This window comes from Zingiber officinale, chromosome 8A, assembly GCF_018446385.1.
Source record: "Zingiber officinale cultivar Zhangliang chromosome 8A, Zo_v1.1, whole genome shotgun sequence".
NCBI lineage: Eukaryota > Viridiplantae > Streptophyta > Magnoliopsida > Zingiberales > Zingiberaceae > Zingiber > Zingiber officinale.
The window spans coordinates 139,343,543-139,415,631 of record NC_056000.1 but is presented as its reverse complement, the minus strand read 5'-3'; the positions used below and the strand labels follow the sequence as shown (position 1 = coordinate 139,415,631).

Genomic DNA, 72,089 nt, shown 5'->3' with positions numbered 1-72,089 from the left:
GTGGAAGAGGCGGAGGCTGCCCGACGGAAGGGAACTCATGCCGAACGTCCGGCCCATGCTGAACGGAAGCAGCCCGCTGCCCATCAGCCACCAAGAGGACCAAGAGTTGAGGCATCCCGGGCACATCATGTGAAGTCCCTGGTGGTCCAAGAGGTAGCGGCCGAGCGGTCAAAGATGAAGAAAAAGAGGATATAGACCCCAATGTTTTGCTCTTTCCATAATACTGACTCCCACAACACCCGCGACTGTCGGGGCCTGTCTTCAATCACTCATCCCGTACGACGGGGTGGCCCGCGTCGACCGCCTTCGCCCGACCGCCGGCAGCGACATCAAGAGTCCGGTCGGCGAACATATAGGAGATCTCCCGAACAGCGCTTCCCTCCAAGGCATGAAGATCGTTCTCGGTCCAATGAGCGACCTAGGCAGTCCGCTCGGGAAGAGGAGAACAGAAACAACACCTCCCGGGGAGAAATCAATATTATTGCGGGTGGGCCGACCGGAGGAGATTCACACAGGGCAAGAAAGGCAAGTGCCCGGCAACTCAGAATCCATGAGGTGGGTTGCAGTCAAGAAAAGATGAGAGGGCCCGAGATCAGTTTCGGGCCCAAGGATCTCGAGGGAGTTGAAGTGCCGCATGATGATGCCCTTATCATCAAAGCGGTGATAGCCAACTACACCATCCATCGTATCTTCATTGATACTGGCAGCTCGGTCAACATCATCTTCAGAAAGGCCTTTGATCAACTACAAATCGATCAAGCCGAGCTGCTGCCCATGACAACCCCCCTCTACGGGTTTACAGGCAACGAGGTTCTCCCGGTTGGACAGGTAAGACTGGCTATCTCCTTAGGGGAAGAACCGCTCCGGAGAACAAGGACAACAAACTTTGTGGTAGTCGACTCCCCTTCATCCTACAACGTGATACTGGGGCGACCGGTGTTAAGCGAATTCCGAGCTGTTGTGTCGACGTTCTACCAAAAAATCAAATTCCCGGTCGAGGACAAGATCGGTGAAGTACGAGGAGATCAGTTGGTCGCTCGGAAATGCTATGCGGAAATGGTCCGAGCCGAATCCAGCGCAACGCGAAAGGCTCCACGGATCGAGGTACATGCCATAACCGAGAAACCTCCTGCTTTAATTTATGATGAAAAGGAGGAGGTTCAGATCCATCCGAGCCGATCGGAGGCTACAACCTTTATTGCCGCCGACCTAGAGGACGAACAGAAAGAAGAAGTGGTCAAATGCCTCCGGATGAATCATGACGTCTTCGCCTGGTCGACGCATGAGCTGCCCGGTGTCTCCCCCAGCATAGCCCAACATAAGCTTCACGTCCGGCCGGACGCTCGGCCAGTAAAACAAAGGAGAAGAGATTTCAGCGCCGAGCAGAATATTATCATTCGAGCGGAGGTAGAAAGACTCTTAGAGGCCGGCCACATACGGGAGGTTCAATTCCCAAGCTGGTTAGCAAATGTGGTGCTCGTCTCCAAGCCGGGCAACAAATGGAGGGTGTGCATCGACTTCAGAGATCTGAACAAAGCTTGCCCGAAGGATTTCTACCCTTTGCCCCGAATCGACCAGCTCATAGATTCTACAGTCGGATGCGAGCTTATATGTATGCTGGACGCCTACCAAGGCTATCATCAAGTGCCGCTCGCCCCGGAGGATCAGGAAAAAGTTAGCTTCGTTACACCGGACGGGACGTATTGCTATACGGTGATGCCGTTCGGGCTAAAGAATGTCGGAGCAACATATCAAAGATTGATGAATAGGGTCTTCCGCGAGCAAATCGGACACAACCTGGAGGTCAATGTAGATGACATCCTCATCAAATCCTTCCAAGCGGCCACTTTATGCAAAGACATGGAAGAAACCTTCCGTACACTCAGAAAATATGGGGTCAAGCTAAATCCTCATAAGTGTTTGTTCAGCGCCAAAGGAGGGCGTTTCTTGAGCTATATTGTGACCGAACGGGGTATTGAAGCTAATCCTAGCAAGGTGAAGGCTCTTCAGGACATGCCACCGCCCAGAAACACAAGGGAAGTACAAAGGCTGACCGGTCGGATTACAGCGCTATCACGCTTCATCTCCAAGACTGCCGACCGGAGCCTTCCGTTCTTCAAAATCCTCCGCAAAGCTACAAAGTTCCAATGGAATGAAAACTGCGATCGGTCCTTTGAAGAACTGAAGACGTACTTAAACTCCCTACCTGTGCTGGCCAAGCCAGCTGTCGACGAACCGTTGCACATTTATTTATCCTCAACCGAGCAGGCAGTGGGATCAGCGTTAGTCCGGTCGGGAGGTGAGGAAGTCATATCTTGAAAGATGTTGAAACCCGCTACACCGGACTCGAAAAGTTGGCCTTTTGCTCTGATCCTTGCCGCTCGGAGACTTCGTCCTTATTTCCTGGCGCACACGATTATCGTCAAGACCAATAGCCCGTTGGGACGAGTGCTTTTAAATCCAGAAGCTTCCGGACGGCTCATCAAATGGACAACCGATCTAAGCGAATTTGATATCCAATATCAACCCCGCTTGGCTATCAAGGCACAAGTGTTACGGAGGTGCAGGACCCGGAACCCGAAGCTGTGTGGAAAGTGTTCGTGGATGGATCGTCCACTAGACACGGGAGCGGAATTGGCATAGTTTTGCTATCCCCACAAGGAGAGCGGATGCAGCTGTCCGTCCGGCTAGATTACCGAGCGACCAACAACGAAGCAGAATATGAAGCCCTTATTACTGGATTGCAGGCCGCTCGGCACGTGGGAGCCGTCCGAGTTGTCCTCTATTCAGATTCCCAGTTGGCTGCTCAGCAAATCTCGAGGATTTTCGAGATAAATAGTACAAGGCACAAGCTCTACGTGGAGGCCATTGAAAAACTTAAGCTCAACTTTAGGGAGGTGATTATTCAGAAGATCCCCCGGGCGGAGAATCAAGTGGCGGATGAATTGGCCAAGCTGGCAAGCGCGTTATCCCCGGTCGGCTCTCAGAAGCCGATCGAGCAAGTATCTTTAGTAGCACATGTCGATCGGATGGAAGGCATCACATACCCGAGCGACTGGAGGACAACTATTGTGGAGTTTTTACGCTCGGGAGCTACCCCATCCGACCGGGAAGAAGCTCATTTATTGAAGAGAAGGGCTAGTCGGTTCACCCTCGTGGGAGATCAACTCTACAAGAAGGTCTTCTCCCGTCCGCTCCTAAAATGCGTCAGCTGGGAAGATGCCGAGTACATCCTTCGAGAAGTGCACCAAGGTTCGTGCGGTGGGCATCCAGGCGGACGGTCGTTAACCAGGAAGATTTTGCTAGCCGGGTATTTTTGGCCAACCCTTCAAAAGGATGCTGCCCGGACCGTTGCAAATTGTCTATCCTGTTAGAAGTATCACAGCATGTCCCACCGACCGACAGATGAGATGAAAGCATCAACTGTGGCCTGCCCGTTCGACGAATGGAGGATGGACATCGTGGGACCCTTCCCCATGGCTACCGGGCAGCGGAAGTTCTTATTGGTGGCGGTCGACTACTTCTCAAAATGGGTAGAAGCTGAGTCACTTGCAAAAATATCCGAGCAGATGGTTAAAAAGTTCATATGGCAAAATATCATCTGCCGCTTTGGCATCCCAAGACGACTCGTCTCTGACAACGGACGTCAATTCACTGGGAAGCTGCTCGGGAAGTGGTGCGAAAGTTATGGCATCGAGCAGCACTTCACATCGGTGGCATACCCTCAAAGTAACGGTCAAGCCGAAGTAACCAACCGAGAGATTCTCAGAATTTTACGGGCTCGGCTCGACCATGAAGGAGGCAGCTGGGTAGACGAGCTGCCGGGCGTCCTATGGGCTCTCCGCACGACACCAAAGGAGGGAACGGGCGTCACTCCATTTCACTTGGTATATGGAGGCGAAGCAGTCATCCCGATTGAAGTTGGGGTGGAGTCCGTTCGGGTACAAAATTATGATGAAGATAACGCCGAACGGAGGAGCATGGAGCTAGACTTGGTCGAAGAGGAAAGAGCTAAAGCGTCCGTCCGGCTGATGGCGTACCGGCAACGTATGAAACAGAACTACAACCGGCGCGTGATCCCCAGAGCCTTTCAAGTAGGCGACCTAGTTTGGAAGAAAGTCAAGCCAGTCGGAGATGTCGGCAAGTTGGAAGCTCCCTGGGCAGGACCCTTTGAAGTGGTCGAGAAGCTCCGTTCGGGCGCTTATTACCTCAAGGATGCGGAAGGTCGGATGCTGGATCGGCCATGGAGTGCAAATCACCTTCAGCCATATAGAGCTGGGTGAGAGGTGCACTTTTGCTCTATTTTGTGTAAATTCAAAATAGCTGTACTCCTTTTATCGCAGGAAACAAATTATTCCCAAGGCATTCTGTGTTCATAGCCGAACGGTTAGTTCTTCGAAGGCCCCGTGCCGCTCGGCCGGAGGTAAATTATCGGAGCCAAGCACTCGACGACGAAGGCCCCGAGCTGCTCAGCCGGAGGTATATTGTACGAGCCCAAGGCTCGATTCCGAAGACCCTGTGCCGATCGGCCAGGTAAACGTTGTCCAAATTAGGCTTAAAAGCCCGACGAGCTCCGTCGTTAAAGATCGAGAGCCGCGCCGACCGGCTATAAATATCCGCGCCGACGAGCTCCGTCGTTAAAGATCGAGAGCCGCGCCGACCGGCTATAAATATCCGCGCGGACGAGCTCCGTCGTTAAAGATCGAGAGCCGCGCCGACCGGCTATAAATATCTGCGCCGACGAGCTCCGTCGTTAAAGATCGAGAGCCGATATCCGCGCCGACGAGCTCCGTCGTTAAAGATCGAGAGCCGCGCAAAATCCGGACGAGCTCCGTCGTTAAAGATCGAGGCCGCGCCGGCTATAAAACCGAGTGGAAAACCCGAGCTCGTGGTTAAAGATCGAGGCCGTGGCTATAAAACCGAGTGGAAAACCGACGAGCTCCGTCGTTAAAGATTGAGAGCCGCGGCTATAAAACCGAGCGGAAAACCGACGAGCTCGTCGTTAAAGATCGAGACCCGCCGGCTATAAATATCCGCGAGCTCCGTGTTAAAGATCGAGAGCCGCGGCTATAAAATCGAGCGAAAACCGAGCTCGTCGTTAAGATCGAGAGCCGCGCTATAAAAATCGGAAAACCGACGAGCTCCGTCGTTAAAGATCGAGAGCCGACCGGCTATAAATATCCGCGCCGATGAGCTCCGTCGTTAAAGATCGAGACCCGCGCCGATCCGCGCCGACGAGCTCCGTCGTTAAAGATCGAGAGCCGCGCCGACCGGCTATAAATATCCGCGCCGACGAGCTCCGTCGTTAAAGATCGAGAGCCGCGCCGACCGGTTTGCCAGTACTAAATTGATTAAGTCCGATCGGCCATCAGTTTGCCAATACTTCGCATTCACTGAATGCAAACAGCATAGCCAATACTTCGCATTCACTGAATGCAAACAGCATAGCCAAGCGCTAAACGATTTCGAGGAAAACAAGTCAACTGATTAACCTGATCGGTCGCCTAGTGGGGAACACGTGGAGCTTAACTGACTCTACGGATAAGCACCAAACAGACAAAAAAAAGGGCAATGAAGGGCAAACAAAAATACAAGCAAAGCGCGTACAAAAATTTTACATCCGCAAAGCGGATGAAATACAGAAAGTACTTGGAAGAACTCGCCTCACTCCGGGTCCTTAAAATTAAAAAAGGCGTCCGGGATATCGTCAATCATAGCCGCTAGATCTGAAGAGGGAATGCTCAGGTCAGCAGGAAGATGCCCTCCCTTCTTCCAGTACGCCGTGGTGACCTTGACCGCCTCGGCGAAAGTTGAGGAGACGTTGCCACCAAATTTTGCGCCGAACCGCTCCGAGCGGAGGTATTCTTGGCGCGCTGCTGCTAGGCGACTCGGCTCTCCCTCCTTGTACTTTCTGAGCGCCGCTCGGGAGGCAATTAGTGAATCTTGGAGAACTTTTTGGTCCACCTCCGCTTTAGTGCGTTCAGCTGAGCGCCCATCCCGTTCGGCAGTTAATTGGGCTTCCAGATCCTTAGATTGCTGATCTAGGGCTCGGACTTCAACTTTCATCTTGTCCAGATCAGCGATCGCCCGCTTCTTCCGGCTACTGGCGCGCTTCACGTCTGCGTCGCGTTTCTTCACCAATCCTTCAAGTCGAGCCACCTCTGTAGCCAGGTTGGCGGCCTTCTTCTGTTCGGCCTCGCGGGCTTGTTTCTCCCGCTCGGCCGATGGACCCCCCGAGACTTGGGTTTGCCATGATCCTCCTCAGTAAATTGAAGTTAAACTTTTCAACTAGTAAGTGAAATAATAAAATCGAAACCAAGTCGATATTAAATGTCCGATTACCTTAAGTTTACCTGACGCCATCGCAGATCGGGCCCAGTGGCGTCGGCCACCGAATCTGGGCGTCCTCGAAAAGTTTGGCAAGCGGACCCGTCAAGGTTATTTCATGAGCGGGGCGTGATGGCCGATCGGCAGACAATAAATATTCCTCCGATGGGAATCGAAGGGTAGTCTTGATGGTCGGTTGGTCGGCCGACACTTCCCGCAGTCGCCTGGCCCGGGGACTCCCCTATGGTTGAAGTCTCGCCCAACCGTCGTAGCGACGGCGAGTCCGTGGAGGAGAGCCGGAGGGCCTATGCGGTGGGCGAGGCCACGGGGTCTGATCTGCGACGGCGTGCGATCCGGCGAGTGATCTCGATCGGCGCTGGGTTCGCCCTCGGGGTCGGCGGAGGTGGAGTCCCTTGACGTTCCGCTGAACTTCGATGGTGAATCCCGGCTGGGGATTCCGGCTCTGGAGCGGAGAAGCAGGATCCGCCTCAACCTCCGTTGAAGCGGTGGGGCACAGTGGCGGATGCGTCCCCCCCTCTCTTGTAGCTGCCGGGCGGATTCCCGCTCGGCGAGTTCTTTTTGGTAGCCGCCTCAATTTCCACGGCTTTCAATTTCGGATGATCGGTAGCCTTGGGCGCCACATGACTTCAGGTGCAGAGAAAAATTAAAATGTTAGACAAAAAGGCGAAGTGAGTAAAGTCCTTACCCATGCGGCGGGGAAGATTGGCGAGCAGGAGATAATCAAAATGTACAACACCTTGAGAAGCAAGGTCGATTTTGTACTGGGACAACAGTTTGCATGAAGGTAGATGGATTATACGAATTTGCGAGCTCATTTGGGTCTGATGCCATTTGGTTACGAATCTGGCCGCTCGGGAAGTCGTATATAGAAGAACTCCTTCCAGTGCTTGTTGGAGGTCAGCATATTCTCAAAAAATTTGAAGCCTATTCTACTTTGGAAAATAAAAGTACCCAACTCGGATTGTTTGGGGTAGAAGAAGTAGTGGAATATTTTGGGGTCGAGTTGGATACTGTGCAGCTTAAAGAGGACGACCACCCCGCTCAGCAGCCTAAAGGAATTCCGCACAAGTTGGCCGAGCAGGATGCGAAAATAATTACAAACTTCCAAAACAAAATGATGGGTAGGAAATCTAAGGCCGCCCTGGAATTGGTCCAGAAAAAAACAAATGGTACCGATCGGCGGGTTATGGGGCCGGTCGGTCGGGTCGGCTACAACTATTTCATGGTCGTCCGGGATCCCGTACGTCCGAACAAGATGCCGAGCGCCCTCCTCGTCAAATTTACTCTCCATGGTCATATACCAGGGACCATGAACATCAACAGCGGGTACGGAAGTGCTCGCCATGACTAAAGTACCAAGAAAAAGAAAGAAGGAAGCCGAAAGAAACAAGGAAACGGAGGACAGATAAAAGTTCGCAAGCAAGGGGACGAAAGGAGTTCCCCGCGAAAGGGAAAGGCCGAACGAAAGGAAGGGAGAAGCTTACTGAGGGAAGATGAACGGAGAGGATCACCAGAAAGCCGAAAACCACCAAGAGGCAAGAACTAGGACAGCCGGAACGATGCAGCCGTGGGCACCTTCGACGGAGGACGCGCAATTAAACAGAGAATGCAGCGTAAGGGCGAAGACGAAGGCTTTATGTGAACGAGGCTGGTCGGCCTCGTCCGTCGGATGCAGGTCACGAGAGACGAGGTCATCATCTAACCGTCCATTTCAAAACAATCGGCGTCCCATCGTACGGATCATCACCGCCATGCGAGAAGAGCCACGTGGTGCTCTGTCACCAGGCGCAATTAATGCGCCCATACCGCGCATGCTTCGACTTAATGAAAAGGATTTGCGTGATTTTTGAGAAGATTTAGACAAGCAAACATCCACGTTGAGCGCCAAGACATCCAAAATGAAGAGCCGAGTGGCTTAATTTGGCATAAAGGCCGAACGGCTCAAGGGATATTATAAGCGACGGTAAGGCGACGACCGCCCGCTCGGACACATAGTCCAGTCAATCGGACTCACTGCCTCCTTCGACTAGACTTGAAGGGGAGGCAAGTGATCCAGCGGTAAGAATGGGGGACCCACTTCCTGAAGGGTCGGCGAGGGCGGATGGAGGGCGACTAAGCGGGTAATGGCGCGTCAGCGATTGAGCGGTCCGGCGGGCGAGATAACCTAGCCATAGGCTTGGGTTTCGGCGGGAGGACCGAATGGCCGGCGGGTGTACGCCTTGTGGAACCGAAGGGTCGGCGGGTGGTCCGCTCGGCCGAGGATAAGGCGAGCAAGGTTAGCCGAGCGGCCTATTCGTTCGGCTCGGGATATGGGATGTCAGCAAAGGCATGTCTGATGATTATGCCGTACACAAGATTTCACGATAGAGGGTCTTGCCGTCACATCATGGAGAGGTCGATACAGTAGCGGTATGGCCTTATGGTTGCCCTTCTAACAGACCCATACCTGGGCATGGTCGAAAGCAGGTGATTGCTTTGATTGGCGCGCCCAGGCTCCTTCGAGAGGTCTATATAAGGTCTCCATTTCTTCACCGGAGGTACGCTGGTCTGAATCTCTGAAGCCACCTCTTTGTTATTCCTCGCCTGACTTGAGCGTCGGAGGGTCGTCGCCGGGACACCCCTCCCGGCTCGATTTTTGTTGCAGGTTCGCCGGAGCACTCGAGGATCCAGCAGGGAGCGCCACATCCCCAGCGTCCGTTGACTCCTGGTTCGGACAGGATCAAAGAGGTTCGGCCACAAAGAGAAGAAGAAGAGAAGAAGAAAGGGTCGACCACACCACCAAGGAAAAGAGGGAGAAAAATAGAATAGAGTCCTTAGCCTTGAAGCCTCCTCTACCCCCTCTTTTATAATCCCTGGTCTTGGCAAATAAGGAAAATTTAATAAAAACTTCCCTAATTCTTTTGCCATTGAAAAGGAAAATTTATTTAATTAAAAACAATTTTTCTTTTCAATTTTGCAATGGCCGGCCACACCAAGAAATCTCCAAGCAAATAAAATTTTAAACACCAATTAAAACTTCCTTATTTGCTTCCGGAAATTTATAAAAATTTCTCAATAATTTTTATCCCTTCATGATTGGTTTATAAAAAGGAAATTTAATAAATTAAAATTTTTCTTTTAAACATGTGGATAAAAAGAAAGTTATCTCTGTAAATTAAAATCTCTTTTAATCTACAAATAAGGAAAGATATCAAATCTTTTCTTAATCTTTTGTAGAAACTTATAAAAGAGAATATTTAATTTTAAACTCTCTTTTAAATCATGAACATGATTAAAAAGGAAAGTTTTCTTAAAATTTAAAATTCTCCTTTAATCAACAAATAAGGAAAGATTTCAAATTTTAAACTCTCTTTTAAACATGTAGATGATTTACAAATAAGGAAAGTTTTTACCAAAAATTAAAACCATCCTTTTAAACTACAAATAAAGAAAGAGATTAATCTCTTCTCTTAATCTTTTGTAGAAAGTTATAAAAGGAAATTTTTAATTTTTAAACTCTCTTTTAAAATCATGATATCCACATAAGAAATAATTTTAATAAAATCCTTTTAATATTCTAGTGGCCGGCCACCTAAGCTTGGGACCCAAGCTTTGGCCGGCCACCTACATGACTCATCCACTTGATCTTGGCCGGCCCTAGCTTGGGTTCCAAGCTAGCTTGGCCTGCCCCATTGGATGGGTAAGAAGGTGGGTATGCGGTGGGTATAAATCTCTATATACTAGAGGCTACGATAGGGACCGAGAGGAGGAATTGGTTTTGGTCTCCCGATGAAATTAAGCATCCCGTGTTCGCCCCGAACACACAACTTAATTTCATTAATAATAATTCATTCCACTAAAGAACTATTATTGAACTACCGCACCAATCCCAAATTACATTTTGGGATCCTTCTTATTATGAGTGTGTTAGTCTCCCTGTGTTTAAGATAACAAATGTCCACTAATTAAGTAAGTTACTGACAACTCACTTAATTAATATCTAGCTCCAAGAGTAGTACCACTCAACTTCATCGTCATGTTGGACTAAGTCCACCTGCAGGGTTTAACATGACAATCCTTATGAGCTCCTCTTGAGGACATTCTCAACCTAGATTACTATGACACAGTTTCCTTCTATAATCAACAACACACACTATAAGTGATATCATTTCCCAACTTATCGGGCTTATTGATTCATCGAACTAAATCTCACCCATTGATAAATTAAAGAAATAAATATCAAATATATGTGCTTGTTATTATATTAGGATTAAGAGCACACACTTCCATAATAACTGAGGTCTTTGTCCCTTTATAAAGTCAGTATAAAAGAAACGACCTCTAATGGTTCTATTCAATACACTCTTAGTGTACTAGTGTAATTATATAGTTAAGATAAACTAACACCTAATTACACTACGACCTTCCAATGGTTTGTTCCTTTCCATCATGGTCGTGAGCTACTGTTTATAATTTATAAGGTACTGATAACATGATCTTCTGTGTGTGACACCACACACCATGTTATTTACAATATAAATTAATTGAACAACTATATTTATCACAAATGTAGACATTTGACTAATGTGATTCTTATTTCTAGATAAATGTTTATACCAAAAGCTAGGCTTTTAGTATACACTCTAACATATAATATTGATTGATCCTGTCTGGAAGCTGAGAAAACGAACCTGCTGGTGTGACGTGTCTGGAAGGTTGACCGCATCCCCATGACCCGGTTGATGATCTGTTCGCTGCGTTGACCAAGTCGTCTGAAGTCCTCCTCCGGTCAACTGTACCTGCATCCAGCGACCGGGTCGCCCTGGCCTCTGGTACCTCGGTGCTCGAGGCGAATCCCACAGATATATAAGTAACCGCATAATAGTATGGCAGAATAGTTAACTAAATACAGAAAAGGTACGAGAACGTACTCTGGCCCAGGGGGGTGCCCTCGGATGGATGAGTGAGCTGGTCGTGGTGCTGATCAAGTCGTCGCGGTCGTGACAAGTAGATGGGTGTGAACCCGCTGAGAAGTCAAATCTAATGGTGGCGGCACGGAATCCGATGCAGCCTGGATCCGGAATGCGACATGTAGGCTGTGACATAACGGCACGCAGGCCGGATAACACAGATAGCTCGTAATCATAAGAGAGATGCACAGAGTAAAACCCAACGACTCAATGGCCGGAACAACCTCGGCTCGATGGCCGAACCCAATCTCGGCGCGATGGCCGGAATAACCCAAATAGTACCGAGCTGCGGCTATCTGGAAGGTGACGATATCCACTGAAGACAGCGGCAGTAGATGCGAGAGGGGGAGGCTGCGGCTGTTGGCGGCGGCTGTGGCCGCCGGCGGCGGCTGTGGCCGCGGGGAAGGGCAGCGGGGGCGGCCGGTGGGGGTGACACCGGCGGCGGCTGTGGCCGCGGAGGAGGTGACACCGGAGTAGGAGGCGGCGCTGGACGCCGTACGCGACGGCGGTGCTCGATTTCTCCCTGGCAGCGGTGAAAACGCCCTCTCCTAGGCGTCGTCGATGGCGTGAGACCGGAGGAAAGGGGTGGAGGAGAGGAAGAGGAGAGCTCCGGCGACTTCGTCGGTCGCCGACGAAGGGCGTGAGAGGGGCAAACCCAAGCTTCTCCCTGGCTAGCGCGGGTCCAGCTCCCTGTCCAAAAAACGCGAGCCCCCTTCTTTTTCCAAAACCCGATCCCTCCTCTTCCTTTAAAGCCCTAGCATGTAAAAAGACCTAAGTGCCCCTGTCTTTTCCTCCTAATTTCCTCTCTGCCACTCAACTATATCCGGATCATTGATTAAGTCCTATTTGCGTGGTTAAGCACGCTTTCGGAACCCAAGCTAGATTGGTTGATTTGTATTGGGTTATTAATGATTTGAAGGTTTTATTTGAATTCGACTTATATCCTAGTCCGGTTTTATTATAGCATGCTTTTTGATTATTTAGGATTAAGTCTAGATTTTTTGATCTTGTTGTGAATTTTTCTAACATTTCTTTTAAATTGTTAATCTTATTTTTTAATGATAAATTCTCCTCCTCAAGTGTTAGATCTTGAGTTGGATTTGTATTTTCTTTTTGTTCCTTGAGGTTTTGATTTTCCTCAAGAAGTGATTTGTTTTCATTTTCTAGTTTAATCAATTTACTATTTAAACATGAAATAATTCTAAAAAAAATTTTGTTTAAATTAAAATCTACCTCATTCGGGCCTTCGGAAACGAGTACGGACTCGTGGCTTGTTTCGGGTTCAGACCCGTCTTCATCTTCCGACTCGTCTTCTGTTTCAGCTTCGCGGGCCATCAGTGCGAGGTGGCTCTGATGTTTCTGCTCTTCTTCCTCCGATTCGTCCGAGGAGTCGTCCCACGTTGCTTTGAGGGCCTTCTTTTTGGTTGACTTCGGTTTGTCGAACTTCAGTTTTGGGCATTCGTTCTTGTAGTGTCCCTTTTTATTGCAGCCAAAGCAAGTCACGTTCTTTTGTTCTGAGAGAGAGCTGATCTTTTGAAGGTCCTTTTTGCTGAAGCTCCTTTTTCTCCTGGTGAACATTTTTCTTACCAAGTTCACCAGGTGTTCTTCGTCTTCGGAGTCTTGGTCGGAATCTTCTTCATATTCAGGCTTGCTCTTCTTTTCCTTGGACGAACCTGCAAATAAAGCTATACCTTTCTCGGCTCCAACATTAGTTTGTTCATGTAATTCTAATTCACAGAAAAGCTCGTCTAATTTTAACTTAGAAAGATTTTTAGAAATCTTGTAGGCATCTACGATTGATGCCCACAAACTATTACGTGGAAAAGCATTTAATGCATACCTTATTAAGTCTCTGTTTTCCATCTGGTGGCCTATCGCATGAAGCCCGTTGAGGATGTCCTTGATCCTCGCGTGGAGCTGATTTGCCGTTTCACCTTCCTGCATTTTTATATTAAGAATTTTATTTAAGAGCAGGTCTCGTTTGGTTACCTTGGCGTCGCTCGTTCCCTCGTGCAGCTCGATCAATTTGTCCCACAGCTCTTTAGCGTTTTTGTGTGGACCGACTCTGTTTAGTTCTTCTCTTGTTAATCCGCACTGTAGAGTGTTGATCGCTTTATTTTCTGTTGACGCTTTTTTCTTCAAATCTGCTGTCCAGTCTTCAGGATCCAGTATATTCCCAGAGTTGTCCGCTGGAATTTTATAGGGTCTCGTGACGCTCATCCACTGGTCGAAGTCTGTTTTGAGGTAAACCTCCATGCACTTCTTCCAGTACGGAAAATCGTCCCCGTTGAAGAGTGGAGGTCGTACTGTGCTGAAGCCTTCTTGTTGGGGCATCCTGTACACAAGTAAATAGCCAAAAAAAATATCCCAAGACTTGGTCTTGGATTAGTAGTGCGGGAAAAGTAAAAAAAAATCTAGATTGGTGTTGCACTAATTTATATTTAATTGAAAAAAAATATTAAAAAAATAAACCAGTTTGGAATAAAGTGTAAAAGTGAAGACCGAAAAAAATAAAAGGTTTCACCCCCAGTCTGATTGGTGGTTGCACCAAATCAAAGCGGTACTCGCTCTGATACCACTTGTAGGACCGTTAGATTCGATAGAGGGGGGTGAATATCGATTCGAAAATATCGAGTATAAGCGCAGCGAAAAAGTAAAGTAGACACAGGGTTTTTACTTCGTTCGGAGCCTGTGACGACTCCTACTCAAAGACCCGTACTCCTTGAGTACTTTCGTTGGGCAATTCACTAGCAATTCGGATAATTACAATTTAAGTACAAAAAGATGCTAATGAAAAGAAAAACAAAGCTGTACCGACAGACAAGGAATTTAAAAGAGCGGGAACGTGTCGTTGGAGCTTTGTGAGCGTCGTTGGAGCGCAGAGCAGCAGAGCGAGTAATCTCAGAGTTCTCAGATGTGAAAGATGATCATGAAGCTCCTGCTTGGGGCTTCTTTTATATGTTGCTCCGGGCGCCTGGATTCCTTCCGGGCGCCTGGAATGTGACGTAGCTGCTCAAACCGAGATGCTCCACGTGGTGACGACTTGGCCTGGATATAATTTGCTTTTCGGACGCCCGGATCCCTTCCGGGCGCCCGGACCTCCGGGCGCCCGGACCACCTTGTTCCAGACAACTCCCTTTTCCTGCAAAACAAAGTTAGTCCGAGGCAATATATATCCTGCAAAATAGATTGTTAGCACATTTATGAATTAGCACAAATAGTATGACTTAGATTCCGTCTTTCCGAGACCGGAATCTAGTCACGATCTCGACTTAGACATCCGAAATGGATCTAAGCCGGATCGACGCCTAATGTTCCCTTCCCGGGAACGCGTCCTCGCAGTCACTCCCCTCTAGTGACTTACCTCACTTACCTGCCAGACGTCCGGTCAGCCCTTCGACCCGTCTGAACTTCTTGTCAGCTATCCGGTCAGCCCGTCGACCTAGCTGGACTTCTTGCCAAGCGTCCGGTCAGCCCGTCGACCCGCTTGGACTTCTTGCCAGCTATCTGATCAGCCCGTCGACCTAGCTGGACTTCGTGTCAAACATCCGGTCAGCCCGTCGACCTGTCTGGACTTATCCTGCACACTCGATCAAAGTGTCAGACAACAACAAAACTAACTTAACCTATTTGTCATTCATCAAAACCTAAGTTAGACCGTTAGTGCTACCCGCACCAATAGAAATGACTTGATATAGGATGTTCGAAGCAGACTCTCTAACTTAAAGACGACTATGATATTCTATCATGAGATGAGTAATTTCTTCTTTGACCTCTCTAGATCTTTAATCTTGGTGCATGATTATCTTTCATTTGTGTTGATTAGGTAATATTTACTCACTCTAACTCTACTCTATTTGCTCTTAAGTTTGAAACTTATTTACTTGTCTTTATTTTAATCTACTTAATATCTAAGCAGTCTCGTCACTATCCATGTTATTTATTGTAATTATACTTATGCTTTTATGTTACCAATATCATGTAACTTGTAAAGCATTATTTTTAGATGTGATTATTATTGTACTTCCTTAGACGGTTTGTTATTATAGTTAATATACGTAGCTAATATACCTAGCTCTGTAGCCTAGACTGTTGACCTAGCCTTCCTGATTCGGAGTTCAACAAGTCAAGTCCATCTTGGCAGATCAGAAAATTTTAAATTTTAAAATTAATAATTTTTAAATTAATAATTTTTAAATTAATAATTTTTAAATTAACAATTTTCTATTTATCTTCGAGTAAAAATCGTCCACCAGTGCCATTGGTTATAGCTATCAATTCGGGCTAGGTACATCGAGTTGTCCACCTTGTCAAATAATTTAAATGGGTTGGGTTGAAATTTTATCAATCCAAGCCCACTGCGGGCCAACCGCCTAAGCCCGCGACCTGCATGAATCAACTTGCGACCCGCATGGGTCGACCCGCGACGAGCTTGAGTTGGCCCGTGGATTGAGAAACTGTGGAACTATCAGATTTTGTGTGTTGGGATTTGGGAACCTTTGTTGATATCCAATTCTTGAAGCTTTCCAAGGGGATCTTGTTGTACTTTGCCAGGATGATCTTTGAGTTGTTGAAGCATTTGTTGGTTTGCAACACAAAGTTGTGGTTGGTCAAACAAAGGCGGTTAGCTTGGAGATTGACCGACTGTTGTTGGGAAAACATGAAAAATGATGGGTTGAAAGGTTCATTATGTAGTCCAATGGGGTATGCTTCATCGGGTTTTAAAATTCCACCTATTGCAGACAACCTTCAGTCTTTGAACGTCTTACTTTAATACCTCATTCAGTATTAAAAGGACATGAACAAAATAGTCAAATGTATTGTATGTATAAATTATAAAAAAAACTTAAGTTTCATTTTTAGAAAAATCTCATGTCATATCCACTTCAACTCGTAAAAATAAAAACATTCATATTCTTTGAGAAACGGTAGCTCTGATCACAAGGCTGAGGACCTCAAATCTCAATTCATATTCAATAATAAAGCAATAAAATATGATAAGAAAAATAATCTATAAACATTAATACTATTCATCAAATATATGAATTCGTTTGTCTATTATATTTAAAATACTTATTTCTGAATATATTTGATTGATAAAATTTTTTTGAAATAAAACGTTGAAGATGAAAGTTTTTTTAATTTTTTTTAAAAATAATTATGGGCCCACGGGGTTTGGTCCGTCTAATCCGCAACTCGCCTTCGATTGAATTGTGTTAGAAATTTTCCAATCCGTCAAATTAAAAGGTCGGTCCACCCCACTTCTACTAAATGATTGGCCCACCACTTACGGATCACTATAGATCAGCTCGTTTAACAGCTCTATCTTTGGTAAATGCCGACTGTTGTTCTTCGACCAGACCGTTCGAGAAAGTGACTTTAGGAACCTTGGAGCAAGAAGCGTTGAAATATAACCTTCAATTTCCTAGAGCTATCGGTCAAAAATAGGTAGTCCTGCAAGCACTCTTTAATTACTCCGTTTAAACAGATGAGCACTGCACTAAAACTTGGAGCAAGCGAAAAATGCTAAGAGGCTACTTAATTGGCAACTTGATAAGAATCAAATAGCTAGTCAAACTTTATTAGCTCCAGAACGAAGTTACAATTTGATTTGATATAAGGTCAGCATCGACGTTTATGAGCATGAAAGTAATTTAGCATAGTGAAAATAAGTTGGGTAAAAGTAATGGCAAACAGCGAAATAGCTGCAATAACTGAGATCACTGACCAAGGACTATGAAAGTATCTGCGATTTAGATCCGCCCACCATCTATTCCGTTCGGCTCTACTGTACTTGTTGACCTCCTTAAAGATTTGTGAAACGTAGCATTTGCCGTGGTTGACCACCACCTCCTTGCAAAGCTTATTGAAGAACTCGGCAACTTGTTTGTTGTTGCCAATCCCTCTGATGATGATCTTATTTTGCTGGAGTATTTCGACGTCTGCAGCCGTGCTAATCATGCAAGACATGTACGAAGCGTAGGCCGCGAAGGAGCCGTCGACGATGGCGGAGCTCCTATTGTAGCACTGCTCGAACGCGATGAGATTCCTGAAAAGAATGTTGGTGTTGTCGTCGACCTCAAATTGAGGGATCTCCAGAACCCCTTTCTTGAAGGTGATCCCCAACAAACATGTCGCCCTCTGCTTCCTCCTGAATTTGATACCTGTCTCCTCCAGTCGAGTCACACTCGAAAGCGACCTCAGATCATCAATATTATTGGGTTGAGGAACAATATCGCTACTTGCTTCTGGTGGCTTAATGCATAGATAAAAAAGATGGAGAATGTGGTGAATTCTTGCATCGTGAGATACAGATACTAGCGATATGTTATTACTCACAAACCCACTGAAGAATCGAACCATCCATTTTTTCAGCTTACCTTGTCTGTAAGGGAATTTTATGTGAAACAAAGCCTCGAGCAAAAAGAAGGGCAATTGATTCTCCAACAGCAACATGTCTCTTGCCACTATCATCCACGACCTCTTAAAGATCTTGTTTTCCATCAATTGGAATCCACTTTTTTCTTTCTTTCAAAACCACAAAATCATAATGACAAACACGCAGTCCAGCAACATCAATTCGGCGAACTGATTTCCAACCATGTTGATCGGTTGCACCGAGTAAGCATTCCGCGCTTCGGTCTCGTTCTCTTCGATGACTCTCGCACTGTCCCTCAAGCATCTCCCGCTGTCTCCCCATGTCTTGAGCAAAAACCACTTGAACTTGTTCATGGCTTTAAGCTGAGGCTTGTCGTGGTGGTAAGGTCCCAGTGAAACGATTGTTGGCTCGTAGGCGTTAGGCTGGACATCTCGTAAAATTTCCGAGACTTTAAAGATGGTTGGACCTTGATCCACAATCTCCCATCCTAGCATTTCTTGTATTTCTCCTTCGTCTATATTCATGGATGATAATTTTCTTTCCAAGGTCTTCACCCATTCACTGTTCCTCATTCTTTATTTTCTTTTATCACCTACGACAAAATAAAGAACAATATTAAAATGTCAATTTTACTAAACCGGGTGAGTAAGTTTCGGTATTATCTAAATCATGTACATAATTTTCATAATTCTCAAATCATATATCATATTTCTGAAATACTCCTCTTTCTCTTTATATCATATGAATTAAATTGAGAATACATGTTGAGCGAACATCACTTTTAATTAATCGATCATACACAAATGTGATTAACAATATTAATTTAATCAAATACACTTGAATAATTATGAAAACAAGAATTAAGAAAGAAAGAATTAAGGAAGAAAAGGTAGAAGAACTTACCAGAAATGAGACCTTGTTATGCATATTTGCTCTCATAAATGAAGCCAAATATATAGGCAAGGGTAGTTGCGTTTACCAGATTAATTTATTGTCAATAATAGTCATCATGATTAGCTAAGAAAATAATTATTCTGAAAAACTTAATATTTATTTTGCAAAGATTTGTTCAAATTATATATATATATATATATATATAGAAATTTAACGTGTTAATATAGTTGAAATTTTCTATGTTTACATAAATATTTAATGTTATTTAAATCATTTATTTTATATTTTTCTGATGTTAAAAAAAATAATGAATCAGATAACATCGAACCTGAGATTATCAACCCGATCCAACGGTAGTTTTCTACTAATTTTTAAGATAAATTAGAAAGCGTTCATGACGGTCGATCCAAAAATCTAACATCTTATGATTGCGCGTTCCATTTAAAGAAATTTTTTTTATAAATATATTATAGTTGGGATATATCTAGATGATAATTTAGTAAATGGCATTAAAAAAAAGTTGATTAAAATGTCATCTCATCTTTTAATAAATACACTTGCACCAATTAAAAGTTGACTTTGATGAATTCAAATAACTTGTAACTTGCTGTCTTTTTATAATTATACTTGCACAAGACTAAACGCCGTTGACTATTGTATGGACTAGGAATTAATGTTCAATCATTTTAAGGTAAACTAAACCAGTTATAAGTAGATTTAAAATCATATTGGTTTTGTTCAATTTAATTGAGTTTCAGTTGAATTAGTATAATATTATTCTCTATGAAAAAAAATTGTGGAAATATGATGCAGCGGAATGAAGAAAGATATAATCCTTAACCACTGGAAAATTATCCATTCTCAAGAAATTATAAATTATACTAACTTAAAACGTAATGAACACATGTGATTCTAACCAATTTTTATAGTTTGATGGCACGATCCCTTCTTTATAAAATATTATTTTTTTAATGAATTAAACTCTAATTTTTCTAATAAAAATCTAAAAGAAATAAAAATTAATAATGTTTTTAAAGCATCTAACTATTTATATATGAATGACTTAGACAATTTTTAATAAATTAAATCTTGATTACGTTATGTTTTTTCCAACAGAGAAAAATTCCACTCCGTCGATTGGGAAGATGAACTGACAAAGTAAGTCTGTCAATGTAGTATATCAGTGCCAGGCGGTGTTGCCTTTTAGCTAGATCAACTAGTTGTTACTCTATTTCTTTTAGAAGCTTGGAGGAAAGGTTTCGAGGTAAATATTTTTCTTATGTGGTAGTCATTTTTCCAAAGGTTAGTAGTCATCCGTGATTTACCTCCTCCGTGTTGATCCTGGGATGGATTGACAGGGACACTGAGGACGAACATATTCACCTTTTGCCACCTTAGAAGAGAGGCTTCGAAGTTCATCTTCAATGATCCATGTGTCGTTAATATATGAAAATCCTCTCCAATGAATCAGGTATGGATGAACGTTTCCACCTGAAGAGATCACAGTTTGGTGCTCTCAATCCGATGAAAAAGTAGTGTTATGGATGGGAATGTCGAAATAAATACTATAGTTACACGACAAGTAGAGACGGATCTAGTAATGAGTTATCCTAGGCTATATCTCAGTCTAACCCGATTCAATTCAACTCAATCCAATCTAATATTTTTTTTAATTAAACATATTGATTTCGACAATTTACTAAAAAGAGGAGTACATATGAAAATTATTAAAAGATGTATCGTAATTATATATTTATCAAAGAAAATAGTAAAGTGATCTGAAATTCCCATTTTAACTCTCCCGTCAACCTCCTCTCCTCGATCATCACTTTTGATCCGGCGGTAAGAATGGGGGACCCACTTCCGGAAGGGTCCCAGCCTGAGGACGGATGGAGGGCTGACTAAGCGGGTAATGGTCGCGTCAAGCAGTTGAGCAGGTCCGAGCGGAGCCAGAGATAACCCAGCCATAGGCTTGGGTTTCCGACGCCAAGGCGGGAGGACTGAATGGCCGAGCGGGTGTCTGCCCGGCTGGAACGGAAGGGCCGAGCGGGTGGTCCGTTCGGCCAGGATAAGGGCGAGGATACAAAGGTTAGCCGAGCGGGTGGTCCGTTCGGCCAGGATAAGGGTGAGGATACAAAAGTTAGCCGAGCGGCCTATTCGTTCGGCTCGGGATATGGGATGTCAGCAAAAGCATGTCTGATGATTATGCCGTACACAAGATTTCACGATAGAGGATTTTGCCGTCACATCATGGAGAGGTTGATACAGTAGCGGTATGACCTTATGAATGCCCTTCTGACAGACCCATACCTGGGCATGGTCGAAAGCAGGTGATTGCTTTGATTGGCGCGCCCAGGCTCCCTCGAGAGGTCTATATAAGGTCTCCATTTCTTCATCGGAGGTACGCGAGTCTTCATCCTGCAGCCACTTTCTTCATCTATTCCCTCGCCTGACTTGAGTGTCGGAGGGCCGTCGCCGGGACACCCCCCCTGGCTCGGTTTTGTTGCAGGTTCGCCGGAGCACCCGAGGATCCAGCAGGGAGCGCCACGTCCCCAGCGTTCGTTGACCCCTGGTTCGGACAGGATCAACTTTCTAGGCATCCGAACAATATTTTGAATAATTTTGATTTAAAAAAAATAATGATCTCCCTCCCTCTCTCAGGTCGTGCATGTCTCGCTGCTCTTCGTAACTCTCCATTTGCAGTTATATTTTAGTGGCGAAATCATCCTCCCACAGAAGCCCTACCTAAGTATTTTCGTGTGTCCCTCAGGCTGCATTAAGCATTTCCACCACCTATAAATCCACACTGATTGCGACTCTATAGTGAAGGATTTTAGGATTTCCGGTAATAATCTCCTTTCATAATGAAGCAAGAAAGTGGGGCAGATGTATCATCCTCTACACTTCAATTATCTGCAAATGTATCACCTTAGAAACTCTCTGATTTTGAAAAGTTCAACGAGTTTAGTTAGAAATTTTAAATTTTTTAAATTATAGGGTTTAGTTGATGTTAGACAGAAACTGCATTGGAACAGTATCTTAGGTCACTTTAAAATTTTGTTCAAGTATCCACAAAGAAAGGAAGACATCATAGATTTGTTATTTTATATGATCGACACATAGTGATGATCAAACAGTCACCCTTTAATATTTTCTTGGGCATACGAGATATGTTGCATATCCGTGGTATATTGCCCAATATATTTTAAAATTGGGATTCAACTTCTCAAACCTTTAGATTCTCAGGTACAACTTATAATTGTCAATTTTAATCACGAACTAGTTGTATAGTAAAATAAAGTACTTTGAAAAGGTTAATATTTTAGTCAGCTAATGACCATGATAGACGGGTATTATGGCAAACAAGAGCCTGATATGATCTCATATCAGGCCCACGTTGGGCCTGATACGAGCCCATATCAGGAATAATGTGGGCCTGATACGAGCCCATATCAAGCTTAACATGGCCCTGATATGTGATCATATTAGGCACACTATGGGCCTAATACTTATTTATATGTTCGTAGAAGTCAACTAATTATTTAAGTTGTTCAGGTGTACTGGTTGTCTTCACAAGAAGAGATGTTTCTTTGCTACTTGGTATTACAGACCGAGGTGCTTCGGTTCCGATCAATTCAACTAAAGCATCGGATGACCTCTTTCTAACTTATTTCTCAAATAAAAAAAAAACTACTAGATCAAGAATTATGGAGTTGCTTCAATTTTATGTCAATCGCGTTGAAGGAAATGATGTTTTATTATTTTACAAATTCTATATTTTGTATATATTTATTTGTATCTTATTTTCTTCTAGTACATATAAGGTCCCTTTATGTCTTATAGATATAGTAGATAATTTTAAGAATCTTGTTAGATTCAATTGGGTTGAAGTCATCCATGAATTTATGACTCTACAATTACTTAAGATTGGGGGCATATTTTCATCAACTCAGATAATACATTCCAATACCAACCTCCCTTACCTAAAGAGCTTTGCTGGTCTTTTGACAATGGGTTTATATTTGATGTTAAATTTAATAATATTTTGCAGACATGTATGAATATCTAACACTTGTGATGATGAATCAGACATGATTTTTGGAGCATATTCCAACAAAAATCATACAAAATTGAAGGAGCATGAATAAATAAGTGGAGGAATATTCCTTCACATATTAGTAAGATGAGGGATTTATTCGATCGAGTCTCATTTGAAGAGGTAAATTTTGAATATTGTCACTTAAGTTAGGTTAATATATTTTTTTATCATTTGTTTTAATAATTTGACAGGTTATGATTGACCTAATCCCTACCTAATATGAAAAATTAATGGTTGAGAACCTTGATGGCGTTAATGACATTCCACGTCTAATGGAGACATCACAATTGAAGACAACGAAGCAGGAAACCAAAGTAATAAGGAATGTTGTAACTGCATTATTCAAGCAAGCCGAATTAAGAAGCTAACAATGGAGAACATGCATTTGAACGACAGAGTGAAAGAATTACTTGAAATAATAGAAAATAAAGGCATGCAATCTCAATCAAGTGATCCTGTAGACGATCCTCAATGTGAACTAGTAGCTTTTTAAACAAGAATGAGAGGACATGATAAAAGTCGCTATGATTACAGGGATACTCCAATTGATAGTCCATTGTGACTCCAGATTTTACCTAAGAGGCAGCAAAGAAATATATAAATATGCGAGTCTGTGGAGAACATTTTAACAGAAGTATAAGGTAAAAAATTTGTAAAAGAACTTAATGTTGTGGAGAAGGGGAAAGGAAAAAATTGATGTCGATGATATGGAAGAAGAAAGAGACATCGTCACATTAATGGAAGGCAATTATGAAGATGAGGCAGAGAAGGATGCAGCTAGGATTGCCCAACTTAACAAAATGAGGAAACAAGTCATTACTATAAGTCTGTATATTTATATAAAATAATATTTTATTTGATTTAATTTATTAATTAAAGGTGCTTTATGTTTATGGGCATAGTTTGTGAAGAAATAATTTAAGACTTCGAAGAAAAAAAATAAGACGAAGATGTGACCTACTTGTTAAAACAATTAGAGAACCTAAAGTATATGAAATATATAGTTGATTTAATTAAGTGATAAGTCAAGATAATTAGAAGATTCTTTAATTTAGATAATGTTGGTGTAATCATGCCCTAGAAGTTTCAATGTGTTGACAATTATTTAAGTTTAGGTTAATACGTTAGATTTAACAAGTATTGTGAGTTTGCAGAAGAAGTCCTTGCAGGTCGGAAGACTGGATGTAAGGCAAAAGAAGGCCAAGAAGGTCGAGGACCATATTCTTGGCAAAAGAAGTCCTTGCAGGTCAGAGGATTGGATGTAAAGCAAGAGAAGTCCAAGAAGGTCGAGGACCGAATTTTTGGCAAGAAAAGTCCTTGCAGGTTAGAAGGGTTGATACAAGGCAAGAAAGTCTAAACGAATAGGCATTCATCTGGCACGAGGTATTTATTAAAAGAAATATGTATTAATCCACTTGCTATTAATCAAGAAACCAGCAATCGATTGGTAAATTGATTGAGATGCATGGCTGTGAAACAGAGTGTTCCTGGATCGATCAGTCAATCGATTAGAGTAAACCAATCGATCGGTCGATTGATTGGTGAAGCTTCTGCGCAAGGACGCTCCTGGATTAATCAGCGGATCGATTGGAGTAAATCAATCGATCGGTCGATCAATTGGTGAAGCTTCTACGAGAAGCGTAGAACGCTCCTGGATTGATCAGCCGATCGATTGGAGGTATCCAATCGATCGGTCGATCGATTCACAGAGGTTCTGCGTTTCTACGCTGGAGCATAACGTGTCTGAATCGATTCGTTGATCGATTGATAAATTCAATCGATTGAGAATAATGTCCCAATCGATTGAGGTTCAAACCAAATGATCTACACCGTTGATCTTGACGTGATGACGCTCAACGGATACTTTTGAATCGATTGAAAGACAAACCCAATTGATTCATGGTAACGATCATGTGAGAAACGACTATATTTGAAGACATTTAAAAAGCTGGAAAAGATGCAACGAAAGCCCTCACCGAAAAATACACTGTTCTATTGCTCTCAAGTGCTCAAGTTCAAGCTCTCTTCTCCATATTTTCAAGTTGTAGTCTGCAAAGAAGAAGGTATTCTAAGTTTGTAATCATCCTCTTCTTCTTCCTTGTAGTGGTTGTGATCTTTTTCTTTTGGAGAGAGAGAGAGAGTTGTAAATCTTGTAAGGTTTCTCCACCTTCGGTGTAATTCCGAGAAGGAAAAGTTCTATAGTGGAAGAGTGACGGTGGTGTGGATCCTTGGACTAGTCACCTTCTTGAGGAGGTGGATACCAAGTAAATACAAGAGTTAGTATTGCTTTCAAGTTTTCGCTGTGCACAATCAAGTCAACAAAGAAAACGAAGTGAGTCATTCGCCCCCCCCCCCCCCAAGGTCTAGCTCAACTGGTCCTAACAAGTGGTATCAGAGTGAGGTTTGCTTTTGAGGATTCACCGCCAAGAAAGCATAAGTTAAGAGCTACAAGATGTCATTGAAAGAGGAACATAGTACTTCACGACCACCGTTCTATGAAGACAGCAACTTTGCTTACTGGAAGAGTCGTATGGAGTACTATCTCATGACCAAAATTGATATGTGGTTCTCAATCACAAAGGGATTCACGGCGCCAACCGAGAATGGAAAAATGCTTGAATCATCAAGGTGGACCGTTGAACAAAAGATGAAGGTCAAGTAAATGCTAAGGCGATTGTGACTCTTCAGTGTGGGTTGAGCTCGGAGCAACTCAACAAGGTTGGACTTTTCAAGAGTGCCAAGGATTTATAGGATAAGCTCATTGAGCTAAATGAAGACACCAAGGATTTAAGAATTGCAAAGAGAGATCTCTTAATAAATCAACTTCAGAATTTCACAATAAAGGATGGAGAAACAGTAAGTTCACTACATGGGAGATTCAAGGAACTCTTAAATGGTCTCCATTCAGTTGGAGAGAGTGTGGAGAACTAGTATCTCATAAGGTGTTCTCTAAAATCGTTCCCAAGAAATTCATTATGGTCATCCATGGTGGATGCCTATAAGGTTTCAAGGGATTTTTCAATAGTAAAATTAGATGAATTATTTTGTGAACTTGAATTGAATAAGAAAGCTAACACAAGCCACAAATAGAAAGGTATAGCCTTGGTTGCAGGTGAAAAGAGTAAAAAGAAGCACAAGGAAAAGAAGAAGGAGAAGAAGGAGTCATCTTCAAAATCTGAGCAAGACAGTGATAGTGATAGTGATGAAGAGCTATCATCAAGTGAAATGACAAATTTTGCTCAAAGAATGATGAGACGTTCAAGGAAGTTTGACAAGAAGGATGTTAAGAAGATCTTCAATGACGACAAGAGAAAAAGTAAATCTCTTGTGGATTCAAAGACTAAGACTGATATTATTTTCTATGAATGCAAGAAAAAGGGGCACTACAAAACGGAGTGTCCAAAATTGAAGAAGCAAGAAGAAAAGATTAAGAAAAAGAAGAAGACCTTGAAAGCCACATGGGATGACTCATCCTCAAGCTCATCAGAAGAAGATAAAAGGAAGAGCTCAAGGCATATGGCACTCGTGACCTTAAGCCATGTAGAAGATAGTGAAGATGAAGATAGTCATGGGGAGGATGTGGAATCTTCAAGTGAGTCATCATCTAGTGATGATGAGGTAATTTCTCCCAAGCTTTATAAGATGTATGCCACCATTGCATGCTTAACTAATGCACTAGCTAAATCAAAAGGCAAGGTTAAAAAGTTGCAAAATGAATTGAAATCAATTAAAAATGAAATTGTGTTATGTGAAACTTGCATGCCTCATGAAAATGACATGAATGAATTTGATGATATTAAAAAGGAAAATACATCTTTGAAATTACAAGTTGATGATCTTAGAGGTGTTTTAGAAAAGTTTACTTCAAGCTCTAAATATTTGGATATGATTCTAGGAGCTCAAAGGGGTGTGTACAACAAAGCGAGATTAGGGTTTAAATCACAACATAAGGAAATCAAATTTATGTCTCTAATTAGTAGAAATCATGCTTCAAGGGTTAAGGTTGTTCAAGATTTGTACCAAGCAATTTGTTGTTAATGCTATCGGACCCAAAGTTTATGTACCAAAACATTTGGTTTATCGTATTTAAACAGGCATGCGCCGAGGGGGAGCATCCAACCACATGATTCGTAGATAGTGGATGCTCTAGGCATATGACGGGAGACTCTTCAAAATTCTCATCATTAAGACACAAAAGTAAAGGTACCATTTCTTTTGGTAATAGTGGTGAATTAAAAGTTATGGGAATAGGAGATATTAGAATTTCTGAAAAATTTATGATAAAAAATGTGTTATTAGTGAAAGGCATGGTTTTTAATCTTTTAAGTGTTAGTCAACTATGTGATTCATATTATGGAGTTGAGTTTAACTCATCTCAATGTCTAATTAAGCATAGTGAACTAAACACCATTATCCTCTTAGGTCATAGAAGAGAAAATATTTATCAAATTGAGTTATTTGGTGTTACTAGTGTATTTGCTAAGTGCCTCATGTCTAAAGAAGAGGAGACTTGGCTTTGGCACCGGAGACTTACTCACACCAACATGAGGAATATCAAAAGACTTTCGAAGAAAGAGTTGGTGCAAGGATTTCCAAAGTTGAAGTTTCAAAAAGACAAAATGTGTGATGCATGTCAAATGGGTAAGCAAACCAAAGCTACCTATAAAGGTAAAAACGTTGTAAGTACCTCAAATGCTTTAGAGCTCATTCACATGGATTTGTTTAATAGTAGTAGACATATATTCTTTAAATGGTAGTAGGTATTATTTTGTGATTGTGGATGATTACACTAGATACATGGGTGTTCTTCTTGAAACATAAGGATCAAATTCTAGATACCTTGATTGTTTTTTGTAAAAGGGTAGAAAATGAAAAGAATCATAAGATAAACAAAATAAGAAGTGATCATGGAGGTGAATTTGAAAATGATAGATTAACAAGTTTTTGTATGGAAAAAGGTTATAAACATGAATTTTCCACCCCTAGGTAGTGTTCATTTTTGTATGGAAAATGATAGATTAACAAGTTTTTGTATGGAATGATAGATTATAAATATTAGTTTCTGTACAACCTACCCATTCAAGGTCTTCATACTCTATCTCTAATAAACGTATTTGTTGACAAGTTGGTACATTAGCCTCTGAAAACTATTTTGTCAATGTTTTTTTGGCTGCCAAAACACTATGATGTGAGCGTAGCAAATGCACCTTTGATGGAGTCAAGAGTGGATGATTATGGGCTTCTATAAAGTTACAGACAATTCAATCCAGTCCCGTCTGTTTCTTGACAAATGCAATATTTGCCTTACAACCCGTTCTAACTGTGTCACGTGTTCTTTCCCTTGTTTGTTGATCAGGGTTTGGATATTTATTGCGTCGCATTAGATCTATATGTCCTTCTTTAAAGAATACAGTTTGTTTCCACGTCACTTCATTTGTCATTTTATTTTTCCTGCTCGTGCTATTCCTTGAATTAAATCCGGCTTCTCATGCATATTGGTTATAGAACGAATATATATCCTCTAGAGATAAGAATTACATTCCAATTTTTGACTTTCGATCATCTGTAACTTGGGGAATGAATTCTTGATCATCAACTCTATTTTCTTCCATTGCGCCCTCGCATTATATTTGACAATAGATAAATAAATAAAAGCTATTCCAATTAACATAATAAAATAGAAGTGATTCTAATATAGATACAGCATCAAGTCATAGACATGATATAGATACATTAGTAGATACCAATTGCTATTTTTGGATGTTGGGCACACATATATCTTGTCCTAACAGAACATTAGCTAAGTTAAACATGGACTTGAATGTCAAGAATACAACTAGAAGCTAAATGTAGCACTATTCAGGTTTCTATTACTTGAATCTCAAGTTACACACCTTGCATTGTTCTATAGGACTTTCAACTTAGAATTTTCTTATTATTTCAATTTCCAGAGCGCATTCTCATATAAACAAGGATATATCAATATTGGAACAGAAAAAATGTAGCACTGTTCAGGAAAAAAAGCTAGCCATAAAGTTCGACAATTTAGTAAGAGAAACCATGAATTATAATGTATAGCTTAATTTTCATATCGATGAACATAGAATCAGAGCAAACAAAGTACTGACACGAAAGCTTTTACCGGAGAAGGATTTTCCAGGCGTGAGAAAATCTAGCAGTGCAGTTTGGTGTGGGCGGCTGATCGTGGCGTAGGGAGGATTTGTCGTGGCTTGCATCGAGAAGGTAGTTGGTTGCCGCAGAGAGAGCTCGCGTCTGAGCTTTGGCGAGAGAGGCGATTCGGTTCCCGGGTTCGGAGAGGGAGGCGCCAGCGCTTCTGTTATGGAGTTAGCACAAGTCGACGCTTCTGCTAGGGTTCGCGGAGAGGAAGGATCGCGAAGAGAGGGAGAGCTTGCGGCTAGAGACGGTTGAGCGGCGCCGCTTCTGCTAGGGTTCGCGGAGAGGAAGGTGTGCGAAGCCTGTCGAGAGCTCGCCAACGCCGCTTCTGCTAGGGTTCGTGGAGAGGAAGGTGTGCGAAGAGTGGGCGAGCTCGCCGCCGCTTGTGATAGGGTTCGCGGAGAGGAGAAACTACACGTTAGGAGATGGCTCGTGGCAGTAGATGGCTCGCGATGGCTCACGCGGATCATTTTTTTATCCTCGCCCTTTACTCAGCTTCTCACACGATTGACATAGACGAAATCGCATAAAACCGCAGCATAAGCACCGCAGCCTACGGTTTCTGTATATATATATATATATATATATATATATATATATATATATATATATTACAAATAAAATTAAAGAAAAATAAAATAGAAAAAAAGTAGATAATATAGATTTAAAAAAATCAATATAATGAAATGAAATATATCTGTAAAATATATTTTTATAATATTAAAAAAGGAGTAATATATTAAATAAAATAAATAGATTTAATATTAAATAAGGTATTTTTATTAAATTTTTATAATTTTAATTTATTTATTTAATATTAAATCTATTTATTTTATTTAATATATTACTCCTTTTTTAATATTATAAAAATATATTTTACAGATATATTTCATTTCATTATATTGATTTTTTTAAATCTATATTATCTACTTTTTTTCTATTTTATTTTTCTTTAATTTTATTTGTAATATATATATATATATATATATATATATATATATATATATATATATATATATATATATTAATTTTTAAAAATTTTAATTTATTTATTTTCTATTTTATCTATTTATTTTATTCTATATATTACTTTTTTTTTAGAGTATTTGGATTTCTTCAAATTCACATTCCCTAGGAAGGTTTAAGAGAGAGATGTTGTCAAAACTTAGTTTTAACTATCAATATGAAGTTCTTATGTCGTACCAGTTGGCACAGAATAGTACACCTGATTAATATTCAATAAACAACAACTGTTGTCCTATTTTATTTTTCAAGCACAACAACACTCACTTTGTTTAAGTCATAACTTCATTTTAGTTCAAATCAAATTACAAGACTATTTAATATTTTCAAACGCACCCTATAGACTTGAATTCAATGGTTGGTGCTAGCCTATTTGATTTTCTGAAAAATATCTTAACTGCTAGCAAGTTTTTTTTACAGACATGAGATATGGTGTGAAATTTTATATATCAAGATCAAAATCTTGGTTGTGATCAATGAACAAAGTGGCCAAGAACAAATCATATAAGGCCCACATTGGGCTTGATATTATCCCATATCAAGCCCAATGTGGGTCTGATATTATTAATATCAGGCCTAAATCAGGCCTAATAGGATCATATCAAGCCCACGTTGGGCCTGATATTAAGGTTGTCAATTCGGGTGGATTGGGTCGGGTTGAGTTTTTGTAAAAAAAAAACAAACCCGAACCCGACCCCAACTGAGTTCAACCCAAAATCCCGAAACCTGAACCCAAACCTGACCAACCCGACCAATCCAAACCGACCCGGATAACCCAAAAATCCAACTCAAAACGACTTTTTTTTATTTTCTCTATAATTCTTCACTTTTATCTCAATACTCCATCATTATCATACAAACATGATATTAATATGCATAAAAACATCTTAATTTTCAAAATAAAATTCGATTTAACCAAAAAAAAAACCCACTAAACACTATATTTAGGTCAACCCGGGTCAATCCAAACCCGACCTGACCCAACCCAAACTCGGTATTCTCCATTTAATGGCCCACCTTTGGTGGATCCTAGTTAATACTGAACTATTCTTGGGAGCTTGATTTATCTCACCATGACTCATCCAGATATTGTGCATGTTGTTCATGTGGTTAGTCAATTTGTCATTGCATCAACTACAGTTTATTGGACTATTGTTCTTTGTATTCTCAGGTATCTTCAGACACTCAATTTTAAAACCTTTTATTTCCTTCTAGTTCATCTCTGGAGTTGTGTGCATACTAATACTAATTAGACTGGTGATCTTATGGATCACAAATCTACCACTGGTTTTTGTATTTTCCTTAGTGATTACCTCATTTCTTGGAAGAATAACAAATAAGATGGTATTTCTAGATCTTTCACAGAAGTCGAGTATCGTACCATAGCCTCAACTACTTGTGAGATAGTTTGGTTATGTTGGTTGCTTGCAAATATAGGTATGTCTTTTCATCAACCTACTTTGTTATATTGTGATAATCATAGTACTATTCAAATTGCATGCAATTCAGTTTTTCATGAGCAAACAAAATATGTTGAAATTAATTGTCATATTACTCGCCATCATCTTCAGGTTGGCACCATTATATTGTCATTCATTCCTTCTAATCACTACTAGAATTTCCTTGATTTACTTCGCATATTCACTGAAGTCGTATATAAATAATTCCGAAGTAGATGCACATGAAGTAAAAGGATATTATTTTACTTCGTCTTATCTGAAGTTGTATCCAAGAAAAAGTGAAGTCTTTGATCGGTTCAAGGAGGCAAAACCGATTTAGAGTTGGACCGATACTGAAGTAAAAAATATCTTTTACTTCATTGATTTTGTAAAGTGTAATTGATAATATGTAACTTTACAGTTTACATTAATTACTGAAGTAAAAAAAATATCTTTTACTTTCTTTATTTTATAGCATGTCAAAGTAATAGATAATATATAACTTCACAGTTTATATTAATTATCGAAGTAAATATATTTTATAATTTCATCATAATTTGTACTTGTCAAAGTATTTAGTATTATGTTACTTCACAGTTTATATTTATTAACAAAGTAATTGATTTAAAAGATTTCATTATTTTATATTATACTAAAGCAATTAATAAGAAACGACTTCGTAATCACTAAATTATGGTGAAATAAATGCTTTCTTTAACTTTGACTCAATTTTAATGTGTTAAGGTATTTTGTTTTTTATTACTTCACCATCTAATTTTAGTATTGAAGTAATATTGAAGTAAATAACCATAATGTATTGCAACACAGTTTTAATTTGATGAAGTAATTGCTTATTACTACTAAGTGATAACATGTGATAATATGATCGGTTGAAACGGGATGATAAGATTAAGATACTACAATATCTTAAACAACAGAGGTCCCACAGCTAACAAGCTACATACCAAGCTTAATCGAAAACATCACTTAAGTACCATAACTTTACATTTTAACAATAAATACAGAACCCAATATGTGTGTCATTTAATCAATCATAAAAAACTAATCAAAATAAACAATTGAATAACCCTCTTATACAGCAAAATCTTACTATCTTGTCAAAATATACTAGAAACCATAGTCCAATAAATCTCATGCTAAATTAGTAAGCTCTTTGACTTTTTACTTCAAATCACATAAATTTTATCCTAAATAATCTCATGCTAAATTAGCAATTGAACTTCCAGCAAATCTAATGGTGGTACAGAAATGGAGACCTCTGTAAGAAATCATATAGTGATACATCTGACCAAGTCTCAATAATCCACAATATCATAGGCAATGTTTCCTTGCACATCAATCTGTTCTTTCTCGATTGGTCCCTAAAATTAATAAACCAGAAGTTAGTATTTAGACAACGCAAAAGCATTTCCTCCATCAACTAAACAATGCTAGGCAGTAGGCTCACCTTGACAACATAAACTCCTCTAGCAAACTTTTTACCCAGCCTCTTTGATGCATCACTCAGTTTTACACCAAAAAAATCTCATAAATTATAAACAATAGAGCAAATAGTTATATCTGTCATGTGTTCAGATTTTTCATTTCTCAAATTTAGTTGTAAATAATATTGTTTGGCTATCACTCACCAAATAATTCAAGACCTTTCACAATAGCAACACTTTTGCACTTATTGCAAACAATCTTTTGCATAATAAGTTCATGCTTCTCCTAGATCAAAACAAGCTAATCCTAATTAGCATATTATTACTAAAATCATTAAGAATACAACATTAACTAAAACATGTGAAGATTTAGAATTAGGAAACCTAATTACATTGAGTATCCTTCTGATCTAAGGTTTCACATCGCTTAAGCTTCAAATTTTACCATACCACAATTTAAATCTTCTATAAAATCATGATTACAATGAACCTGACCCCACGGGTCATCCGAATTGGTAAGCAGTGGATCGTTTGCCACTTGAGAACGCGGAGTCGAACCGTGAGGATGTTGGAGCATAAATCCCCGGACCCCTGTGTATCTCACCCCACCACTACTTACCCGCTCGGCTACCGTGATTTACCTTCCCCGTGATGACCTGGAGTCGGGTGCGACCGGGGTACTGGGGGCAAGCGATTTACCACATGATCAAGTGAACCTATCAATTTTAATCATTAGAACATAGCAATGTTGCACAAATTGAAGTTTGTCCTAACTCTACTTATAAACCATTTTGAATAAAACTACGGGGGATCGCACGAAGTCGATACCATGAAAAGAAACCAGGTCAATAACTAAGTGGATAATATGATGGAAGTAAAATATAAATTTTTAGCCAATTCAAGCTTATTACTTCATTATTTAAAAATATAAATTTTATTTTGAGATTTATTACTTCATTGAATAGAGATTACGAAGTAAATTGTCACTTAAAATTAGAAGTGAAGCCCACATTTTTTAATTGATGAAGTTTAAAATGGTATTTACTATGTCAATTTTATTGCCGAAGTTTATTACAATATATTACTAGGTAATTGATAATCGCCAAAGTAACTATTAGCTAAGTTTATCATCAAAATTCTACTAATGAATCTATAGATTGCTAATATGTTTATTAAGGCGCATTTAATTTTACACTTTCGTTCTTGTCTGACACACTCTCAATACTTCTAGATACTTCTAGTTGTAGTATTATAAGTTTGAATGGACATGTTAGATTATTATTATTATTATTATTATTATTATTATTATTATTATTATTATTAATAAGCTTTTCTATTTATTAGCTATTAAGAATATATTAGTTTCTTTCTTGGTATTTAATCTTAAAAACATTTTATTACGTAAATTTTCATTAAGTTCGATGATAATAATAAAGCAACCTCTAGTTTTCTCTATTTCCACCATTACTATCAGTAGTATTTTATTAGCTTATTACAAATTGTCAATTAAGTTCATTTAAAAGCATGAATTATAAAAAAACAATCCCTTCAATGATGTCAACCATATATATACAAAGAAGACCTTGGGAATGCAATGTATCCTCAACTTGATTGTTCTGTATAAGTACCCATGACAAACTTGATAAATCTGTATCCTCAAAGGTGAATAGGTTGGTAATTGGACCGATCGATTATAGAAGTCCAGTTTTTAAACAAAAGTAGGTATAGAATTACAAATTAAAACCCATCAACTGCTCCCAGTTGCCATTAATACATAATCAGGATTACATTGTTCGACTAGATCCATTATTTTTTTCTCCAGAAATTACCCACTATCAGACCTCTAAAACTATTTTTCTCATCTACAGTACAATTTTAAAAGGAAATTATATTTCAAAGAATGCAGAAAAAACATTCATTAAGATTACTTCAAAAAATTCATTAAGTCCTTTTCTTATTTTTTTTTTTATACATAGCAATCTTGCTAGAATTATGACGGTGTTCTTCTACATTTCCAAATTCATCTAATATTGAGTAAACCGTGTTTGGCTAAATGTCCGAAACAATCTTCAACAAAACTCCGAAAATAGATCCTCTATCTCAAGATTCTCATGTCCTCTCACCGATCGGACGGTCATGATATCTTCATGATGTGCACTGCATCCTTAAGATATGATGTAATCCGTCCTTGAAAAATAATAACCTTTGCTATAATTTAAATTATCAATATTTTATAATATAATCGGACACCCATTAATATAATTAATTTCAAATCAAAATATTAATCGGCAGTATTATTTTTTATAAAAAAATATGGGATGATTTTAAAAAAAATAGTTTAATTTTTTTTCATTCAACTAAAAGAAAACTTCTCGTTCAATAGTAGTTTTAACATTTTATAATGAATGGTTCATTTTGTTTATCTCATTTAGCTCACTTAAAAATTGGTCTTATTTTATTCTTTTTATCCATCAAACATATAACTATTTAACTCTATAATATATTCAATAATAATTTATCAAAAAATATAATTTATTTAATAATAAAATTATATATGTGATAAAGATTATCATGGAACATATAAATTTGATCAAAAAAATTATAATTTATGTGATATATATAATTTATCATATTAAAATATAACAATGTTAATATTAAATAAAAAATCATTAATAACAAGTTTAAGAAAAAAGTGACTTTGATACATCCGTATAAGTAAGAATTGTTAAAGTCATTCAAAACAAATATAACCGATATTAAAAAAGATAAAATGGTAACATCATTAATATATATAGTATATAATTTGCTACTTTTAAAGAACCGGTGGATCAAATCGATGGACAAAATTCAACCCTAACCACCCTTCACCAAATCCATGGTAAGGTAAAAATTGAGTGAACAAATCACAGTTTAGGGTTTAGGTTTCACAATTAAGTGTGACAAGGCGAGGACAGGTGGTAGTAAGCAATTGGCTATCTTGATCGATGAAGTCCGACCGTCACATTGGACGCATTGGGCGCTATCTTAAGCAAGGCCACTACGCCAAGTGAATTGCTACCCTTCTCGAGTACCTTCATACATGGAGATTGTTTTCTCTATCTTCATGTGAGTTAGTTATAAGGTCATCTTGTTGTTGAGATTGCTGAATTGTTCCCCTCAAAACGAAGGAAGGATGAGAGTAAGTGTCACGACCCGCAATTGGGGTCGGACATCGTCGTTACTTTCAAATGAAAAATTCGAAAACAACCAACCTCGGTAGTATAGTAATTACAAAACAAATCAGTTTTTTCATTCCAAAATAAATGGTAAATTGTTATACTATTTGAATTAATTAAATTACATCAACTTAAATTTGAAAATCTCATATTGCAGTGAAATTCTAGTCTTCCCATCATAAATTGTAGTGAATTTATCATCTCCAGAACTCGAGTTGTGGATTGTATAGGATGAGTGACTTGGAATCACCCAGTAAGCGGGGAATAAAACACAAATACAATAATTTTTTAAAACGATAATTTTTTAGTAGTAAAAATGACAGTCAACTTAAAATAGAAATATACATAGACACTGAAATTAGATCATGTTCCTCATGGATTAAGCTGATATTGGCCCTCTAGAATTATTCCTCCTAGAGGGGAGGTCGGAAATCAAAAATAGTTCAGAAATTAAAAGTATTCAGAATACGTATCCCTACCATTTAGTTCATAAACAATTTAGTATCCCAAAATACATTAATAACAGTAATAAGTAATCTCCAGTAATGGATAATAACAGTGGTGAAACAAAAATAATTTTTAGAAAATAAAAATATCACTTTTGGAACTCAGAATTTGCATAATAAGCCCACTTACAGAAATTATTGGAAGTTGATACAACGATAGGGAAGATGGGATTCTTGAAGTACACTTCTCCTTCCTTGCCAAAACGAAGCTCAATTACAGAAATCCTTGGAAGTTGATACAACGATGGGGAAGATGGGATTCTTGAAGTACACTTCTCCTTCCTTGCCAAAATGATTATGTTGAGGATATGTCTTCTCTTCCGATCAAGTTTTTCTATAACTTTCTCATGGTTATTTATAGGGGTGAAGTTTTGATTTCCACCAATCTCACTATCTCCACTAATCCCACTATCTCCACTATCTTATTTGAATCGTGGTCTTATAGTAAGAATAGGGGTGGTATACCAAAATATCTATTTTTTATATACTATATACCGTACTGAAATATTTGGTATACATAAAAATCATATCGATATTGTATCAAATTTTTAGTATGATTAAATTTCATATCATTTAGTGTAAAATTTCAGCATCGGTATGGTATATTAAAAATTTTGATATAAATATTATACCGATACTGATACCGAAAATGTAATTCAATATATTTTAATACAATATATACAATATATTAAATTTTTAATATTTTTCTCTATAAGATTTGATGATCACTTCATATGAATTAATCTCCCATATTCAAATTGATTTGATTACTCAATCCTATTATTTTTCTTTAAATATTATATAATATTTCTTTAATTATATAGACACTTAAGAATATCTTTTTAATAGAAAATTATTAATAAATTTAACAAGTATTATTACAATAATAATTTATTTTAAAAGAAAATTTAAATATAAATTTATTCTTTAAAAAAATAGAAGAAATAAATATAACGTGTTGAAAGGATTATTTGAATATATTTATCGCTTAAAATCAAGTGAATTAACAACCTATATGAGATAGCCGCTTTGTATTTGGGATTGTAAAGATCCTCGTTTAATTTGTTACTTGAATTGTGTTTTTTTATAATCCAAGGGTTCGAATTCAAGTGGAAATTTTTTTGAAGTTATTTACTCTTAAATATTAATTTTGTTAACTAAACATCAAAATTCAAATTGTTTCAGATAATTCATAATCATAATGTTTTATTCATCAAATGATGGTTAAATATTTTTTACATTAATAATATAAAATATATGAAAGATTTATTCACACAATCTCCTGTTGTTTGATGCCCGCTCGCCAATTTTTGTCCCGGCAATGTATCCACCGCTCCAGGCATTCTGCAGAAATTAATAAAATAAAAATAAAATATTTATACTAAAAAAAACTGGATTTAATTTGTACCAGTCACACAAACAATATTTTTGCAGAAAATTTATGTGCAAAAGAACTTTTGTATCAAAGGTTACTCAGAACAAGATTTCGCCTAAACCAATGTTTCTGAAACCAATTCGGTCCAGTTAGAGTAGTAGCACTTCGATTGGTTCAGCTCTCAGACGATTGTTCATCATCAAGGTAACATTTTTAATTATCTTTCTTTTTTGTCGATCAGTCAAAGTAAACATAAGGTTACATACGCAATTAGCAACACCATCATGTTGCTAGCTAAATCGATATGTTCTTCAATAGAATACTTCCATGTACATAAAAATTACCTGAAAATTGAATCCGCCAGTAATCCCATCTACATTTAGTACCTGCAAAAACACATGATTTCTAATTATGTTATCCAACCAATAAACTACAAAGTAATAGGAAAACAACAGGTTACCTCGCCCGCAAAAAATAGATTTGGTGTTACTTTGCTTTCCATAGTGTTTAGTGATATCTACATTGCAATATAAGAAAGGAGAAAGTGACGAGTTAAAGATAAAGAGAATTTACTCTCCTTTTGATTGTCCGTGGAGCAGAGCACAAACCTCAGAGAGTGGGATGCCTCCGGCCGTGACAAATTCGTCTTTGAATTGACCCTTAAGGTGCAAGAGACAGAATAAACAAGGTAAATTTAACCGAATTTTAGACAAGTTCAAGAAACGATACTCAAACTGGGAACCCAAAGTTGCATACTTTTCCTGCTATTTTAAACGGACATTGCTTTAAAAGTAGAGCTAAGGAAGTCAAATGGTTGTTCGAAATTGAAGCCCATAATATGTCTGCTTCCAAACCCTGAAAGGAGATAACTAAATTGGTTCAGAAGTCTTAGAGAAGCAAAATTTAAGTGAAACAAACAAAGTAAATGTAACCTCGCGTTCCAATAAATATCTCCAAAATCGTTTTACCAAATTGAACTGTGAAGGAAATGAGTTGGACGCCTTAGTTTTCTGTGATAAACAAGCATGATCAGAAGCTCAACAAGGGAAACATTGATAAGGTATTCACATGTTGAAGAACAAAATCACACTTTCAGTCCTAATTCAGACAGTTTAGAAGTAAACAAAGATATCATTGTAGATTCAAAATGTTGACAGAAGTTCAGAAACTCCAAATACTTAAGCTCAAGACCACTCATAACACAATTTTCTAACATTCTTTTCATTCCAACCCATCATTGCAATTCTTCATTGTTAACTCTTTTAAGTTTCAGCAATCCTTCATAAACATTCACACTCACCAAAAACACAATATGTAAGGTTCTTCAAAAACACTCAAATTTGCAATTTGGTAAACACAAAAAAAGAAACTTTTCCTAGAGACGGATAATAGTAAGAAAACAAGCAATTACTAGCCAAATAATAGCGGATTTAGAACCGAAATATAAGAGTTGAGGAAAGAAACTAAACTGCAAGCTGGTCTTTATGCTGGAAAAGGATGTGTTTCACATCTTCTAAATGGATGTCAGGTATAAAGTCTACCATAAGCATTCCTGTGCATAATCAACAAAAGAAATTGCTCAGTATTAGGTCAGTGCATCAATTGAGATAATGTATGCTGCAGTTAGTCAGTGCATCCATTGTCTGATAATGTACAAAAGAAATGCAGTATAAGGTCCTGCGGAAGGTATTTGTCCATTGATACTGCAAAAATTAAAAAAAAAAAAAAAAATACAACATATGTGGATTACTTAGTAGATGTACTAGAAATTACTCAGTATATCCATTATCTATGATACATGCACAAAATCTTAGTACATCGCATGCACTCCACATTCATTCATTCATTATTTCAGTAGTTACTATCATTTGTACTTTGCTGGTTATTATAAATTGTCAAGTCAATTTAAAAGCATGAATTATAAAAAATAAAAAAATAAAAATCCCTTTAAAGCTGTCAAACATATACAAAGAAGACACTGAATTTTCCAGGAATTGTTGCCCAAGAATAAATTAAGCATTATTCATTATGAGATTTAAGATAATTGTTACCTGAATATTCAGAGAGAAAAAGTTCACGAGCTCCCCAGGCAGATAAGCGAAGAATCGCAGGCCCACTAAGGCCCCAATGGGTAACTAGCATAGGTCCAACCTACATAAGTCATATATTATTTCAGAATATAGTAAAAAAATTAATATGTAAAATAACCATACAACATGCCTGTGTATATTCCGGCAAGTTCTTTTGGATATTTTTCAGTTTCAACTTTGCTTTAACTTTAGGAAATGTGACCTAGTAACAGAATATAAAAAATGTGAAGTCCTTGAAGAGCTAATAAAAACAACCACCATGTCACACAATGCATAAGTTTTGAACACAATGGTTTTGTATTGTAAATGAATATTATTATAGGATATTTGTAAAATTTTGAACTGTGCATGATGAAATCATCGTGCAACCATGAGACAGGATGGATAGAATGGATGATTTCTTAGTCGAGGATATTTTGTAGATGTTTGAATAGTTCATGATGAAATCTGGCATGAGACAATGAGATAGGATGGATAGGATGGAGGATTCCTATCTTCTGTCTCCTGTTAAACCAAAGAGAATAGAGGATTATTTGATTGCTTTTCTGACAGTCGACAAAAAGGACCATAAAACTAGATCAACAACCTCATTGGTACACTATTAAAGAAATAATACTCACTCAAAGAAAAAAATCATAAAATTTACAGAATGGGCAATGAACTAAAGCTCAGAAACTTGCAACAACATGGAAGATTTTTACTGAAGTATTTGAGATATGTTTTGAGAAAAACAATGGAAATATGAGATGTCTCATCATCTGAGTCCTTCAAACTATGTGTATAGACTAATGATCAATATAAAAATTGTCAAATATTTTGAAATTCAAGTCCATTGTGTAGTCAATACTTCATATTATCAGAATAACTAAGACAATGATGAAATAATGGTATATTAAATTGAAAATAAATAGAACTACCTTTGCCTACAAAATAAATTTCCTATCCTTTACAAAAAAAAAAAAATACCACTAAAAGGCTCCATGTATAAGTACCCCTGACAAACTTGATAGTTCTGTATCCTCAACTTTAAAGGTGAATAGACTGGGAACTGGGTCGATTATAGAATGACCAAGTTGGACGGCAATTTTGTAGCCCTGTTAAAGAACTACTAATATCATGTATCATAGTGATTTAGTTTTTACATACAAAGGAAAAAAAAGTATGTATAGAATTACAAATTACAAACCTGTCGACTGCTCCCAGTGGCCATTAATACATAATCAGCCTTAAAGTGTTCGACTAGATCCATTGTTCTTTTCTCCACCTTTAGAAGAAATTGGCCATTATCACTTAAAGACACCTCCGAAACTGTTTTTCCCATCTGCATTACAACTTCAAAAAGAAAAATCTATTTTAAAGAATGCAGAAAAAAATTCATTAAGATGCATTCACAAAAAGTGAGAAACACAATTATGTGCAAGTTAAATTAATAAATAATGGTTTGGCAAATTTGACTTGTAAGATTAGTGAAGGATTAAAGCAAATAATTTGTCAAAATCCATTGAACAATTTTATTTGTTTACATATGTGCAAATAATTCTGGCCTTGAACATAATTTTCAAAATATTACAAATATCCAATTAATAATTAGATTAAAAAAGGATTGTTTCTTTGTAGGTATAGAAAAGTCTCCAGCATGTTAGGACATTCTCATACATGTTTCCCATTGCCTTAAACCCCCTCCCCTCTATACAAGATCTATTCATTTCCAAATGAGAAGAGCAAAACAACGGGCAACCAAAAAGATACAGCAAGGTGTGATACAAGGAGCCACAGCATGAGAAGGATTAGGTTGTCTGAGAAGATGAGGAGAAGAGAATAATGAGGAAAATCTTAATCTAGTTTCTTCAAAATAACAGAACAGAAAGAGAAAGAGAAGACAATAAGAGGTAGGGAGAAAGAATGACAAAACATAAATGATAAATAGTCTACCATGTGAGGTGCTTATCCATTTGTCCTACTTCTAAACTCTAATATGAACTACTACTCACACAAGAGATACCTATCAACCTTCACTACGACAAAATTTAGATGATGGCATTTAAAATTTCCACTTAAAATCTTTTTTAGAAAGAAAAAAAAAATTGCATTATGTATCACATGTTGGCATAGCCTATTTTAGAGTTGAAAATAGTGATTAGAATAAATTGGCAGCATTTGAAATTGTTGTTAATATTAGCACTTAAACCTAATTTGTTGTATTGCTAGCCATGGGTCTCCTTAATTCCCAAGTTAGTGCTGGAATTCTCAGAAGCTAGCTTGAATAGCATTAGACGACAACCAAAGAAGCATATCATATGTATCCCAATCTACGACAAGTTTAGGTTATTAACCTCGATATTTATCAACTCATGAAGAATGATGAGTAACATCTTTCAATTTTTTATGTAATGACAAAGATGCTCATACTAAGAGATTGAGTAAATCAGCATGAACACCAATGTTTTTGTTTTCCTGGATTTACATTTTCCAAACTCATTAGTTAATATCAACTAAAAAATACATAGCTATGCACGTCCTTCAACATTTAATTTAATATTTTGAATCTCAGTTGACTATTATTTCCTTCAACGTCTTGAAGATCTCATCAATTTGTTGCATACGTAAAAGCAAGGAATGACTAAAATGATCCAAGTTAGTTGAGTATGAAAACATATTAGCCAGAAAAAAGTAACTGTATAAGTGCATGCAATCATTTTAGAAAAGGTATCAGACGCCACATCTTCATTGGTAAAGAAAAGAATACCTCCATGCCTCTTTGCTTCATTGAGAAGACAATCTACAATAGATGATGAGTTGTTGCTAACGGGGAAAACTCTTCCATCATCTTCTGTCTGAATATCATTGTAGTAAAAAGAATAGAACTGTCTTTAAAATGGCAATCATACACCAAATATGGAGAAGAATAGAGTAGATATTTCTAAATAAAACCTTAAGCTTAATCCCATGATCAGAAAACCAGCATATTGTGTCCTTTGGTCCATGAATGTTGAAAAAAGAGCCTCTCAGTTCTCTATTTCCTCGAGGATAATTATCCACTAGTCTCTGTAATTGAAGCAAGCAAGCATGCTCAGAAGAGTAACAGCATGGCACTGCACGATAAAAACACTAAGTTGCATGCTAATTTGCCAATAGATAAAGGGAGAGAAAACAATCAATATATTCTTGTGATGTATGAAATTTTGTCTCTGCGACTAATATGGGGCAGTATAGAATTCAAAAGAAGTGATCGGAAGGTCAATATCAGTAAAACAATGATTGATATGGGCTATACATAGCTTGCCATGGGGATGTTATATATAATTAAAAAAATTCAGTGAAACAATAATATAATCATAATATCATGCCTAACATGACAAGTGCTCCCTTTTGCTAACTTACCCACCACCAGAATGCACACAGATTGCACCCTTTTTGCCCCGCTACTACATCCATATTTGAAGATTTGCTACTGGAATATGGCATAAATTATATATAGTGAGAGTAAATTAAGACAATGCTGATGCATTAACAACCAAATGCACAAGGCATGAATGCAACATTTCAAGAACTTAAAATGGCAACCAAGATGGGAAAAGTAATAGCTCTTCTTCATTTTATTATTCCAAAACTGTGATTTTGTGACATGTGAAAAAGCTTTTCCCTCACCGCTGCATCAAAGAAATGTCCATTTGTCACATTGCATCGACCTCCCCCGGAAATTTTAACCTTCGCTAATGGTTTCCCTTTTTCAATAACCAGCACATTTAGGTGCGGAGCTAGAGACTTCGCTCTAATTGAAGCATAGACTCCAGCAGCACCACCACCCACCACAACCAACGATTGCTCTTCTGCCTATAGAAGCAGATGCAACTATCAGTCCACTGATTTAAAAAAGAAGGCATGAGCAATTAGTACAAGTACGACCAACCGAACAACAAAGAGGTTAACAAAGCTCCCATATGTCTTCCAAAAGAGATGAAAGCTAGGGTTTTACCTGTTGGGCGAACGCTATGAGTGGCGAAGAACAGCAACGCCTCCTGTGTCGGGGGAGCAAGGAGTGACTCTTCCTACGGAACGAGGCGACTCTGATGGAACTCCAAAAGTGCGAGAGGTTCGCCGGACTCAAGATCATCCTTATGGCATTTCCTGGCGCAATCTCCGAGCAGCCGCCAGTTCCAACCACGGAGAAGAGAACTACTCACTTCGAATAGTATCGCACTTGATGGAGCCCATGGGCCACGTTTCAATTCCCAGAAAGTCCTTGGAACTTGATCTATAGGCTGGCCCAAGGGACGCGGTTCATGTACCATCGGTCCCGTCCACCTGAGCGGATGGGCCATATTTCAAGGCCCAATTCCCATAAAGACCTTGCAATTTGATGCGGTTCATTGGAGCATCGGTCCGGTTCACCTGAACATTCTCTTCAAATTATCAGCTCCATTTTGCCCGCCCTCGCACAACTTAAAAAGATTTACGAGTTTGTTTGTGTCAAGAACATTTTGTGATTAGAAATCATGATTGCCAAATATTTTATTTATCTCAAATTTTTTTAAGTAAGAGAGAGAGCATATATATGACGGTAAATTTTTGTGAATAAATTTAATATTTGCTTTGATAAAATTCATTTATATACATCATTTATCAAAATGTCATGCACGTTTTTCAAAAAAATGTCAAATGAGCACCACATTTAAAATGAAAAATGAAGTGTCTAAAATACCCTTAGATTAGATTTTTAATATTTAAGTTATAGCAATTACTAGATAGTTGTTATAATCTATAGCAACTGGTTGCTAGCTTCTTCAACGTATAACAGTTGGTTACTAATTTCTAGAGTAACATTATCTTATATTGATTTTACTTATTGGAGAGTAATAACCTGTTAAAATAATATTTTAATGAGCAAAACAAATTAAGAGAACTCCATGACATCCACTACAAGTTACTAGCTTCTTCAACATATAACAGTTGGTTACTAGTTTCCACAAGTGACATTATTTTATATTGATTTTACTTATTGGAGAGTAATAACTGTTGGAAGTCTAAACCAAATTGCATGCTTTGACGGCTAAACCAAATTGTATTGTTGAAACTCAAAACCAAATTGATTTGGTCTTCATCAAGTCAAGTTGGATTGAATTATCTAGTGCCTAATTAAGTTAGCATAATGAGTTAAATTGTCAAGTACATACATTTGATATAATAATGTATTTACTGTAGGAAGAACCAAATTGTTTATGAACTTCCTTTGTCATGGCGCTATAAGTCAAATTGTATCATGAAAAACATATATAGAGAAAAAAAAGGTTACATTTCTTTCTTAGCTATATCTCTCCTCTAAATTATTACACTCCTCTTCTATTCCCAACTATCTTATCTTCTCTCCCATCAATTGGTATCAGAGAGAGTTAAAACTCAAGAAAAATGGCATCTAGAAATGTTGCTACTCCATTTCCACATACTTTCAACGGAGAAGATTATGATTATTGGAGCAACAAATTTGAAGTTTGGTTGAAAGCATTCGACTTATGGAATATAGTCAATAAAGGGTTTATTGAGCCTGAAGATGAAGACACCTTGAGTGATGTTGAAAAAAAAGTTTTGGTGGATAATCGGAAGAAGGACACTCATGCTTTCAATCAGATCAATCTCGCAATAGACAAAGGGGTGTATGAGAAAATCCGTAAAGTAACAACATCAAAACAAGCTTGGGAAATTCTACAAAAAGCTTATAAAGGTGATGAACAAGTGAAGAATATTCAACTTCAAATTTTGAGATCAGAATTTGAAAAATTGGAGATGAAAGACAACGATAATGTTGCCGAGTATTTTACAAAAATTGGGTCTATAGTGAATCAAATGGCTTCGAATGGTGAAGTTTTGGATGATCTTAGAATTGTACAAAAGGTACTTCGTTCTCTTCCTGAAAAATATTTTAGTTTTGTTACTGTTATTGAGCAGACAAGAAATTTGAAGAGCATGACTTTGGAGGATCTACAAGACATTCTGAAAGCTCACGAAGTGAAGATTAGTCTATTATTTCCTCAATCACAACAATCTGATCAAGCTCTTGAATCCCAAGTTTCAATTAGAGGTCGTGGTTCATCCAATCATGGTAGGAGCAAAAATTTCAAAGGGCATGGTGATTCGAGCTCTCGTAGAAGAGGAAGAAATATTCAACAATACCATCAAAATAATAGCAATGAAAACCAAAGTTTTATGTTTCAAAGAGGAAGAGGAGATGGTGGATATCAAAGAGGTCGAGGATGTGGTTATATTGAATGTAGCTATTGTCAAAAACCAGGGCATAAAGCTATAGATTGCTAGCACAAACAAACAGATGATAAGAAAAATGGTTACATCAAGTGTAGTCACTGCCACAAGCCTGGATATAAAGCTACAGATTGTTGGTTTAAGCAAGAAGATGACAAGTAAACTAAAAGTGGCCTTATTCATCAAAGTAAGAATGAAGAAACTTTGTTGCTTCCGTCTAATGACAACAAAGTTGATGAAATGTGGTATCTAGATAATGGGGCTAGCAAACACATGACAGGTAACAAAAAAACTATTTTCCAGTCTATCTAAAATTAGCCATGGTGAAGTGATGATTGGTGATGCTAGTACTCATAAAATTGAAGCAACTGGTGAGATTTGCTTTAAAACTAAGTTTGGAAATATTGAAAAAATGTCTGAAGTTTATTTTGTTCCTAGTTTAAAAAGTAACTTGCTCAATGTTGGTCATCTTATGAAGAAAGGATATGATTTGCTGAAGCGTTATAATGCGTGCATTATATCAAAAGGCAATCAAGTTATTGCAAAGATTGGTGTGACCTCTAACAACTTATTTCCTCTCAAACTTGAAACTACAAATTTATCTTATTTTGCTGCTATTGATAAAAAGGTTTCAAAGTTATGGCATGATAGGTTGGACACTTGAATTATGGAAGTTTAAAGTTGTTATCAACAAAAGAGATGGTTAGAGGACTGCCAAAGATTGACTAAGTTGAAGAAGTTTGTGAAACATGCCAACTTGGAAAGCAACACAGAGACTCATTCCCACAACAAGCAACTTGGAGAGTAAAAAGACCATTAGAGCTTGTTCATTCTGACCTTTGTGGAAATATGCCAACAGAATCACTTGGTGGGAGTAAGTTCTTTATTACTTTCATTGATGACTTCACAAGGAAGGTATGGATTAAATTTCTCAAAGAAAAGTCACAAGCATTTCAAGCTTTTAAAGATTTTAAAGTTGAAATTGAGAATTATATTGGGCTTCGTATCAAAACTTTAAGAACTGATCATGGTGGTGAATACATTTCAAATGAAGTTGAGAAATATTTTAGAGAACATGGTATAAGACATGAGTTGACAGCTCGTTTTACACCACAACAAAATGGTGTAAGTGAAAGGAAAAATAGAACTATTGTTGAAAGTATGAGATGCATGCTCAAAAGAAAAAATTTACCAAATTAATTTTGGGCAGAGGTTGTTTCTTGTGCAGGTTATCTTATTAATCATTCTCCAACAAAAAGCTTAAAAGATTGCACTCCACATGAGGCATTGTATGGAAGAAAGTCTGATATTCGACATTTAAAGGTGTTTGGGAGCGTTGCTTATTCACTCATTCCACAAGCAAACAAAAATAAATTTGATGACAAATCTGAAAAATGCATCTTTATTGGATACAACGAAAGAAGCAAAACCTACAAGCTATATAATCCAAAGACCAAAAAGATTGTGATAAGTCATGATGTTCTTTTTGATGAAGATGCAAGTTTTGTTGATCCAAAAGGCAAAGCAAATGATATCTACATTCCTTCATATAGTGAACAAGAATCAGAAGAAGACAATTCTTCTCATTCACCAAGAAATTTACCAAGTTCTTTAACAGGTCCTTCAAGGAAAATGCGAAGTGTGCAGGAACTCCTAGATTTAACTGAGCCTATTGAATATGATGATTCTGCACTCTTTGCTTTCTTTGCAGGAGAAGAACCAATTTCCTTTGATGATGCAAATAAGGAAGAAGTATGGAAAAAGACCATGAAAGAAGAGATAACTGCCATTGAAAAAAATGAAACTTGGGAGCTTACTACTCTTCCTCGACATAAAAAACCCATTGGTGTTAAATGGGTATACAAGATAAAAAATGAATGCAGATTGCTCCATTAACAAGCATAAAGCAAGGCTTGTAGCAAAAGGATACAAGCAAAAAGAATGAGAAGATTTTGCAGAGGTATTTGCTCCTGTGTCAAGACTTGATATTGTTCGATTAATGATCTCACTTACAGCTCAAAACAATTGGAAAATTTTTCAAATGGATGTCAAGTCGGCATTCCTAAATGGTGTTCTTCAAGAAGAAGTCTATCTTGAACAACCTCCTGATTTTATTAAAAAGAGAGAAGAAGGTAAAGTCTACAAGTTGAAAAAGGCTTTGTATGGGCTAAAGCAATCTCCAAGGGCTTGGTATAGTTGCATTAATTATTACTTTGAGAAGAATGATTTTCTAAAATGGCCATTAGAGCATACTCTCTACACCAAATCCAATTCATCTAGACGTTTTATATTTGTAAGTCTTTATGTTAATGATCTTATTTTTACTGGTAATGATTTGAAGATGCTATATAATTTCAAACTCTCAATGAAGAATGAATTTGAGATGATTGATTTGGGAGAGTTACATCATTTTCTTGGAATTGAAGTTCTAAGATCCAAGCATGGAATTTTCATCACTCAAGAGAGTTATGCAAAAGAAATTTTGAAAAAAATCAGAATGGAGAATGCAAATCCTATTTCAACTCCTTGTGTTGTAGGATTAAAGTTGAGCAATCATAGTGAAGGAAAATTGGTTAATCCAACTATGTTTCGAAGTTTGGTTGGAAACTTAATGTATTTGACTACTGCAAGGCCGGATATTACATATGTTGTAAGTTTGGTGAGTCGGTTTATGGAGAAACCATTCTCTAATCACTGGGAGACGGCAAAAAGAATCCTTAGATATGTGAAAGGAACTCTTGATTATGGCATCTTCTATCAAGCAAGTGTATCAGTTAATCTTATTGGTTATACTGACAGTGACTTAGCAAGAAGTATTGATGATAGCAAAAACACATCAGGTTATGTTTTTTATCTTGGAAGTTGAGCTATAGCATGGTGTTCAAAGAAATAATCTACTATTTCACTTTCTACTACAGAAGCAGAATACATTGTTGCTTCTTTTGCATGATGTCATTTACTTTGGTTGCGTGGAATTTGGAAAACCTCAAACATGATAACCTTGTTTTGTGATAACAGATCAACAATTTCAATTTCGAAGGATCTAGTTCTTCATGGAAAAATAAATCATATTCGAATTCGATATCATTTCTTAAGGGAGCTTGTGAATGAAAATATTGTTCATGTTGAATATTGCAGGACCAATGAACAAAAGGTTTATATCTTTACTAAACCACTTGAAGGACCTACTTTCACAAAAATTGTAGCAAGCTTAGGAATGAAGAGCAAGTTTGGTTTACGGGAGGCATTGTTGGAAGTCTGAACCAAATTGCATGCTTTGAAGACTAAATCAAATTGTATTGTTGGAACTCAAAACCAAATTGATTTGGTCTTCATCAAGTCAAGTTGGATTGAATTATCTAGCGCCTAATTAAGTTAGCATAATTAGTTAAATTGTCAAGTACATGCATTTGATATAATAATGTATTTAATGTAGGAAAAACCAAATTATTTATGGACTTCCTTTGTCATGGCTATATAAGCCAAATTGTATCATGAAAAACATATATCGAGAAAAAAAAAGTTACATTTCTTTCTTAGTTATATCTCTCCTCTAAATTGTTACACTCCTCTTCTATTCCCAACTATCTTATCTTCTCCCCCATCAATAACCTGTTAAAATAATATTTTAATGAGCAAAACAAACTAAGAGGAATCCATGACATCTACTACATTTCAAATAAATTTATTTGATCATGATCGGTCGTGTAGAAGCTAGCAACAATTGTTATAACGTGTATCAGCTGATTACTAGCTTCTACAATAGTATCATTATCTTATGTTGATTTTGTTTATTGGAAAGTCATAATCTGTTAAAATAATATTTTAATGAGTAAAACAAATATAAGAGACGTTATGACTTCAACTGCATTTCAAATAAATATTATCTAATCACGATCGACCAAGTATAAGTTAGCAAGCAGCTTCTACAACGTATAACAGCTAGTTACTAACTTCTATAACAATATCATTATCTTATGTTGACTTTGATTATTAGAGAGTAATAACATAGTTAAAATAATATTTCAATTAGCAAAACAAACTAAGAATACTTCATGACACCCACTATATTTCAAATAAACATTATCTGATCACGATCGAGCTGTAGAAGCTAATAGGCAGCTAAAACATAACAGCAGATTGCTAGCTTCTATGATAATATCATTATATTATGTTGATTTTATTTATTTAAGAGTGATAGTATAGTTAAAATAGCATTTCAATGAACCAAACAAACTAAGAGGACTCTATGATACTCACTACATTTTAAATGAACATGATTTGACCACAATCAATTATATACAAGCTAGCAAATAATTGTTACAACATATGGCAAGTAGTTATTACAACATATAACAAGTAGTTGTTAGCTTCTACATATTATAGCACCTACCTATTACAATTGCTATCTTAAAATTTGACCTGGGAATATTTTGGATGGTTAATTTTAAATGAGATGTCCATCTGACTTTAATAAGAAAAGGGGCGTCATTTGATGATTTGTCAAATGATAGGCGGCTTTTTGATGTGTACCCAATTAATAATTCAACTATTTATTTATTTATTTGGAGAGGTATATATCAAAGATTCACATGAGCAAGCAAATGCATGTTCATCAGCTGATTATGGCGGATTATGGATCCAGGTCCAACAATCTTCAAATTCCTAAGACCTTTGCAAGTGGGTGATTCAAAATTCTACAATAAACCTGAGAGTTTGTCTCCAACTTATCGAGCAAAACGAAATGGAAGCGTGGAATCGATCGACATGGGTGAAAATCAGTTCGCTGAGATGATGTTGTTGGACTGAATGTTTGTCGTTATGATTTCATGGTTTTATAAGTCGAACAGAGATGGATTGGAAGCGAAAGAAAACTCCATGTTTATGAGGTCGTGGATAATAATGGTTGCTGTTGGAACCACATTCTCCCTTTTTTTTTTTTTTTTTATCTATGCATTGTGCCATTAAAAAGTAGCAATTTTGTTACTCGACCCGAAGAAAATGCTATGGAGAGCAATGATGATCTAAGATTGCTTTCGAGTGTGAGTCGACTAGAAGAGACAGGTATCAATTTGTAGGGTATCATCTTCAACGAAGACACAAACATTCTCTTAAGGAATCTCATCGCGTTCAGGCAATCCTACATTAGGGACCCCCTCATTATCAACAATGAACAAGTCGCCAATTTCTTCAACAAGCTTTGCAAGGAGCCTTAGCGGGGGTCCCTAATGCTCAGCAGCAATCAAGTTATTCTATAAGCTCTTAGCGGGGAAAAAAGAAATGATATCCTTAAAATGTACCCAGAAAAACACATGGACAACCTCAAATAGTCAAGAACAAAATGATGAAGACTACAATAATCTTTTAGATAATCAACATGCTCTAGATCATGCAAAATCATTTTACAGGTACATTTTATGAACAAGCAGGCAAGGAATTCATGCTACAAGTGCACTTTATGAACACGTATTACAGCATAGGAGTACTTGCAGCATAACTAAACTTATCTGGTATAATCTTCAAGGACAAACTGCTCAAAGCTTGCAAAGCATTGGAGGTTTTGATGAGCCTTGTGGACTACTTCAGTAGGCCAGTTAGATCACTTTTACTCCATTCATATTATAAAGAGGAAACTTCAATGGATCAGATGAACATTAAGGTCTGCCGAAATAGTTCACTATTGTTCAGCATCATTGCTCAGAGATGGAAAGGAAGGGATTGACTTCAGTATCAGTTTCCTGCAACCTTTGCGGTTCGGTGGTGTCAATCCAGCTACATTGTGTGGAGGGGAGACCCTCTTCCCGTTGGGGGAAAGCTTAAGACCTGCGGAGGTAGTTGCTGTGGATCTTAGAATAGCAGGAGTGTCATCATCCTCTAGGATTGTGGTGACATTATCCAGCTTCGATTGAAGGATAACAAATTCTGATTTTCGAATGATGTGAGTGCCATAGAGTGCAGGAGTGCGTCCGATTGAAAGCCTGATTGGCTGCGGAGGTTTGGAACTTGAATAAAATGGCATTTCAACCGATAACCTGAGAAAGAAATCTTTACTCATCAGATGAGAAACATGAGTGCAGAAATAAGCTACCGAAACATGAACAAAAATGCTTCCTTCACCTGCTACTTTGTAAAGGTGTGGCGGGCAAAATTTTTCCAGGAGCTTGATGCTCAATCTGAATGCTTGTGTTTTGTTGCCCTTCTTCTGCCTTATCGTCTTCCTTCTCGCATGCGTCAGATTCCTTATCCGCTTGATCAATTCCTTCAACACTTGGTAGAGTACCTATCGAAAGACCGAAATAAACCAAATTGTGCTTAAGAGGTCTTGATCTTTTGTGTGATTTAATTCAAAACAATCAGATGGGCATTAGTCATCAGCAAGAACAAGTAGAAAGCTTTGAATAACTCTTGATGCTACTAACTTTGTTAAGCTTTGCCCCTAAAACATTGTCTGTGAAATGAGATTTTTGAATCCTAGCTCGCAAAGCAGGAATGCATTATCCAGTGTTCAAAATTAGCTAGTAAAATCAAACCCAAACCGAAAGTCAACCCAAATCTAACTGAAAAGAAAACAGTTTGGGTTGAAATCAAACTAAAAAGTTTGATTTGCATCAGTTTAAACCAAAATTTTAATTGATAAAAATAACAAACCAAATGCATACTAATTACTAAACTACTAAATAATACATTGTTTAATTAGAAGCTGTCATAATATCTACTAATCATCCTAGACAATAATTTTTTTTAATAATAATCACTTACATACTAATTATTTGAGTTAATTAAGATTGATATTGGTTAAAGTAAATATTTATTAATTTCACTAGAACATAAACCCAAAATCAAACTGAACCCAAAAAGATTGAGAATTTTCAGTCCAAAATCAAACCGATAAATCAAAAACCAAATTTTTTGATTCGATTCAATTTAATAGAAAGCACCCTACTTTAACAGCGATCTCAACTAGGTTTAAAATCACCTCACGTCTTGGTGATTATCTCTTCTTCCCTCTATTCCTCTATTTGTGTCGATTGGATCCAACCCAACATGTTGTTGGTGTCACCGATCCATCTCGTTCTTGCTAGAAATCGACCCCCCAACTTGGACTAAAGTTTTGAACTTTAGTTATATCTTCCTATTTTTCGCTCATTTGAGCTCACTAATATGAACCACATGGTGAATATGAAAATGGCATCATATTCCACATTCACTTATCATTTGTATGAAGAAACAATTCATCATTTTAAAAGTGAAGATTCATCCTATTATCAACAAAGAAAATAAACAATTTTCCATCTGCAAATGCTTTGCTATAATTTTTTCCTAGAAAAGTGATCAAGTCAAAGGAAAATATGCTGAGAATTGAGGCATATGTTTTGTTTTGTTGTTATGTAAGAAAATAAATAGTACAAATTGATACTCACCATCTTTTCTTCCAAATAGATTCTTACATCCTTCGCATCTGCAGCCAATTGAACATCCAACTCCACCCTAAAGAAAACAAATAAGCTCAAATCAGAAAACATATAAGAAAAACAAGTGGTTCCTAAAGTTACAACACCTGATAACATTCACAATATTTCTTCAGGCAATTTGATTTTTTACAATTGCATCCTCTCTTATGTCGCGCTGAAGCAGGTGTCCTATTATCATCATCCTAGAGGTATTAAAAAGATAATTTCATTAAAATCATGTGAAACTACATAATAATAAAATTCATAGAAAAACAAGTGAAATGTTTACCACTACTTCCAAGCAAGATTCAGATGTTCGAATAACTTTTGGAGCAAATGCAAGTGGATTACGAGATTCTATCTGCTTGCGAGTAGCCAGGACAGTCTCCTCGTGGATGGGTTTATTAAAACAACCTTGGCATGAACAAGGCTCAGAACAATAAACTCCAGCAGCAAAACACTCACAGTAGCTGCATGAGACATCTCCATGTCAGTACAAAGATTCAAGTCAAGTATTCCATGCCAATCACAGAAGACATTGAGTAATCTTTCTTGTGAAAGTATTTAAAGAAGTTTGAAATAACTTCCACAGCTCTAAGAAAGCAAGGTGAAAATAAAGGGTCTTCTACTATCTTAAAATCAGTATGAAGAGGCCTCACAGTTTCAGACATTTTGACTTCTTACAGTTGCAACGTTTGCATCCTTCACTATCGCCTCCATTTTGTGATTTGCGTCTGGATCATGAGTTTCTGTTACTATTAATATAGTTACAAGCAAGAAGGCATAGTGGAGTTTATAAAGCATACCTCTTCTTCTTTGGACTACCTTGAGCTAACTCCTCGCAGTTGTTAATTGTGACATCCTTTGAATCATCATAAGGAACAATCTGGAGATGGCCTTCATTATCCTCGGGGACAGAATCCTTTCCAACAGACAAGGAATTTGTTGTATTATCCTTCTCACTTATTGTTGATGTAAAAGGATCAATTGGGACGCTGATTATTTGTTTTCCACATGCGGATGTGTCTTTTTTGACCACTTTATCCTTTGATGTTGTAGCAAGAGCATTCAAATGTAACCCAATCCCGGGCAAGGCACACAATGATGGACTAGTTTTAGGCTTCAAATTGTTGGCTCCACAGATGCTTTTACCTTTGGAGGAAGAAGTTGATGGTGTGAGATTCCTTTTAGATACACAGGCAACATCAAAAACCAAACAGCGTCTAAGCATTCCTCGTTGTTGGTGGATGCCAACCTTCAAGACGAATGGCAACAATTATTTAACATACATATTGATTAAAACTTATTACATGAAATAAAATACCCTAAATGTTGTATGATATTGTAATTAATAAACTTCGACTCCTATAAAGCAAGGAACATCTTTACACATCCAAGCTTCCCCATGGAAGGGTGTGATTGAAGATTAGTATCAAACTCGTTTGTCCCTAAAAGAAGACTGGTGCGCAATTCCATTCAAAATTCCCCCAACCTCATTTGGTAGGAGCTCACTGATATTCATATTAGATACAACATTTCAAACATGTAAATTAACAAATCCCAATTGTTTTAAAAGTTAACTACTTAGATATTAAAGAAGACATGATTTGTATCTAGGGCTAAAAGGAGTACAGATCGAGTATTGCAACATGTGACTATCTTGTCAGTTACTTGATGCCTCATGAAAAGAATGGAATGTAATATGAGATGAAGTTTCACTTTTCCCTCCAAAGTTAGCAAATTTTACATTTTACCATAAGAAATTCAATACCCTCCAAAGCTTTGACAATTGTTTCACTTTTCCCTTTTTATTCTTTCATTTTACTCTCCAAACTTTTGAAAATTGTTTAACCTGAACCACCCCAAAACTTTTCAAAACCATTTCACTTTGCCATCGACCATTTTCTTGCATAGACAATGTTAAGCTGAGGGAGCAAAGTGAAACATTTTTCAAAGTCTCAATGGTAAAATATAATTTCTAAATTCTGGAGTATAAAATGGAAATTTTAAAAACTTTGAGGGATAAAGTGATATTTAGGGGTGTCAATCCGGATGGGTCGGGTCGGGTTGAATTTTATTTTTTAACCCAACCCGAACCCGACCTGAACCCGAGTTCAACCCAAAACACCTAAACCCGAACCCGACTAACCCGATCAACCCGAACCCGACCCATATAACCCGAAAATCCGACTCAAAATGACTTTTTTGGGCTATTTTCCCTATAATTCTTCACTTTTATCTCAATACTCCATCATTATCATGCAAACATGATATTAATATACATAAAAACATCTAAATTTTTAAAATAAAATTTGATTTAACCCAAAAAAACCCACAAAACTCTATATTTAAGTCAACCCAGGTCAACCCGAACCCGACCCGACCCATCCCGAAAATTTTTAACTCTCCAACCCTCCAACCCGAACCCGAAAATGCCCAACTCGAACCTGATTTTTTTCGGGTCGACTCGGGTTGGGTCGTTGGGTCGGGTTCATTTTTGACACCCCTAGTGATATTTGACAATTAAAAACTAAAGGACAAGTAAACAATCTAATTAGGAACCTCAAACAAAAAATCTTAACAAGATATGAGGGGAAGCGGAGGGAGGAGGAAATAGATATATCAACTTAGATAAGAAAAGATCTCAAGTATCTAGTAGGTTATTCAGAAATCCATGAGGAATCAACATCCTTGGTTGTTCAGTTGATTCTTCCTCTATGAAAAACATAAATGATAACTAAATAGGAAAAACAATAAATCTTAGAGATCATAGCAAAAAATATACACAATCAGACAATAAAGAAACTAAAATTAGAATGAACAGTGGGTATATAAATACAATTAGAAAGAAGGAAAATGATAACACAAGAACAATTATACTTGAATAACTTACAATGAAAAATGACCAAAATGTTTCCAATATGGTGCAAATACAAAAATATCATTTTCTTTAAAAAAAAAAAAAGATCACTCAGCATTACCTGATCCTGGCAAATACCAGAAGTCACATTTTTGGGACCATCTGCTTCATGATCGATATTGCAACCTTCAGTACAACTAGGAGAAGGGTCATTGTTGACATTATGGACACAAGAACCGTGGGAACTATCAGGTTGTGTTTTCTGTAGACAATCAACATTCTCTGTGCAATTTGTCATTAGAGGAACAAAGATACTACCATCGTTGTCCATGGCTTTCTCACCCTCTACGATTTGAGCCTCCAATTCTGTGGAGGAATCAAAGATAAACAATCCTTCACCATCATCAGAGATTAAACTTTCCCAGTCGCAACCTAATGCTTCATTTTTAGTCAGCTCAAGTGGATGAGTTTCCTGAACCCCAATTTCTGTAGCAAACAAAATTTTGCGCCGCTCTACACCAGTTTGAATAAAATGAAGATCTATTGAAGTATTATCAATGAAGAGCTTATCATCCATTTGAATACCATAGCAAGGTGTCGTGTTATGATCAGGACTACAAGAGTGATATTGGTTTGACTGAGGAAATGTACCAGCAAGACTTGGGCACTGATCAGGAGGATCAACAGTAGCTTCATTGAGTGAACATGTTATTACATAATTTTCCTGTACACTTGTAGTGAATCTGGATGGCCTAACAACATCAGAAACCTCTGAGGATAAGTTACTCTCACTGACATTATCTGATGAATTTTCTTCTTTCAAAGAGTTTGTGGAAGGAACCCTGCATACAGGAATAAAAACCACCATGAAATATGGACATATTAAAAAAGTATGTTAACTCAAAAGTACAAACTTGATTATTACCTTCCAAGGAACCTAGCTTCCCTTGAAGGATTGATATGTGGTGAACTAAATATTGAGGATAGAGAAGCAAAGTTTAGCGATTGATAAGTTTGTGCAATGTGTAGCGAATCTTGTGGTTTCACAGGTTGTATTGGAGACAAATTATTGATGAAGTTAAAAACCGGTGAATCCTGCAAAAAGAGAAGAAAAAAAAAAAGTAAGTTAACAGGTGAAACCAAAACGAGAACAAAACATTGAAAAGGGTGTGGAGTGTGTGAAACAACAAATGAATTTGGCATATCAATCGCTATGGACACCTTATTAGTTACTGAGACAAAGGGAAGACATTTCTAGTTAGAACAGATACAATGAGCTTTGAGGTCAACTATCCATCGTGTAAAGGACAGTATAGTTATGGTAGTCAACCCAAGGAAAAGCATCAAAGACAGTTTTTCCGAAGGACTACAGTGCAAACCATAACACATTATAGATTGTTCAAAATAGCATGAGATTATTGATCAAAAGAAAATACTGAAAACAAAAATGAAGTGGCAACTCAGCTTATTCACCACAGGAACCAAAATCTCCAACCAAACGCAGTAGAAAAGAACACAATTTTAAACTCCCGGATAATAGCTAAACAATCGCTCTACTCAGGGGCCAAAATTGAACAAAGAAAAACAAATAAAGAGAAAAGCCAACGCCTTTTTGGCAAGAAAGCGAAGCGATACAGAACAAATAAGAACTTAACCAATTGGACCGTGTTAGAACATCAACGGGATCAATCTTCGACCAGGATAACTGAGAATAGATCCAAAACGATCTCACTTCCGCCACAAAAGCAGATTCCCTAATTAAATGAAAGTAAAATAATAATTTTGAGTGTGTATTCCCTTGTCATAAAACCTCCAGGATGGATCGATTGCCTTGTGGACACCATAGAATTAGAGGGAAAAAAGGATTAATGCACAAAACCAAAGTTTTCTACCATCAAGATCGCATGAATTGAAGACCGAATAAAGCGCTAAACCCAAATTAGTGTTGTAGCATACCATAAATAATTGAAGAAAGAGACTGAGAAGCAAAAGAAAAAAAATACAAAATGTTACACAATGACCAACACAGAACTCAATTTTTTACATCCATATAGTGAGGACCGAAGGAAGAAACAACAGCGCCTAACGAACAACTACAATTTTTCGCATAAATAACACTTGAATCAGTCCTCAACGTAACAGGAAAAGTTGAACACACAGAGTAAGCAGCTTGAAGTCCAATTTTACGCATACATGAATCGCTAAGTAAAGTTTCCTTCACAATGCAACCAATTACTAAGCCAATGCCGAATCCAAAAACAAAAAATGAGTAAAAATCAAACTTTTCCCTTCGGGAAACCAAAATCAAGCAGACTCGTTGGAACCAACAATAACGCAAAAACATAGAAACTCAAACCCACAAATCCACCCTCGAGCCCAAGCAAAACTCTCCCAAACAAAGAAAATCATGCAAGCGAATAACAATTGAAACCCCATGAGGCGCAAATCACCTCGAACTTGGAGATCGGCGTCCCGGCGACCTTGCTCCGCTCGGGCGTATCCATCTCGTCAAAGGACACCTCTCCCCTGCGCGTGCTCCAAGCTCACTTCCACATCATCTGTTCTCTCCCTCCCCTTCTTCTCTCTCTCTCTCTCTCTCTCTCTCTCTCTCTCTCTCCCACTCTCTCTCCTCGTGCTTGGCCGCCTGCCTGCCTCCACTCCTGTGCTGCTCTGATCTACTAGATTTCAAGAGAGCCGATGGGCGGGAACTTTCATTTTTTTCGCCCCCCTTGGGCCCTCTAGCTTTCACCCTCTTCCTCGACCTCGATCTAACCCAATCTAATCTATCTATTACATCAATCTCGCTCTTCCAACACCGATCCATCATCATCGCCATCTACCGCTCTCCACTTCGCCATCGATCGTCGACTTTTTGGTAAAAATTAAAACTTTATCAATGACCAAGAATCCAAGTCGCGTGGAAAAGGACGAGGGGTGGAAGAGTTAAATAGTAGTTAATATCAGAGACTGAGAGGAGGTAAGAACACCGTCGGCTTTTTATCGCTTTATTTTTCGCCCTATACTTTGGCGCTCGATCTCACTGCTGATCGGCTGATCGCTGGGCCCTCGCCGAGTTCGACAGCACGCGGTATTCTCACCGTAAGTAACCAGATTCGCTTTTTCCATTATTGCACCGTCTGATCTGGCATTCGAGTTTAATTTTAATTTAGCCCCTACATTTCTATTTTTCTTAAATTAGTCCCCGTACTTATTCCCCTTCTTTCAGTATTTTATCAAATGGACGCCGGTGCTTTTAACATTATCAAAGAGAGGTCTCATTAAGAGCCAATTTGTGCGAATCAGGGACGATAAATGAACCGTCTCATAAATGTCCGTTTAATGTCATAAACGTTGGTTAAAGTCCTACGCGGTGAGAATAAGATTGGGATCCGATGCTATAACTGCCGCTCCGCCCTGCTTTTGCCTTCGGCGCCAACGCCGTTATTACCGCGAAAGAAGCAACGGGGAACGTTTTATTGTTTTCTGTAGCGACTCAAAAACGTACCGACAGAGAGTACCCGACGTCCTGAATGGACGGTCTGACGGGACCCTCTGACACGGCCTTTTGACGTCGGAACGGGTTTACCGACAGCCGTGGGAGTGTGATTTGATGGACTGATGCCGTGGTAGTTACGATGATTACGAGTAGCACATGGACACGGATTTTGGCGCGTGCAGTTTGCAGCCTTCGTTACCGCATAGCCCAAGGATCCATAGCCAATTTAAGAAATAGGACGTCCGACTTTATTTTTTTAAAAAAAACGCCTTTTATTTCTATTGGTTGCTTTTCTTATCAGGCGTTGTATTTTAAAAAAATCTGAAAAAAATATTTGATGGATAAAATATGGATTTGCATCAGAATTAAAGTAATTTATAATAATTATTTAATTTTGACTATAATTAGTTGAACTACATGTGAAGATGAGAAGTGGAGTCATTATTTTTTTAAAAAAATTATCAATATTTGATGAATAAAATATGGGTAAGATCATCTATTCTCAATTAGTCGGATGGTAAAATATAGATATCTAATATAAAAAAAAAAATTGATCAATATTAGCCCATATGCACGGTGCAATTGTAAGAGACAAGAATAATTCGCATGTAATTATAATTCAAATCTCATTTTATATCATCCGTGAAATTTGAACTAACATTGGGGCATGTAATGTCATGATCTATCAGTGCTTCCAAAATTTACATAATGGATAGTTTATGAGGTTGGATCGTCCACCTCTAAGATTAGTCGAATCAAAAGATAGAATACTAAAATTAAACAAAGGGTAAAAATCAAAATGACATTTTCTTTTAACGAACCATCAAAGGTGTTAGAACTCGTGCAAGTTAGAAGGAAGGGTAAATAGCATATACAAACATGAGGAATCGCCACATCAGTGGCCTCCCTAGAGCAGGTCCCACGGATATAGAGGAATGTAAATACAGGTACACAGGTGGAAAGTACATGATGGAGACGTTAACCCCAGGCAGTGATACCCCGAGGATCGACCCCTGGACCTTTCGACCACAGAACCATGCACTCCCCATCTGTACTATGCCCTGTGGACAAGATAAATAACATATACGATTGTAGTAGATGTGGTTATAGTAGATACGATTACGTATTTGCTATAATTATTATAGTTGTAACAGTTATGATTTTGTAACTGTTACCACTACAATAATTAAAGCAGCTACGCAACTGATCATGTCCGAAAGCTGAATCAACGGACGCTGGGCACGTGGCGCTCTCCAAGCGGCTGACGTAGATCTCCCGACTATCCGCCCGGACCTCTGGTGAACCTGCACAGAAATCAGGCCGGGAAGGGGTTCCCGACGACGACCCTCCTACGCTCAAGTCAGGCAAAGCTCAACAACAAGAAAGTGGCTGAAAGAATCGTAGAACGCGTACCTCCGGCGAAGGGTGAGGGTCTTTATATAGGGTTGTACACATACCGAGGTGTACACGTGTCATTTCTCATACCGTAGTGTGGATTTGTCAGAGGAGCTTACCTGACACCATACTACTACAGTTTGAGCACGTCTTTGATGGGACAGCGTATCCTTCTGTCGAAGGATTTTGAGTATGGCCTAAACGTAAAACATGCCCACTGTCAGAAAAAAATGTCCCTTATCCTTTTCCCCTTACTCCCGGTCGGGCGTCCGGCCGGCCAGCCTCCGCCTTACGTCCGGCCGGACACATATAGTGGTCTACTTGGGAGATTCCCGGTAATGTGTTTTGTGGAGACTGTTAGCAGTATGCTACCTCATTTCTTCGGCCGAGCGTGCCCTCCGCTCGGCTCTACGATCCTGTTCCATGAGCGTCGGGGCCCAGCTTCCTGTCGGGGCGCCTTTTGTCATCAGTTAGACACCGGTCAGCCGGCCGGGCGATCGACCCACCCTTCTCCGGTCGGCCACCTGGCCCTTTGACTTCCACGTGGCGTTGACTCCCCAGAACGGGGGTCCCCTGTTCTTACCGCCGGATCACTTGTCTCCCCTTCAAGTCTAGTCGAAGGAGGCGATTAGTCCGACTGACTGGACTGCGAGTCTAGTCGGGCGGCGCCTTCGTGCCATTATCCTCCGCTCGGCCTACCGCAGGGATGGCCTTAAGGTTAGTCAACAGCAACATTCCTTGAACCTCCTCGTAATCTGCGCCAATCTCCGACATTAAGGCTGAGCATGCGCTCATTAAATGCTTCGAATGGCTGAATGCCACGTGGCGCACTGTCGTCATCGTACGGCGGCGGCGGCGTGGTGCTTTGATGGGATCGAAGCGGTTCGAAATGAACGGCGCGATGCGCTCTTTGATTCCCGTGACCTAGATCCAACGGTGGAGGCCGCCCGGCCTCCACCCTATAAAATCTTCGTTTTCTCCTCCGTCGCCTCACTCCTTCTTTCGCGTGCCCCCGGTTATCCTTCGCGTTCTAAAGCTCCGGCGATCGTGTTCTCCTGCTTCTGTCGATCCCCGGTGTTCTTCCTTCGATCTTCCTTTTTCTCGTAAGGTTCTCCTCTTTTCTTTCTTGTTTCCGGAGCTTTCTTTACATTTCTTTCCCCAGTTTTCGCTCCCAGGGTACTCTTTTCGCTTGTTGTCATCTTTCTTCTGCCTTTTTGCCTTTTCGATTTCTTCCGATCGGACGAAATGGCTTCGACCTCCTGGACCTTTCCGCGAGCACTTGCAGTGGCTCGGGCGGAGGGTTGAACAGCAGATGTGGCTGAGCGGACGGGAGTCTCCACTCGGCGTTAAATTGATCCTGTCCGAAAGCTGAATCAACGGACGTTGGGCACATGGCCACTCCAAGCGGCTGACGTAGATCTCCCGACTATCCGCCCGGACCTCCGGTGAACCTGCACTGAAGTCGGGCCGGGAAGGGTTCCCGGCGACGACCCTCCGACGCTCAAGTCAAGCAAAGCTCAACATGAAAGTGGCTCCAAGAATCGTAGAACGCATACCTCCGGCGAAGGGTGAGGGCCTTTATATAGGGCTGTGGAGAAGCGAGTGCACACATACCGAGGTGTACACGTGTCCTTTCCCATACCGTAGTGTGGGCTTGTCAGAGGAGCTTACCTGACACCATACTGTTACAGTTTGAGCACGTCTCTGATGGGACAGCGGATCCTTCTGTCGAAGGATTTTGAGTATGGCCTAAACGTAAAACATGTCCGCTGTCAGAAAAAGATGTCCCTTGTCCTTTTCCCCTTACTCCCGGCCGGGCGTCAGGCCGGCCAGCCTCCGCCTTACGTCCAGCCGTACACATATAGTGGTCTACTTGGGAGATTCTCGGTAATGTGCTTTGTGGAGACTTTTAGCAGTATCCTACCTCATGTCTTCGGGCGAACGTGCCCTCCGCTCGGCCCTACGATCCTGTTCCATGAGCGTCGGGGCCCAGCTTCCTGCCGGGGCACCTTTTGTCATCAGTTAGACACCGGTCGGCCGGCCGGGCGATCAACCCACCCTTCTCCGGTCGGCCACCTGGCCCTTTGACTTCCACGTGGCATTGACTCCTCAGAACAGGGGTCCCCTGTTCTTACCGGCAGATCAGTAACCATATCTGCTATAACTATATACCAACTATATATGAAACCGTAAATATTACACTTGTACAACAACTATAGTAACATAATTAATATAATGCGACCTCGAATCAATAGAAGATAGAAGAATAATTATACAAAAGGATGTCCTTATGATAATAAATCCACATATCCCTTTAGGATTCGTTGAAACAAACATCTTTCTGCTTTTTGCTAAAAGAAATAATTAATATTAGACTAATTTTGACTATTAGAATAATTTTAATTTTAATTATGATTAATTTGAAAAGAAGAACTATTTTTAAAAATAAAAATTAAAATGAAATGTTTTTTTATATATATCACAACACCATTTGACAGTTCGAGAGTATTCAAATTTATAAAACTAATGAGTCACAATTAATTAAAATAATAGTAAAATGATTAATTGTGAGTAGCACATGCCACGCATAAAATCTTACTCACATACTACAAGTCAACTACCGTAACAATAAGATGTACCAATATATTAACAATAAATGCATGTAGTGTTTGTCACTGTAACAATTAAACTTTAAAAGACGTAAAATAAATAAAATAAAATGCAATTATTTAGGCTATAAAATACTGAAATAATTAAGTGATCATGTGACATTTCAGTGCCTTCTCTTAACTCGATCTGACTTGACTTGAGGAGAAAAAATAAAATAATATCACAAGTTCCAAACCAACTGCAGCATGTATGTATATATGTCTACACAAACGTACACTTGTATTTTAGTGTCAGTGAGTGATAATTTTACTGAGTGGGAAGGAATGGAAGCTGGCAAGAGGCAGTATTAAAGGCTACTCTTGGCCAAACTTAATGAATGAAGGTGGTAAAATTTTAAATTGAATTAACTGATCGAAAATGTAGATTCATATAGTCACGGGAGTTCGATAAGACCTATTAGATTTTTGTATGATATGTGGTTTAATTTTGGTATTTTTCTTTGGCATTTTGCATTGGTTTAGATTCGTCTTGTATGGAGTTGGCTTAAAACGGATTCAGATGTTAGATGGTAATTAACGAATTAAAGGCATGACCATAAAGACGTTAATTCTGTGATTTTAAAGCTAGCTCGCTACTGTCAACCGCCACTGCCACTGTTATCTGCACCACCTTTTGTTGAAACAAAAGAGAATATCATTTGCCCCCACGGGATCAACTAGAAGGGTGTTTGACGCTTACAACAGAGGTTCAGGGGTCGAGGGTCGTCAGTTGTGTATGGACGTAAAACTTCGGTCTGCTGCGCTTTAAATTTCACTTGACCCCAGTCACTCCTCCTGCCCAGCTTAACTGTGATTTACATCCTCTGGATATCTGTGGGGCTAGACCCAGGGGGCCGCTGAGGTGACGATTCCACCTTTGCAAAAGATAATATCATTCAGTCTAAATGATCAAATATTTTTGGTCCCATGATAAAATATAAATAAGTAAATTATTAGAGATATTTTGACAATCCTTTGTATAAGGAGATAAGATATCTAACGAAATATTTTATACTCATGTTATCCTGTTCGTGAACATTGATCATCTTAACTTTGATGGTGGCTTAGTTAGGATTTATATGGCAAAAGATGATTCACTTACCCTAATTCTCTATCAATTTATCCCTAGGTCAACATGAAAAAAATAAATTACGGATGACTACTAATCATTAATGTAAGTGATCAAGACATGATAGAAGACGTGTCCGATTTAACCCTAAAATTTTATATAATAGTACATCATGTCTTAATCATTACACCATCCAAAAAAGACGGTTTAGCTAGAATTTATGATTAAGACTGAAGAGGTCGCAATAAATTGAGGTCGCAGCTCGTAAAAGTATAATTTGGTGATGATTGATGATCGTAATTGTTAGTTGCACTGATTCAGTAAAATTGTAGGAAGGGTTTTAATTTTTTTAAAAAAATTGTAAGAAATGTATCTTATTTTAATACAAAATATAAAAATTAGATGCATCTTTTTTTTTAATTGAGTACAACATTTTAAATAGCTGAAGGGACTATATGGTTGGCACTAAACAATCAATTACTCTTTTTTTAGAGTTAAAAAAACAATTATTCTATACTTTTTTAATCTAATTATCTCATTTTTAAATTAATTAATTTTAGAGATGATTGATTCGACTTTATAAAAAAAAATTATCAGCTATCGAGATAAATTCGATAAGCGTAAATAAATTTTGATGAACAGCTAACGTCGTTAGTGGTTTTAACAACAGCGACATATGAAATGCCCTAAATGAATTTTGAATCCTAATTATACGGAAGCTCCTTCTACTTAATAGCTGACCCGAATTGGAATCTATCCGGACTAAATATGGCCTTAACGGGGTTAAGTCCTTTTTATTTATTATTATTTGTTATTTTTTATTTTTCTTTTTAGCCACACAAGTACGTATCTACCAAGCTCCACCTCTAGTCCTATCTCTTATCATCCCATTATTTGTCCCCAGGGCGTAGCACAAATTGAGAGTACATAGTTCTGTGGTTGAAAGGTCCAGGGGTCGATCCCCGGGGTGTCACTGTCTGGGGTTAACATCTCCGCCATGTATTTTCCACCTGTGTACTTGTATTTACCTCCCTTCATATCAATGGGACCGGTTCTAGGAAGGCCATTGATGTGACAGTTCTATATTTTTTTTTCTTATCATTTCATTACACATCAGGGTAATAATCAACCACTCTAGACAAAACATTGGGTCGAGGCTTACATGGAATTAGATCCAGTAAAATTCAAAATTTATTTGATTTTCTATGAATTATAACTCAAAAGATATTCCTTAATTAAATTTATAAAGAAAACATATTTTATTTTAAGATTATTATTTTCGATAAAAAAATGATATTAGATTTTTTTTTAAAATAATAATAATAATATAATTAATCTATTGAGTGCTGTGTTCAGAAGTTGTTGCTCGTTGTGCAGAGGGTTGGTACAGGGTGTGCCCAAAAGAGACCAGCGCGGGTCCCAGGGCCCACCTGCATTCATGATGGCGCCTTGTTGCTCGGGCCCCACCTTGTTTTTATTTTAGAGGGACGAAAAGCGTGAATAATAATAATTATAACAGACACAAACCATAAGTAACACAAGTACACAACTCATCACGTGAAGCGAGACCAACTCTATAAATATTCAATACCGTCATTTCACTCTTTCTTTTGTCTATTTTTATTTATTGGAGAAGATAAAAGAATTTAAAAATCGAATGTTGAAAAATATTCTTTGAAAAAGAAATTAAGAGTGAAAGCTCAGAGGAGTCTTCAATTGTCATTACGAGAGGAGAGCATGCATTAACAATTAAGTTCCTTAATTCTTAACACTTAAAAAAGATTAATAGTCACTCTTCTACCAGCTTAATCTCATGTGGTATAAAGTAGTTTCATAGATAACCTTATTGAATAGAAAAGGGTCCTTAGTATGATTCACGGATTAATGAGCTAATGTGGGGATTGCCAAAGTCAAAAGTGTTCGAATATACTTGATGCGGTGTGTGCTAAAACATGTTTCATAAATATGTGTAGTAGAAAATAAAATAATAATAATTCTTAAATTATTACATCATACGCATCATACGCATACAAGGATACAACATGTCAAACACGATCGTATAATTAAATTTTTACAGAAAGTAAATTTACGTTCGATGTACCTTACATATGACCTGTAACGAGAAGGCATTAACCGTAACAACATTGTCGAACCTCGCTTCTATTCGTATACACGCTGAGCTCCTCAAAACAACTCCTTGAGTACAAGCCTCTCCTTTGGAAGTTACTAGCCACGAGCGAAGAAAAGGGATCAAGAGAAAGAGGAAGAAAAGCACACAAGTAAGAAATCTCTTCCTTGTGGTGGTCACGACAATAAAGGGAAGTGCTTCCCCTTATTGGTGGTGATAAAGAGAGAGGGGAGAAGGAGAGGAGAAGAGAAATTAGGTTAACGTTTTTAAAAAACCTTAAAAACCAATTAATGATCTCATGTGTATAATTTTCTCCACTACAAAAAATATCATTATTACCGACTGAATATTCCGTCGGTATTTCGTCGGTATATGACATTACCGACGGAATACCGACGGAATATATGATATCGAAAGTATTTTGGTCGGGATTCACTTTACTTACGAAAAAGTATATCCGTTGGTAAGTACCGACGGAATTATATATTCAGTCGGTAATATACTGACGGAGTTTCTTACCCGCCGGTAAAAAACCAAATGGCGGTAAACGGAGACTCCCGACGGAATCACTGTTTTCGTCGGCATATTACCGACGGAATCACTATTTTCGTTGGTGTTTACCGACGGAAACAGTGATTCCGTCGGTAATATGCCGACGGAAACAGTGATTCCGTCAGTAAACACCGAAGGAAACAGTGATTCCGTCGGGAATATATCGCAAAAAATACTGTGCTTTTCGATAATTTACCGACGGAATCTATAATTCCGTCGGTAAAAAATTGAAAAAAATTTGAAATCCAGCCCCTGTTTTGCTCATTTCCCATATACAAATTTAATACAAATACAAACCATCACAAGCGATGACATCACAACACAATCCACACGATATATTAACAACATACAACAACAAGATCACAATATAAATCAATCCACAATCTCCAAAATACAACATATAAAAATATATAAACATAATTGAACGACAAATAGAAAATCTCCAAACTATAATAAAATCTATGTATCAAGTTCTCACAATCAAAAGTATCTAAAAGTATACAAGTGAACGACAAATACAAAATATCCAAAATACATACCATGATACATCACTTACACATATATCCGAATATAATCCTGTAAAAGTCAAATACAATAGATTATGATTAGAATAAATCGATGCAAATGTAATATAACTCAAACATTGTTATATATAACTAATTTTACTTGTAAAAAAAATATCTGGATTATATTTTGGATAATTAATAATAGTAGTGATGGTGAATGTATCAGTATGAACTCTTGAAAAATGTAAAACACTTTAAGATAAGCATCTAATAATATCCCAATACAATAAATATATTTGACTTAATCAATTTCTAAAAAAATCTAAAAAAAAAATCATGTTATAGTTAAACATACCTCAACAAAATCTAATCATCAACGGGGTCTGGGTCTGATGGGTCTGGGGTCTCCTCTGACTGGGGCTGCTATGATGGGTCCCATCGTGCAATGATTGCTTGCATCTGGGCCAATGCCTGCTCCTGTGCAGCCCACTTCTTCTCCCACTTCTGATCCATGGTAGTCATCTGAGTCTTCAAGTCTTGGTTTTCTTTTCTTAATGACTCCACCTAGGGGTGAGTATTCGGTTAAAATCGAACCGAACCGAACCGAACCGAACCGATTTGTTTTCGAATAAACCGAACCGAACCGATTTTCGATAAAAATCGAACCGAACCGAACCGAATTTCCAAGAAAATCGAACAAACCGAACCGAACAAACTGAATAAACCGATTTTTTCTAAAAATTTGGTTTAGCTTAATAAAAATTTGGTTTGGTCTAAAATTTATGGTCTAAAAAATCGATTTGGTTTAAAAATTCGGTCTATTCGGTTTATTCGGTTTAACCGAATAAAAAAAATCAAAACCGAACCCAAACCGAATTAACCGAATTTTTAGAAATAAAAAACCGAATTTCCGAATAAACCAAACCGAATTTTTAAATTCGGTCGGTTTAATCGATTTATTCGGTTTAACCGAACTTTTGCTCACCTCTAACTCCACCTCAGAAGAAGAAGAAGAGGAACTCGCACGTCCCCTAGGAGTCCTCAAGCGATCAAATACCACCTTGGCCTGAGAACCAAGGCCGTAGAGGGAGGAGTTCTTTGTCCTTCCACTCACAACATCATAATAAATTTCATTTATTTCCTGGGTGGATAGATCCTGTGACTCCCCTCCCTCTACTGGTGGCTGAGATGCCTGAGCAACCCTGCTTGTCATTTCCTCCTGTGTAGAAAAAATATACAATTTATATATTATACACAATTATTAAAGTTAATTAATCATTATTAAAAATTAAATATAAATTGTAAGTTAATAATTCAAACCCCAATGTTCTTTGATCGATCATCAATATATGTGTCATCCTTTCTCTGGTGAGTTTTGAGAAAGATCTCCAAGCAAGTGGGTTGTCTTTTAAAGAACGCTCCTGCATGCACAAATAAATTTGACTAAAATTATACAAGTTCATTAATAAATAAAAATTTAATTTATATAACTTTAAATTAAAATCACCAGATCTATAGCGTGCTCAACAATGGATCGAGATCTTGATGTATGCCGAGCAGATCCGGTACTCGGGCCACCTGGCTCTGTATTCCTATTCGCTCGAGCTTTTAGAGCCTTTGTCTGCCATCTTTCTGCAGACCAAGTGGTCGTCCATGCACTCCAAATCTCGTCGGATATATAAGCAGGTCGTGTGCCATCCTTTCTCACATAGTATAATAGGTCTTTGTACAACTTGGAAGAATAAATATTCCAAGTTTTTGCAAATTCTACCTCGTGCCCCTTCTCCCATGTATATTTTTTCTGTAATTTAAAAATAAAATTTTAGAATATTAAAGGATAAATATAATGTACATATTCAATTTACTTACCATAAATTTTTGATAATAGAAATCCTTAGTTCCAGCATCTACATGTCTCCATGTAGTCCCAGATATGCAGACTCTTTCCTTAAATTTCCGTGTGATATATGTGGATACTCGATGACCGTCGGGAGTAAACCTACATATAAGCAATATTAAGACATAAGATATATGTTATAAATAAAGAACTTTAATTACTAATAATAAAAAAAAATACTTACGACTCTCCAACAACCCTAAGTACGGTGGATCCACGGAGTGGTGCTGGAAGATCTGCCATGATACCTTATATCTACAAAAACATATTACAGCACACCATAATAAGTCTTTAATAACATGATAAATAAGCAACAAAACAAAACATGATTAAAGCATAACTTACTAGATGAATAATAATGCTAAAATTTAATCAATGCTAGACTCTGGAAGCATTTCTACTCAACATTAACAGTTTGTAAGTCGTCGTCGCTAGACTCTGTTAGTTCAACAAATCCTCACTGCTGGATTTCTCTCCATCATCTATCTCCTCGTTAGTGGCATTACCATCTACAAGTGATTGTGATGTAGATTGGAGTTGTGAATCAACCGAATGTCTCTCTACTTCGTCATTCTGAAATGCATCATGGTTTTGAGCAGTAATAGTGTTCGACATTTCTATGGTAGAACTAGACTTCAATCGACAAACAGACAACCATTCACTAGCTCTTCTTCTCTTCGTAGGATATTCAAGATAAACAACCTGACCCGCTTGTATTGCAAAAGTGAAAGGTTCAAACTTATTGAACCTTCTGTTTGCATTAACCTCTACTAAATTATAATTTGGATGTATTCTAGTACCTGTTCTTGGGGTTGGATCATACCATGAACATTTGAACAACATACACATTTTTATCAGTAATGCAGGATACTCAACCTCTATAATTTCCTCAAGTCTACCATAGTAATCAAACTCAGTGTTATTGGTGTCGATAGATCCTTTAACGCAGACACCAGAATTAAAAGTTAATCTCTGCGAATCTTGTTGTCTCACATGGAATTTGAGACCATTAACATAGTAACCTGAATAGACCATTATTTGGCGTAGGGGTCCAGATGCAAGATTCAATATTCTATCATCTTGTACATTAGATATTCTTCGGTCTTTCACCTATCAAAATAGTAATAAGAAAAATTAGGACCGAATTTATTTTAATAAAGAATTATGAAAATTTCTCTAACTCACATATATTTGAAACCATAATGTAAATTCGGTCTCTAACTTTTCAGCAACCTCACTTGTAGTCATTAATAGATTTTGAAAATGTAATTGTTGCTCATATAAGCTTTGAAAAAAGGTAATTATAAGAAAATTAGGATATCAAGCAATTAACTACAACGAAATAAAAGCTTGATTAGAGAAGTTAACTTACTTTATGTAGGGTTTGACCTCATCACAGTTTAAGAGTATGTATGTTCTTGCAGCATGGTATTCTTGTTGAGTTAACCATCTAGAAACAGATGCACCCATTGGTTTACCAGAAAATTTGAAAATAGAAAGCATCGATGGATCTATATTCTGAGTATCATCGGAATTTCTAGGACATTTGCGGTGTCTGGTTTTAACATTATCAGCAAAATAATAAGAGCAGAAAGAAGATGCTTCCTCCACCAGATAAGCATTACATATTGACCCTTCAACTCTTGCTTTATTACGAACATTATTTTTTAATTTTCTCAAAAACCTTTCAAATGGGTACATCCATCTGTACTGCACAGGACCAGCTATTCGTGCCTCATATGGTAAATGTACCGGTAGATGTTCCATTGAATCAAAAAAACTTAGTGGAAATATGCACTCCAACTTACAAAGTATGAGAGGAATGTCAGTCTCTAGCTGAATCATATCAACCGTCATAATACACCTCGCTGTCAAATCTCTGAAAAAAAGACTCAA

General features: G+C 38.1%; 3 protein-coding genes across 4 annotated transcripts; all 3 read right to left on the bottom strand.

Moving 5' to 3' along the window:
- Nucleotides 1–16,919: 16,919 nt before the first annotated feature.
- On the bottom strand, nt 16,920–18,200 carry LOC122011346 (UPF0481 protein At3g47200-like). Its single transcript, XM_042567729.1, has 2 exons — nt 17,916–18,200; nt 16,920–17,825 (listed from the first exon to the last, which is right to left on the bottom strand). The coding sequence occupies exons 1-2, from the start codon at nt 18,198–18,200 to the stop codon at nt 16,920–16,922; spliced, it is 1,191 nt and encodes a 396-aa protein (XP_042423663.1).
- Nucleotides 18,201–37,629: 19,429 nt separating this feature from the next.
- LOC122010419 (uncharacterized protein YtfP-like) lies at nt 37,630–44,124 on the bottom strand. Of its 2 annotated transcripts, XM_042566950.1 has the most exons (15): nt 43,913–44,124; nt 43,585–43,770; nt 42,868–42,981; nt 42,683–42,770; nt 41,123–41,268; nt 40,929–41,030; nt 40,067–40,138; nt 39,898–39,997; nt 39,316–39,398; nt 38,779–38,856; nt 38,603–38,701; nt 38,455–38,505; nt 38,307–38,363; nt 38,191–38,232; nt 37,630–37,815 (listed from the first exon to the last, which is right to left on the bottom strand). In XM_042566950.1, exons 1-15 carry the CDS (start codon nt 44,048–44,050, stop codon nt 37,738–37,740), a joined length of 1,434 nt encoding a protein of 477 aa, XP_042422884.1. In that variant the 5' UTR covers nt 44,051–44,124; the 3' UTR covers nt 37,630–37,737. The 2 variants fall into 2 exon arrangements, with proteins under 2 accessions (XP_042422884.1, XP_042422885.1); XM_042566951.1 differs by lacking the exon at nt 40,929–41,030.
- A 7,384-nt stretch (nt 44,125–51,508) lies between these two features.
- On the bottom strand, nt 51,509–59,472 carry LOC122010417 (protein tesmin/TSO1-like CXC 2). The gene is made up of 10 exons (XM_042566949.1): nt 58,953–59,472; nt 57,428–57,597; nt 56,624–57,344; nt 54,449–54,897; nt 54,302–54,376; nt 53,932–54,112; nt 53,750–53,845; nt 53,613–53,679; nt 52,309–52,471; nt 51,509–52,223 (listed from the first exon to the last, which is right to left on the bottom strand). The coding sequence occupies exons 1-10, from the start codon at nt 59,004–59,006 to the stop codon at nt 51,869–51,871; spliced, it is 2,331 nt and encodes a 776-aa protein (XP_042422883.1). The 5' UTR covers nt 59,007–59,472; the 3' UTR covers nt 51,509–51,868.
- Nucleotides 59,473–72,089: the final 12,617 nt, after the last annotated feature.

Excerpts from the sequence above, each read along its gene's own strand:
- LOC122011346 (XM_042567729.1), bottom strand. The coding sequence starts at position 18,200 with ATGAATATAGACGAAGGAGAAATACAAGAAATGCTAGGATGGGAGATT. Across the intron at positions 17,826-17,915 it reads AAGCGCGGAATGCTTACTCG|AAAGAAAAAAGTGGATTCCA; the intron begins GTGCAACCGATC and ends TGGTTTTGAAAG.
- LOC122010417 (XM_042566949.1), bottom strand. The coding sequence starts at position 59,006 with ATGGATACGCCCGAGCGGAGCAAGGTCGCCGGGACGCCGATCTCCAAG. Across the intron at positions 54,377-54,448 it reads GGTAGTCCAAAGAAGAAGAG|ACGCAAATCACAAAATGGAG; the intron begins GTATGCTTTATA and ends CTCATGATCCAG. Across the intron at positions 52,472-53,612 it reads TCTATTTGGAAGAAAAGATG|GTACTCTACCAAGTGTTGAA; the intron begins GTGAGTATCAAT and ends GTCTTTCGATAG.
- LOC122010419 (XM_042566950.1), bottom strand. The coding sequence starts at position 44,050 with ATGATCTTGAGTCCGGCGAACCTCTCGCACTTTTGGAGTTCCATCAGA. Across the intron at positions 41,031-41,122 it reads CCACTGGGAGCAGTCGACAG|GGCTACAAAATTGCCGTCCA; the intron begins GTTTGTAATTTG and ends GTTCTTTAACAG. Across the intron at positions 39,998-40,066 it reads ACTTGCCGGAATATACACAG|GTTGGACCTATGCTAGTTAC; the intron begins GCATGTTGTATG and ends TGACTTATGTAG.